We start from the raw sequence: 69,043 nt of genomic DNA on the forward strand, positions 1-69,043 counted from the left end.
ATCTCAATTAATTTGAACAATTAAAATTAATCCAAAATTAAATTTCAATTAATTCCATTTGAGCTACAGATGAGACCTTATAGACCTGTAGATTGAAGCTTCAAGAGTACTTGGATAATTAATTAAACTCTTTTAATTAAATTACTCAACTTCCATTAACTATCGCACTTCACTAAAGATCGACAGTTGCACTCTTCACACTATAGATATATTTCTGGGTTTATTGGATATAACCAGTCAACCGTACGATGATCCTTTACAAATTGCTCGTAAGTACACCTAGAGCAAAATTACCATTTTGCACCTGTAGTTACATCTAACTCCTTAATTACCACTGATCCTTCTAATGAACAATAAATCATAGTCCAACTATGACGAAATTCCTCTCGGGCCAAGAGAGGGTATGGTGCCATATTGTTCAAGCCCTACAATCAGCCCTTAAGGGAGCAATTTATCTACTTACCTCAACATTAGGGAATGAGTGAATTCCATCTTGTGTAGTTGTGTTCCCAACTTTCCAATAAGACGAATTCCCAAAATGGTAGGCTTATTGAGTCGACGATCTAGCCACTCTCACCCATATAAATCAAAGGACCGCCTTCATAGGTAGGAGTTCATAACTCACTCAGGATTCATGTCATGTCACCTATGGTCATTCTGGTTGAAATTTAAGTATGTATTATTAACAACGTTATATAATGAGACTATTCCTTTAATGGTCCGGTCTTACACAAACTTCTTTGTATAGAATACCCCATTCACATGTCTGTACATGAATGATCAGGATTAGATAATTTGTAGCACTTTACAACAATTGTAACATCTACAGAGCAAGTCACATTCATAATGTCACAGAATAAGGTACCCAACCTTATCCATCTACTACAGATAATTTAGGTTATCACTTAAACATGATCCACCTGTATGTCTCTACAAACATTTTTAAGCCACAAAAGATAATCTCGGATGTTAATTTATCGATTTTGTGGGTTAATGCTATCGAATAAAATTTTTCATATTTTATTAAATAAATAAATCATTTGTACATTATAATTACAAACTACAGGGCCGACGAGATTTAGGGCATCAATCCCAACAATCTCTCAATTGTCCTAAAGCTAGTAGGGTGTACATAAAAAAAATTCATACAAATATAAAAGTACACAAAACAAGAAACTAGGGCATAAAACGTGCCCAACACAAAAACTCCCACTTGCTCTAAACTAGATGTGGCATGTCCCGTAGACCCATACTCTTTAGGTGACCCTTAAACACCTTAGCAGTAAGAACCTTTGTAAGGATCAACAACATTGTGTGCACGAAGCTATCTGCGTAACGATCACATCCCCTCGATGCACAATCTCTCACATGAAATGATATTTTTACTCTATGTGCTTCCCACGTTTGTGACTCCTGGACTCTCGAGAATTAACCACAATACCACTATTATCACACTAAAGAGTGATGAGCTTAGACATGTCTGGAACCACTTCCAGATCAGTCAGGAACTCCCTTAGCCACGCAACTTTCTTAGCAGCTTCACAAGTTGTTGCATACTTAGCCTCTATAGTGGAGTCAACAATGCACCTTCACTTGGTGCTCCTTCAGACTACTACTCCTCCATTAAGAGTGAACACTGATTCTGATGTGGATTTCCGAGAATCCTTATCTGTTTGAAAATCAAAGTCTGTGTATCTAATAAGAATCAAATACTTAGAACTATACACGAGCATGTAATCCCTCATTCTCTAAAGATACTCTAGGATGTTCTTAACGACGGTCCAGTGATCAAATCCTGGATTAGACTGATATCTACTGACTATCCTCACCATATAGCAGATGTCAGGTCTAGTACATAACATCCTATACATCAAGCTACCAACAACCGATGCATAGAGGATCCGTCTCATTTCTTCAATCTCTTGAGGTGTCTTAGAACACTGTTCCTTAGACAAAATATCTCCATGCCTGAAAGGGAGCAAGCCTCTTTTGGAGTTGTGCATCAAAAACTTGATAAGCATCTTATCAATGTACGATGCCTGAGACAGGGCCAGCTTTTGTTCTTTTGATCTCTAAAGATCTGAATGCCTAGAAGAAACTACGTGTCTCCCAAATATCTCATTTGGAATTGGGTTGCTAGCCAATTTTAATTTCAGTCAGTAGACCTATATCATTCCCAATGAGTAGGATATCTTCTACATACAACATAAGAAAAGCTATTGAACTATTGATGATTCTCTTGTAAACACAAGGCTCATCAACAATCTGATCAAAGTCGTAAGATTTGAACGCAATACCAAATCTTATATTCCAAGCTCGAGAAGCTTGTTTCAATCCATAAATGGATTGATTGAGCCTACAAACCTTTTGCTCTTGATCTTGGGTTATGAATCTCTCAGGTTGCCCCACATATATGGTCTCCTCAAGATTGTCATTCAGAAAAGAAGTCCTGATGTCCATTTGCCAAATTTTATAGTCATAATATGAGGCAATAGATAGGAGCATCTAGATAAACTTCAACATGGAAAAGGTGAGAAGGTCTCCTTATAGTCGACTCCCTCAACTTGAGTATAATCATTTGCCACAAGTATAGCCTTGAAGGTTTGGACCTTCCCATCAGCATCCCATTTTCTATTGTACATCCATTTACAGACTTTAGATTTAACTCCATCAGATTGATCTACAAGATTCCAAACCGAATTGACGTACATAGGCTCCATTTCGATATTCATAGCTTCGATCCATTCATCTTTGTCAAAATCCTCCATTGCTTTCTTGTAAGGCAACAGTTCCTCAACATGTCCGCCGACTACGATAGCTAGGGTTTCTATTAAACCCATATGACAAACAGGCAGGTGTGCAACCCTCTCACTACATCGAGTTTCCCTCAATGTTTGAGGTGGATTTGACCTACTAGATGAACCAACTTCAACAACTCTTGTTGAGGAGTTGGGTTCTTCAACATCTTTTGTTGAAGATTCATAGTTCCACCGGAAATTTCATTTAACACTATCTTACTGCGAGGCTTATGTTCCCTTATGTGGTTCTCTTCTAAAAAGTTAGTGTTTGTCGACACAAACACTTTATTATCTTTAGGATCGAAGAAGTAATCACCTTTCTTCCCTTTAGAGTAACCTACAAATAGGCATAATTTTGAACGAGGTTCTAATTTCTTAGGATTTGCCTCAAGTGCATGTGCTGGGCAATCCTAGATCATAAAATGGCGTAAACTACCTTTATGACCATTCCATAATTCCAAAAGTGTTCCAGTAACACTTTTAGATGAACAAAGTTCAAAATGTAAATTGGAGTCCGCGCTGCATAACCCTAAAATGAGTTAGGTAAGGAGCATAGCTCATCATAGACTGAACTATGTCCAACAAGGTTCAATTTCTCCTTTCTAATACACCATTTTGTTGAGGTGTACCAGGTGTCGAGAGTTGGGATACAATTCCATGCTCTATCAAATAGTCTTGGAATTTTAGATCCATATACTCTCCACCTCGATCAAATCGAAATGTTTTAATTGTTTTATTTAATGCATTTTCAACTTCAACCTTGTAGTCGTTGAACTTTTCAAGAACTTCAAACTTATGTTGCATTAAATAAACATGCTCATATCTTGAATAATATTAATAAAAGTGATGAAATATTCAAACCCTTCTCTTGTCTTAACATTCACCGGACCATATAAAAGATCTTTTATTCTTGTCTTTGACTCTTTGACCTTTTCCAGTAAAAGATCTTTTAGTCATTTTGCCTTCAAGGCATGACTCATATACAAGTAAGTCCATTCTTAATCAATCTCTCAATCTTATTGAGATTTATGTATCCTAATCTTAGATGCCAAAGATGAGCATTTTCTTTAGGAGAATTTTTTTGTCTTTTATTCTGAGTTATCTTAGTTTTAAATAGTTCAGTATTAAGGAGAGCTTTAGTTGCTAACGGTCTTAGCACATAGAGATTATCTTCGAGATATGCAGAACAAACATGTACTCCATTTTTGTAAACAAACACTTTATTTACATTGAAATTTAAGGAGTATTTCTGTTCAAGTAAACATTTTACAGAAATAAGGTTCCTTTTCAAGCCTGGAACCACATATACATTATCTAATAAAATATATGATTTCTGTAAACAAAGTCGAAATCCTCCCACTATCGTAACTGAGATGACATGCCCAATTCCTACATGTATCATCATCTCCTCAACCTCTAGTTGCTGCTAGGAACTAATTCCCTGAAATGAAGATCAAACATGGTTAGTAGCTTCTAAATCAATTATCCAAGCCGAATCATCATTCTCCACTAAACAAGTTTCCAATACAAGTAAATCATATTTATCTTGCTTGATCTTCTTCTTTTCTGCCAAATATTTGGGACAATTTCTTTTCCAATGCCTCTCCTAGTTGCAATGGAAACATATTCCCTTTTCAGCCTTGGCCTTCTTGCCATTTTGAGCAATAACTGGTGGGTTAGCTTTCTCTTTTCCACCTTTCTTCTTCTTTCACTTTTTGTTATCGGAAGATGAAGGCACAAACTTAGTTCTAGAGGTTGAACCTTTGAAGAACTTTTTAGAGGACGAAGCAACATTTGCCTCACCCTTTCGTTCCTTTACTTTCATCAAGGATTGGAAAGTCTGTAGCTCGTTGAGCAAGGTGGTCAGGTTGTAGTCAATCCTGTTCATAACAACATTGCTATGGAAGTGAAGGAAACTTTCAGGTAAAGTTTCCAGGATGAAGCTAACATGACTCACCTCATCAATGAAAGACTCGCTCATCTCAACCACATTAAAGTAGACCATCATGTTCAGAACGTGTTCTCGAATAGAGACCTTCTCTTACATACGAGCATTGAAGATGAATTTAAGAGCGTCATTTCTGAGCTGAGCAGACATTTGTTTGAACATTCCCCACAGGGACTCCATGATCTCACGGACAGTGAGTATGAACTCATGCTACTTTCCAAAGACTTCAAAAAGGCTTTCCAAGATATATGCTCCAGGCCTTTTCATTTGCCTTTACCCAGCGCTTGTATGCCTGAACATTTCGAGTGGCATTTTGAGCTGGGACTGGAGGACATTCCTCCATTACGACAAATCTCAAATCATCGATGATCAGAACTGTATTAATAGTGTTTTTTCAGATAATGTAATAATCGTCAATTAATTTTTCGTCGACAAGCATATTTAATGTTGCGAAAGTCATTTTGAAAAATTCTTGATTTTGGAGTTGGCATGCAATAAACGGAATCAATTAAGGATCTAGACACTCTAACTACATCAATTTCAGTAAAAAAGCATGCATTTTCATGGTTTTCAATATATTAGGGTTTCTGGAGAATACCTTTGATGTTCCTTCCGAGTTGTTTGAATTCTCCATAGATTTCTTCTTCAATCTATGCAGTAGACCACCACAAGAATCTTCTCTACTAATCTCAAGCCTTAGATTGAGTAGTGGAACTCAAATTAGGAGGAATTTGGTGTGAGTTTTGAGAGTTGAAGAAGAAAGAAAAACCAGATTTTCTTTTTAGCTTTCAGTTTTGCATGAAGCCTCAATCTGATCTCCAATACTCAATATATAGCTCTCAACCATTCAGATCAGATTGAAAAGATGTAGCTATTCAATTTTCCATTAAAATTGAGTGGCATGAGGTGGATTTTTAATGGAAAAAATGGGATTAGCCCACTTTCCATTAATTTCCAGTTTTTAATTAAAAAAAATCGAATTATTTGATTTCAAATTCAATTTAAATTAAATAAATTTTATAATTATGAATTTCATAAATCCAAAATTCAATTAACCAATTTCAGAATTTTGAATTACATAAATTCAAAATTGAATAATACTAAATTGGAAAATTAATTAAACTAATTTAATTAATTTATTTTAATATCAAATATTAAATTAATCTAACACCTCATTAAATATTGAAATCATATTTAAACATTGTCAATTCTCGAAAACTGTAACGTTTAATTTGACAATTGAACATTAATTATATCAAGTATAATAATCCAAACCCTAAACCGAGTTTGAATATTTCAAATTCTCTCAACATGCTATTCTAAGGTTTAATTTTTTTACGAGCTAGTAGAGGGACCTAATGGATCTACAGATCATGAGCTCCAATGTTTTGAGATCAATTGGCTAAACTTTTTAGGCCAAATTAACCAATATTTGTTAATTACCAAGACACACCACTATAGCTCAGTAGTTGTACTCTCCTCACTATAGATATATTTCTGTCCCTTTGATTTAACCAAAATCAGTAAGTCGATCCTTCACAGATCGTTCGTATTTACAGCTAGGTGAAAATTACTGTTTTACCCCTATAATACATCTTGCCCCTTAAGTCTCCATTAATCCTCTAATGAACAATTGGTTTATGGTCATACCAATAAACCAAATCCCTCTCAACCAGGAGAAGGTAGGGCTCCTTTGTTCAAGACCAAGAGTCAGTACTTAAGGGAACAACCTATCTGCTGACCCCAAGATGGGTAGGAGTGAATTCTGTCATGCAAGACTATGTCCCAAACTATCTATCCAGTCTTACCCCTAAAATGGGAGGCTTATTGAGTGGCGATGTTAAGCCACTCTCATCTATGCAGATTAAAGGATAATCCCCAATAAACAGGAGTTCATAGTTAGCTCAGGATTAAGATCGAGTTACCTTAGGTCATCAATTTGAAATAGTTAGTTTTATCAGTAAACAGTTATTATAAAGAAAATTGACTATTTCGTAGTCCGATCTTATGCAAACATCTTTTGCATAGGATGCCCCACTCACATGTCTCGACATGAATAACTTTGGGATCAGATCGTTTGTATCAATATACAAAGCAGGCCACATCTATAGTGTCCCCGGGACAAGGTACCCAATCCTATCCATATGCTTATAGACCTTTTTGGCTATATACTAAAACTTGAACCTCTTTTATGTCTCTACATAAAGTTTAAGTATTCATGTTATAGCCATGGGTTAGTTTATTGGATTTAGGAATGAATGCAATTCAATAACATCTTTATTGAAAGAAGTCTCAATAATATATTTATTGTGAATAAAATACGTTTAATGTGTACAAACTGCGAGTTTTAGGACATTCCCAACAAACTCCCACTTGGACTAAAACTCCAGCGGGTTTTTAAATATATAGAACTATATAATGTTGAGTATGAGAGAAGTAATACAATAAACTAGGACATCTATATACCCATCAATTCTCCCACTTGCCCTCGATTTATGAAGTTCGCAGTCCTAGTCCCACTAGGTGACCCTCGAATATTTTAGCCATGAAGGCCTTAGTAAATGGATTAATTGTCTTCTGAGGCTATCTATGTGACGATCACGTCTCCTCTGTGTACTATCTCCTTGATGAGATGGTACTTACGTTCGATGTGCTTTCCTCATTTATGGCTTTTAGGTTCTTTTGAGTTGGCAACTATTCCACTGTTATCACAATATAGGGTGATTGGTAGATGCATATTTGGAACCACTTCCAAATTTATCATTAACTTTCTAAGCTATATTGCTTCTTTGGCTGCTTCATATGCAACTACATATTCAACGTCCATGGTGGAGTCAACATTACAACTCTATTTAATGCTTCTCCATACTGTAGCTCCTCTGTTAAGAGTGAATACTGATCCAGAAGTAGATTTCCTAGAATCTACATCGGTCTGAAAATTAGAATCAGTTTATCCAGTAAGAATCAAATCCTTAAACTTATACACGAGCATATAGTCCCTCGTTCTTCGGGTTGGATTGGAACCTGCTAACCATTCCAACTGCAAAGCATATGTTTGGGCATGTGCACAACATAGCGTACATTAAGCTTTCGATTGCTGATGTATAAGGAATTTTTATCATATCCTCAACTTCTTGCGATGTCTTAGGACACTGTTCCTTAGACAAATGAATTCCATGTCTAAAAGTAATAAACCTCTTTTGGAATTTTGCATTTTATATCTTGACTACATTTTGTCAATATAAGATGCTTGAGATAGTGTTAGCGTCCTGTTCTTACGATTTCAAACTATTTGAATTCCAAGAACATATTGTGCATTTCCTAAATCTTTCATTTGAAACTGCGATGCTAGCCATCTCTTTATGTCAGCAAAAAATCCTACTTCATTTTCAATGAGTGGGATATCATCAACATATAGTACCAAAAAAGCTACAGTTTTGTTGACTATTTTTTTTAATACACAAGGTTCGTCATAGTCTTGTTGACTATTCTAATAGATTTAATCATCGCAACAGGAGAAAAAGTTTCTTCATAGTCTACCCTCTCTCTATGGGTAAAACCTTTGTCACTAGTCTAGCTTTATAGGTTTGTACCTTACTAGCTTGGTCTTGTTTTGTCTTGTAGATCTACTTATATCCAATAAGTTTTATCCATTTGGTTGATCTACGAGTTCCCAGGAAGGATTGAAGTACATAGACTATATTTCAAGGTCCATAGCTTTTATCCATTGGTCTCTATCTACATCTTCCATTATTTATTTAAAGGTCATTGGATCCTCTAAGCCATCATCAGGTATGACGATATGAGTTTCTGTTAAATCCATGTATCGGTTAAGCTGTTGAACAACCTTCCCACTACGTCGAAGCATTCTCAATTCATGAGAAGGATGTGATGGACCAGTTTCATCAACAACTCTTGATGAAGGACCAACCTGATTAACAACTTTTGTTGATATATCTGTTGATTCTTTGGACATCTCATTTACTACCAGTTTACTACAAGGTTGATGATTTCTAATGTGGTATACCTTTAAGAATGTAGCATTTGTTGATACAAATACTTTATCATCTCGAGGATCATATAATAGACCATCTTTTGTTTTTTTGAGATATCCTACAAATAGGAATACTTTATAATGTCATTCCAATTTCTTAGGGTCTTACACCAAAATTTGTGTCAGGCATCCCCAAACTCTGAAGTGACGTAAACTACCTTTACGTCCTTTCCATAATTCGTACAATGTTTTTGAAACACTTTATGAGGGAACCATGTTTAAAATGTATACTGTAATCTGTACTGCATATCCCCAAAAGGACTGAGGTAACTGGATATAACTCATCATTGAACGAACCATGTTTAACAGGGTTCTATTTCTCCTTTCTGCTATACCATTTTGATGTGATATATTAGGGGATTGAATTCCATTTTCTATTAGATAGTTTTGGAATTGTAAATCCATATACTCACCATCTCGATCTGATTGAGGTGTTTTAATATTTTTACCTAATAAGTTCTCAACCTCTGTCTTATACTCTTTGAACTTTTCAAGAGTTTTGGATTTATGATGCATTAGGTAAACATAACCATGTCTTGAATAGTCATCAATAAAACTGATGAAATACTCAGATCCTCCTCGAGCTCTAACATTCATCGGACCACAAAGATATGAATGTACAAGCTCTAATGGTTCTTTTTCTCTATGACCTTTTCTTGAAAAAGATCTTTTGATCAATTTTCCCTCAAGACATGACTCACATGAAGGTAAAGAATTGTCTTCTAACTGATTTAGAAGTCCATTCTTTACCAATCTCTCAATCATGTTGAGATTTATGTGTCCAAGTCTTAAGTGCCAAAGAGAGGCGTTAAGAGAAACTTTTCGTTTCTTATTTTGAGTTTCAGATGTTTTAAACATCTCTATATTTAAAATAGTTTTTGCCTCAATTGGTTCTAATACATATAAGTTATTCTCAAGTTTAGCAGAACATATTTGAATACCTCTTAAACTAATGAATACTTCATTTATATTGAAAGAAACTTTGTACATATGTTCTAATAAACAAGAGATAGAAATTAAGTTCCTTTTCATATTAGGTACATAACATAAATTTTCCAATAAAATGTAAATATCTTCAAAAAAATAACTCGAGATCTCCTACTGCTTGAGCCGAAATGACTTCACTTGTTCCTACTTTAAAAGTCATCTCGTTCTCCATTAGTTTCCTCCAGGAACTAGTTTTCTGAATGAAAGTGCAAATATGATTACCGATGCTTGAATCCAGTATCCAGGTTAAATGAAAACTTTCCACTAAACATGTTTCAATTACAAGTAAATCAAATTATCCTTGGTTTTCCTTTTCAACCTTCTTTTTTGCATGATATTTAGGGCAATTCCTTTTCCAGTGCCTAACCTCGTTGTAGTGGAAACACTTTCCTTTTGCAACTTTTGTCTTGCTTTTCTTAGCAGGAGCTTTCTTCTTCCCTTTTCTCTTCTTTTTCATTAGGATACTCTTATCCTTTGAAGAACCAAACTTCTTTTCGGAAGGTTTCGTACTAGATGTCGACATTTTCTTCTCCTTCTTGATTTTTATTTTTCATTAATGATTGGTAAGTCTGGAGTTCATTTAAAAGATTTTTCAAATTGTATTCGATCTTATTCATCACAACGTTTGTGCGAAAATTTAGGAAACTCTTCAGAAGAGATTCCAAGATCATACTGACTTGACTCTTTTTGTTTATGATAGCATCGTTCGCTAACGCTATATTGAAGTAGGGCATCATATCCAAGACATTTATGACTTACCAATGATTGATAAGTCTGGAGTTCATTTAAAAGAGTTGTCAAATTATATTCGATCTTATTCATCACAACGTTTGTATGGAAAGTTAGGAAAATCTTTGGAAGAGATTCCAAGATCATACTGACTTGACTCTTTTTTGTTTATGACAGCATCGTTCGCTAACGCTATATTGAAATGGACCATCATATCCAAGACGTTTATGACTTACCAATGATTGATAAGTCTGGAGTTCATTTAAAAGAGTTGTCAAATTATATTCGATCTTATTCATCACAACGTTTGTGCGGAAAGTTAGGAAACTCTTCGGAAGAGATTCCAAGATCATACTGACTTGACTCTTTTAATTTATGACAACACCGTTTACTTTCGCTATATTGAAGTGGACCATTATATCTAGGACGTGTTTTCTAACAGATGTCCCTTCCTTTATATGATAATTGTAAACGTATTTAATAGCATCACGTCGTACTGATAAGGATGACTGTCCAAACATCACCTGTAATGACTCCATGATCTCTCTGCTGTAATCGTGGTTTCATGCTTTTTAGTAAGCACATCAGATATGCTTTCTAAAATCTAGGTTCATGCCTTTTCATTAGCCCTAACCCTTCTGTCATAGGCATCTTGAATACTTCGGTTTGCATTTGAACTGGGAAGATGAGGATATTTCTCTGTTAAAACGAACCTTAAATCATCTTTGTATTGATTTTTTTATTTCCACTTAGAGTAACCCTCGCCATTGAATTTATCAGAAACTAATAGTTGGATAATCGAATTCGATATGCTGAAATATAAACAAATTTTATCAGAAAATAACATCTAAATCCAAAATCATTTTAGCAAAAGTAACAATGTACCTAAATTTCATTATTTATTTGCAACGATACTAGTGAGTCAAAATAGATGCCATCGAGGAGTAGTCAAATAGTCATTCACTGAAGCAAGACATTTCTTGACTAAATACTAATTCCAAAATAACTCTTAGTCTTATAGTTTATTTAGTTACCATTTTTCAGTCAAGAATTTACTAATACTTAGTAATTCTTGTAAGTGTGACCTTCCATTTTTAGATTTCATAGAACAGTATCAACAAGCCCCCGAGGTGGAAGACAATGCTGAAGTCAAAACTAAGAAACCCTAATCATTTATGAAGTTTGAGTTGTTCTGAATCCTATGTTACAACCCTCCGAGGGGATAACCGTAGAAAAATGACTAACTAATGTCGCCTATGTTGGATTTTATGTCCTAAAACTCATAGTTTGTAATATCATATTCTTGTTCAATAAAGCTGTTATTGAAAATCTTTAGTAAATTTAAATTCTGTAATCTTGAATCCAATAAACTAAGGTCCTGAGGCTATTTAATGTAGTTTGAACCTTATGTTGTGACATAAAGGTGGATCAAGTTCAAATATATAGCCAAAATGGTCTATAGTATATGAATAAGGTCAAGTGCCTTATTCTGGGGACATTATGGATGCGGCCCATTTTGTAGTTGATACAAGATGTGATCCTAAATCGTTCATGTGGAGACATGAAAGTGGGAGCATCCTATGTAAAGAGTTTACATAAGATTGAACCATAAAATAGTCACTTTTTACGTTCTAAATGCCGTTTTATGTATAAAACTGACTATTTCGTTATTTGATGACTTAGGTAACTTAATATTAATCCTGAGCTAACTATGAACTCCTGTTCACTCAGAATTATCCTTAGATCTGCATAGGTGAGGGCAGCTTATTATCGCTGGCCCAATAAGCCTCCCATTTCAGGGGTAAGATCAGGATAGCTGGGAACATAGGATGCAAGATGGAATTCACTCCTACCTGTTATAGGGATAGTAGATAGGTTGTTCCCTTTAGTTCTGAATCCAGGTCTTGAGCAAGAGGCCTCACCCTCTCATTGACCCGAAAGGGGTTCGATTTAAAGGTTGGACCTTAAACCAATTGTTCATTAAAGGATCAGTGGAACTTAAGGAACAAGATGTAGTCTCAGGGGTAAAATGGTTTTTATGACCCAGCCGAGATTATGAACAACCTGTGAAGGATTAGCTTACTAATCATGGTTACATATGGACACAAATATATCTATAGTGAGGGGAGTGCAACTAAGGGACTATAGTGGAATGACCCGTTAGTTAACGAATGTTGATTAACTCCGTCTAAAGAGTTTAGCCAACTAATCTCAGATCATTGGAGCCCATGATCTATAGGTCCATTAGGTTTCCCTACTAGCTCATATGGAATAAACTTAGAATAGTATGATAGAATGATTTGAATTGTTCGAATTAGGTGAAGAGAGAAAAACCGACAAGTATACGTGATATAGTAGTCATTTCTTTTAGTTTAGAGATACAACTTCAATATTTAAATGTGATTTAAATATCAAGAATGTGAATACGTTCATACTCGGAAGCTCGGAAATAATGGAAATGGTCAAAGATATAAAAAGTCAAAGAGTTGACTTTTGACTTTGAAAAGTCAAACTTTGACCAACCTTATATTCAAATGTGATTTGAATTTTGAGAAAATGAATGCAGATTCATGCTCGGGAGGTCAAAATTAGTCAACACGGAAACAATCATAAAAAGTCAAAATGTTGACTTTTTGGTTAAAGTTTGACTTTGACCAAATGACTATTTTGCCCTTTGACTAAAGTTAGTGGGAAAATCCAAACTTTTGTTGGATAATTCCACTAACAAAATAGTGGGCTAGGTGTTTGCTTATAGTAGAGACATTAAGCCTACTTAGTGAGTGGATTCTAGGTGTTGGGTTTTTATGAAGTTATTTCATGCAAATTTGCATGGCCCTTTTCTATAAATATGGGCTTGTCATTTTGGATTAAAGACTTTTGGAAATTTTGCAAAATTAGTTTTAAAAATTAGGCTAAAAAAATCCAAACCCAACCCAAATATCACTCTACTATTTCCATCTCTTTTTCGCTCTCTCGAGTTCTTCATCCATCAAGTTTCACAACCCGATTCTGAGTCTAGAGGATAGTAGGTTAGTTCTAGTGGTTGTCCGGTTCGTGTTCGAGCAGAGATAGACGAATTTTGGGAGCTTCAAAGGTATTATTTCATTATAACCCTAATTAATTCATTTGGGTTGCATGTTTAATTTGGGCAATTAGAGTAAAATCAATTCTCATTTCTGTTGCGCATGCCGACTTTTCCATCAGCCTAAAAACGACAGCAGGTGCAACATAAGAATCTCATGATTCAAACTAATGGAAGAGGCCGTAGGATATGCTGACACATTTTGTGCACCCACTTACTATGAACTACTTGCCCTATTCACCTTGTTATTGACCTATGCAAACACTTTTTGAATGGAGCAGTCACAATAAAAGTGACATGAAGTCGAGCATGGATCTCACAGTGTTAACTCTTAGGGACGTGAAAGCTAAAAAAATAATATATCATATATAATGTTAATCTCCCACTGCAGTGTTCTAATGGATTGGGTATATTTATTTACTTAGGTATATGTTGACCAAAACATCCTAAGTCTAGGTAAATTATCCAAGTATAACGATTATAATTAGATTTTAACCTATGATGTCTAAGTAATAAAACCATTTCATTACCTCACATCACTCAGCATGCTTATAAAACCAGGTTAACAACGTTCAATAGTTTGGCTATAATCCCTAAGTAGTAAGTGTTCCATAAACCGTAAAAAATACCTCCCGCCTTAGACAGGATTATAGTCTGATTGAGTTTGTAACCAAAATTTTACAAGATAAGGACCTATTTTAACTATTAAAACAAGTTGTTATTCGCTAACCCTATGTGAGCATGCTTATTATCTTTGTTATAGATTTTAAATGTCTAATCCATTTTATAACATTTTATAAAACTATAGACATGCTCTAACATACATCAAGCTTTCCACATTTTAATATAACAATTTTATTAAATTATGAAACCCTAAATCATGCATACTATATATTATAACATATTATAACATACTTTCAATGCATGATCTATGCTTCCTATGGTAGGATTTTAAATCTATATGGCATACTTTATGCACATATAAGATTTTTAATTTAATTAAACATACATTCATAATGCATAAATAATTAAACACAAACTGAAATGGACTGGTTTTGGCATCCTAAGCAAGCAAACAAGCTAGTTATTACATTAATAATTGAAAAACAATATCCAAAAGCCTCTGCACCACTTGAACCGACCTGAACCAGACCTGAACCGCCTGAAATGGATCTCCAATGCTTCAAAATGGGCGAAACCGGTCAAAACCATGTTGAATCGAACCTCCAAGACCTGAATCAGTTCAATTGAAACATTGAATGTTTGGTGCGCGCCCGAACTGGGCTAGGATGAGCAGTGTTACAATGCTCCATCCCAGCGTTACAACACCATGGAAAATCTCCTTCATTTCTGAACTGGATGAAGAATAGTGTTGCAACTCTATGAGGATAACATTCCAATGCTATCTGACAGAAGCTTCAATTTTGAAATTTTGCAGATTAGCATGGTTCGAATTTTCTTCAATTACAACCTAATTGCAACTCTATTTGACTCTAATAAATTTACACACTTAATCACACATTAAGGCCCATAAACTGATCTCCAATACTCAATATATAGCTCTCAACCATGCAAATCAGATTGAAAGAGATGTAGCCACTCAATTTTAAACTCAATTTACCATTAAAATTGAGTGGCATAAGGTGGATTTTTAATGGAAAAAGTGGGATTATCCCATTTTCCATTAATTTTCAATTTTTAATTCAAGAAATTGAATTATTTGATAAAATTTGAATTTCAAATTCAATTTAAATTAAATAAATTTTATAATTATGAATTTAATAAATCCAAAATTCAATTAACCAATTTCAGAATTTTGAATTATATAAATTCAAAATTTAATAATACTAAAAATTGGAAAATTAATTAAACTAATTTAATTAATTTAATTTAATACCAAATATTAAATTAATATAACACCTCATCAAATATTGAAATCATATTTAGACATTTTCGACTCTAAAAAATCATAACGTTTAATTCGACAATTAAACAATAATTATATCAAAATAATCCAAACCCTAAACCGAGTTTGAAAATTTCAAATTCTCTCAACACGCTATTCTAAGGTTTAATTTTTTTACGAGCTAGTAGAGGGACCTAATGGACCTACAGATCATGAGCCCCAACGTTTTGAGATTAATTGGTTAAACTCTTTAGACCGAATTAATCAATATTCATTAACTACTGAGAGACACCACTAGAGCTCAATAGTTGCACTCTCCTCACTGTAGCCACTTGATTTAACCATAATTAGTAAATCAATCCTTCCGTATTTACAGCTAGGTCAAAATTATCGTTTTACCCTTGTAATACTTCTTGCTCCTTAAGTCTCCATTAACTCTCTAATGAACAATTGGTTTATGGTCCTACCAATAAACCAAATCCCTTTCAGCCACGAGAAGGCGGGGCTCCTTTGTTTAAGACCAAGAGTCAATACTTAAGGGAACAACCAATCTGCTTACCCTAAGATGGGTAAGAGTGAATTTCGTCTTGCAAGACTATGTCCCCAACTATTGATCCAGTCTTACCCCTAAAATAGGAGGCTTATTAAGCGGCAATGTTGAACAGCTCTCACCTATGCAGATTAAAGGATAATCCTGAATAAACAAGAGTTCATAGTTAGTTCAGGATTAAGATCGAGTTACCTTAGGTCATCGATTTGAAATTGTCAGTTTTATTAGTAAATGATTGTTATAAAGAAAAGTGACTATTTCGTGGTCCGTTCTTATGCAAACATCTTTTGCATAGGATGCCTCCACTCACATGTCTCCACATGAACGATTTTGGGGTCAGATCGTTTGTATCAATATACAAAGCGGACCGCATCCATAGTGTCCCCAAGATAAGGTACTCAATCCTATCCATATACTTCTAGACCTTTTTGGCTAAAACTTGATCCTCTTTTATATCTCTACATAAAGTTTGAGTATTCATTTTATAACCATGAGTTAGTTTAATGGATTTATGAATGAATGCAATTCAATAACATCTTTATTAAAAGAAGTCTCAATAATATATTTATTGTGGATAAAATATGTTTAATGTTTATAAACTATGAGTTTTAGGACATTCCTAATAGCTTAAACATACAATTTCTTTTTATTAGTAATCAATGTATTACCCAGTTTGAAAAACCAATCAAATTTAACAAAACAATTTAATGCACCCTATGTGACATCTATTTTGTAATGATGTTTCAGTGTGGCAGGGTAAAAGTCATCGTAGGACGATCAGGTACCCATTAACTGAAATGAGATCATCTCAACCAATATACAGAACAGTTCCTTGTACCTATAAATATTGGTCACCATTGTTCGGTCCAAAAATTGTTAACTAGCTTCACATTTTCTTGTAAATGTAACCCCTCATTTTAGATTATAAAGTTCCAACCCAATGAGCCAACCGTAGGAAAAAACCGATTGGGGAAAAAGCTAAAGCAACCCTATTCATTTATGAAGTTTGAATAAATATTCATGCAAATTTCATCCATAGGGGAGACATAAGCAAGGTACCTCGAGGTCAAGCATGAAAATTTACTACAAACTAATGAGAGAGACCGTGGGATGTGTTGACACACGTTCCGTTCCACTTACTATAAACACTCTTTCCATTCACCTTGGTATTGACTTATACAAACACCAACCATAGAGGGGTATAAATAAAGGTGTCTCGAGGCTGAGTATAAATCTAACGGTGTGAACATGAGGGAGAAACGTGAAAAGAAAAAATGAAATATCATATATCCCATTTTTCTCCCAATTAGTGTTTTACCTAGGGTTAATTTAACATAGAAAAATACAGGTAATTATTTTTACTAAGTCATCGTTTGAGTTTGCCCAAAATAACACTTACTTTGGATACTTAAACAATTTTGATTAATTTCCATTAAAAATTTTAACAAACTTTAATCAACAATTGTGTGTTTGTAGCAAATTTATCTAATTCACCTTCCCGATAAATTTCCAGGTAGGGGTGTTCCATTTTCCTCAACTTAAATACCCCAGCCTAGATAGAACTAGTCTTAGACAAAGGTCCCTTATAGATACATTTGCTACTATTTTAATTTTTATTAAAATCAATTTAATCATATTAAACTGATTAAAAATATTAAACTAATTTCTAATCATATTAGAAATTTGTGAACTTAGGTTTATGTGAATCATATTTTAAACTATTTAAAAAATGATCTTAGCCTAAGTTTGCATGCAATTCTGAAGTATTGATTTTAATTTTTAATTTCATTTAATTATAATGATTATAAAATAAATGAAACAAATTAATGAAATATTTAGTAAAATTATAACATTTATAAAATTACCTAAAGCAGTGTCATGCTTCATGCAATCTCCATTTCATTACTTAACATACATAACAATTATATATTAAAGTAATGAAATAAATTATATATTATAATTCTTATAATATAAATGATGTATGACAATGTTATTATGCTTGGAAACATATATTATAACACTTATATTATATGATACATGAGCATGCTATAAAATAAATCATGCAACTATATTGTAACATTCATAATATTTATGATGCATGATTAATGCATAACCTATGGTGGGATTTTATTATATGACATACATTATGACATATAAAACAATAAAATTAAACCATACATTAAATGCATAATTTAAAGAGTAATAATTGGATCAAGATTTGAAACACTAGGGCACAACATTGCAATGCTACTGTACAGTCGCTCTTTCGGAAGCTTCTCTTAGCGATTGTGCGGTACTTGTTCCCGCTCACGAACAAGTCAGCCAACTCAAATACGGACTGCCAGTGGCACACCGAGTGCCTCTCGCAACCTCCACCCCCATTTTAGGGAAAACGGTTTTAGAAAACGGGTTTGGAGAAAAGGTTTTCGTAAGATGTTTTTGTGAGTGTGAATAAAGAAAGAAAGATTGTAGTAGACTAGAAAGCAATAAGCAACAACAACAGCTTTATAGAGTACTACTTCGGGTATGAGGAAGTGATGGTTAGTCTTATCTCTATATAGTGCATTCTGAACAAAAAGCCAACTGGCGCCCTTGCATATGCAAAAGGGCGAGTGGTCACTTACAATGAAAATGTAAAGAAAGCAAGCTAACTAAGCTAATACAATACAAGATATGAAAGTATGCTAGAAGGGGGTAGGATTGGGCATGCGGCCATGGGCAACAGGCCCTGGACAAGCATGACCGTGACATTTCCTCCAATTCTTCTCCGATTTGGGCCTTGTTTTCTCTAGAAAATCACCAAAAACTCATGACGACACAAGACATAAAAAATACAAACTCGATTGCAATAGTTATGCCCAAACACTGTTCCCTTACAAATCAAATTTGTAACAAAAGTAGTAAAACTATACAGTCCAATCCTGAAACATCCAAAATTATAAATAACATACATTTCATATACATTCATCAACATAAATACATAAAATGTACAAAACCCACCATCAATCTGTAATTTAATTTTGGAAAAATAAAATTGGGACCAAGAATGTCGCTCTAATACCAATTGAGGACTATGAGGTCCAATGCAGAAGCGGGGATCTGTCCTAATTGAAAATTTCACATATCCATAAAAATACAGAATCCCAAGTATGCATTCTAAAACAAATTTACAGTATGTTAAGAAAAAGATTAGGGAAGAAATAGGTTTAAGATTTACTAACCCTTGAAGAACGAAAGCCTTCACGAATTTACTCTGCAATTGGTCACGAATAATCACAATCACAAACCCTACGATGTTCACAAACAAAAACCAAAAAGCCAACACTTTGGATACTACAAGAAGAAAGCCTTCTGTATTCTCCTTAGGGCTTGAGAATATGCAAGAGGTGTGGGCTTTGCTTCTATTTTGACATAAGAAGAAGATCACAGTTATCATCATCTTCCCATGTTTTGTTAAGAGAGAAATAAGGGGAAAGAGTTAATTAACTCCCTCCACAATTAAATTCAAATAGTAAGATAATAATTAAAGTAAAACTGTTTTAATTTAATCAATATATAATTATATAATATAAGTAAATAATATAGTTTGATTATCTCAACAACGATATTTAATATAAATCTCATTTATATTAAATTTAATTATATGAATCCAACCCATATAATTAATATTTGAATCATATTCAAATATTTATTTCCTCCCAAATTAAACTTTACATTATAATGTATCAAATATATTATATTAATTATATCATATATAATTAATCCCTCAATTAATTTAAAAAAAATCAAATTATTCCAAAATTAATTCTCAATTAATCTCAGTTGAGCTACAAAGAGGACCTTATGGACCTATAGATGAAGCATCAATGGTACTTGGATAATTAATTAAACATTTTTAATTATATTACCCAACTTTCATTAACTACCGGTCACTCCACTAAAGATTGATAGTTGTACTCTTCGTACTATAGATATATTTCTGTGTCCATTGGATATAACCAATCAACAGTGCGATGACCCTTCACAAATTGCTCATAAATACATTTGGGTCAAAAATACTATTTTGCCCTTGTAGTTACTTCCAACTCTTTAAGTACCATTGATCCCTCTAATGAACAATAAGTCATAGTTCAACTATGACCAAACCTCTCTCGAGCCAAGAGAGGGTGTGGCGTCACATTGTTCAAGCCCTGGAATAAGCCCTTAAGGGAGAAATTTATCTACTTACCCCGACATTAGGGAAGGAGTGAATTCCATCTTGTGTAATTGTGTTCCCAACTACCTAATCAGACAAATCTCTAAAATGGTAGGCTTATTGAGTCGGTGATTTGACCGCTTTCATCCATACAAATCCAAGGACCGCTTTCATAGGCAGGAGTTCACAACCCACTCAGGATTCAGGTCATGTCACCTATGGTCATCCTAGTTGAAATGTAAGTCTCCATTATAAACAGCATTATATAATGAGATTATTCATTTCATGGTCTGATCTTATACTAACTCCTTTGTATAGAACACCCCCGCTCACATGTCTCTATATGAATGATCAAGATCAAATCATTTGTAGCACTTTACAAAAATTGCAACATCTACAAAGTGGGCCATATTCGCAGTGCCACCAGGATAAGGTACTCAGCCTTATCCATCTACTAAATACCATTTAGGTTGTCACTTAAACATGATCTACATATATGTTCTACATACATTTTTAAGCTACAGAAGATAACCTCGTATGTTAGTTTATTGGTTTTGTGAGTTAATGCCACCAAATGTCAAATAAAATTTCTCAGATTTTATTAACAACTACAGGTTCCACAAGATTTAGGGCATCAACCCTAACAGGTGTCACTCATGTGATGCGATGAAGTAAGTTAAGGAAGTTAATGAGGGAAGGCCATTTAGGTAAGTCTTATTAGGAATGCTTAAGGTAAGACAATGCGATGTTGGATAGGAGTATGTAATAACCAGGAAAGTGAAGGGGGTTGAATCCCATGGTAGAAGCGTTTTGTTACAACGCCTTACATCCCGCAATTTGATGTTTAAATTAAATAAAACCATACAAAATAGAATATATAAACATGTAAATTAGCATGCATTATGGAAAAGATCAGAATGATTCTTACCTTTGTAGATTCCCTAAGTGTCACGAACAATCCTCTCCAAGGTTCCAACGAATAGATCTCTAAATGGTCTTGATCACGAATAACTCATTGAGCGATCTCGAACACTACCACGAGAGTTACCTCGTTATTCTCTGTGATTCCAATAGAGAGATAGGTGGTATCCAACTATTGGGAAAGGGAGAGGAGGATAAGATTTTGGAGAGTAGAAAGGATTTATGGCTTAAAAAAAATTCTGCACAATAACACTATGGAGTTGTGTATTGTCAGAGTTTCTCTACAATGAGAATTGTGTATTAGATACATTCCCAAAAGGTTATAGGGAGGTCTTTATATAGAGAAGGGCCGAGGCCCTTTCTCAATATATTTTCCTTTTATATAATTGATTAAATGACATTTATTTAATTAAGTAAATTTAATTTGCACAATAATTAAATAACTATTTATACATTAAATCTAATTTAATGCATACATTTAATTATCATATACATCCCATGTATATGTGCAAAATCTCTCTATTAATTAAGTCTTTATGAATCTAATTCACTTGAATTAATTAATTTAAATCTTATTCAAATATTGCTTTCCAATTTAATTATAGATCATATTCATAATTAATTACATATTAATCTCATTAATATATAGTTTCCTTAAATTAATTTGAACAATTCAAATTATCCCTTTTAAGTATCCTTTAGTGAGCTAATAAAAGGACTTGGTGGATATGTAGATCAGAAGCTCCAACGATATGAGATTAATTGGTTAAACTCATTAACCAAGTTAATCAATATTTGTTAACTGTGGGTACACTCAACTAAAGACCCACAGCTGCACTCTTCTCACTACAGATATATTTTTATGTCCACGAATATAGACCAAGACTGTAACGACCCAACCCCCTAGGACCGAGGTAAGGCCGTTACTAAAATAAATGCATGCAAAGAATTTAAAACGACGCTCAGTCATTTGAAGTAAATGTTAACTAAAAATAAGAGAAGTTCAAAAGACGTTTATTAAATGCAATTGTTGAAAACAATAATAGGGTACCCATAAATCATAAAGGTTAATAAGTACATATGAAAAACAATTCTTAATAATAAGTTTCAAACATCAAAACTAAACATTAAGGAAAACATGAAAAGAACTCTAAATCTCATGATGCGGAAGCGTAAAAAAAACTAGTCCCAGTCGCTCGATCATGAATTCCGCTGTGCCATCGCCAGTGCATCTCTACCCTTACCTGAAACATCAACATAAGAAAGAATGAGTATAAAATACTCAGTAAGTAACCTCACCACTGGGGTCAGGCTAGGCATCTATGTCCTCTAGATACCCACATATGGCACATAAATACATGTAACATATAAGAGACTGAGTCCTATCCTATTGTACTTAAGTATGCTCACAAAACTGGTGAATCCCAAAGGAAACACAAAACTGGTGAATCTCGAAGGAAACACAAACTGGTGAATCCCGAAGGAAACACAAAACTGGTGAATCCCAAAGGAAACACAAAACTGGTGAATCCCGAAGGAAACACAAACTGGTGAATCCCGAAGGAAACACAAACTGGTGAATCCCGAAGGAAATACAAACTGGTGAATCCCGAAGGAAACACAAACTGGTGAATCCCAAAGGAAACACAAACTGGTAAGCATCTAACTAATTAATGAGGATATTCACATAGTCTTAACGTGCTAAGATTCAACATTGTACGGTTTTAAAGCATACATAAAAATCCTTAGTACCATGGCTGCATCACATACCCATAATTCTTAACAATATATTATACATCATCCATGTATAACTTATATCATAAATCCACAACATACAAGTATGCCTCAATGCCAACAGATCAAACATCGACATATGAAAACACATACTATCACATACTAACGATAAAGCACTTAGGTGTGTATGTAAATAAATCAGAATTTGTGCCAGAACATACTTTGATTCAAGTCATACTGTCAATCAACATGCTAACATTTACCATAACATACACTTATCATGCTAGCATACAACTAGAGCCTGGCCCGTGGGCAGTTCCAGTGATAAGATTACTTACCTCGAGTCGATACTCTACAGATAAAAAATTTTAGACCACCAAACTATGACGGCAATCCAAAGTAGCGGTCTTAACAACAAAACAACTCTCAAATTTCAGTTGAAGCCATAATTGTAAGACTTCAGGTCCAAGTCCAAACTATCAAGAACTTATTCAAAGAAAGAAAAACACTTCCATGACGGTGCCTCTTTTGACTTCCAAACTTCCTGACGACTTAAGCTTGAAACAAAATTCAATAAAGATGAGTCATAACACCGAAACACAATATTAATGGCCAAGAGAACGAAACGAACCGACACAACCTTACCCCAATAGATCTGACGAAGACCAAAACAGACCTGTCGTGGCAGGGCGATGACAGCCGGTAGCGAAGCGGCTAGGGTGGCGAACGCGGGGGAGCTGGATCCGAGACGTCGATCGGAGGTGGCGCGGCTTAACCAGTTGGCAAGAACCGTCGTGAGCGAAGGGCGCGGGAAGCAGTGCAGTCAAATCCCTAGATCTAACATGGACGACTTTGGGGAGACGCAGCGGTGCACGAGAACGAGCAACACGCGCGCGGCTAGGTTTGAGACGTTGATCAGAGGTGGCGCAGCTTGACCGGTCGGCGAGACGGGAGCGAAGGGCGAGGGTTGCCGAGAGAGAAAGAGAGGCGAGCGGCTGGGATTCGTGGCTAGCGGCGGACGTTCAGCGTCCGATCTGGGCGGCGTTCGAGCGAGGCGGCTGTGAGACAGATGAGGGTGCCCTTTTTATTTAAAAAAAAACTAATAATAATAATAATTTATCTATTATTATTATTATTAAAAAAAAAAAAAGGAAAATAGTATATCTCTAATTAAATCCTTTCTTTAACCCTTTATACTATTTAATCCCTTTCCTTTTTTAAAAAATAATTAATTCCTGCCATAACTTTTCAAATTGAATTTGAAAATTGAATAATTTTTTAATAATTTCCACGACAACACTTAAATCCTCGCATTTATACTTTAAATTCAGAATTCCAAACATGCCCTTCAACTAAGGACAATTACTGAAAAGGGAAAAGTTTTACATTAATAATAAATAAATAAAAAGGTGTAGGATGTTACAAAGACTATTAAGTTAGTTCTTCACGAGTGTTCGTAACTTCAACTAGGTCAAATTACCGTTTTACCCATGGGTTACCTCGACATCTTAAGTACCAGTGCTCCTATAATGAACAACATGTTTATGGTCCAACCAATAAATAAAAGCCTCTCTCAGGCTAATGAGAGAGTAGGGCCCTTTGTTCAAGTCCCGGAGACACCACTTAACAGAACACTCATCTACTTACCCTTGAGGCGGGAAGAAGCGAATTCCATCTTGTATTATTATGTTCGCAGCTCTCCACTCGGTCTTGTCCCCAAAATGGTAGGCATATTGGGTCGGAAATCTACCCACCCTCACTCATGCAAATAAAAGGACAATCCCTCGTGAACAGGAGTTCATAATATACTCAGGATTAAAACTAAGTCGCCTAGGTCATCCTATTGAAATAGGAACCTAACTAGTCAACAGTGTTACATCTAGTAGTTACTATTTCGCGGTCCAATCTTAGGCAAACTCATTGCATAAAATACCCCCACTCGTGTGTTACCTACATGAACGCGTTGGATCATTATTTTTGTATCAAATACAAAGTGGGTCTTCCATAAAGTTACCAGGATAAGGTATCCAACCTTATGCCTATACTATATATCCTTTAGGTTGTATCTTGAACATTGATCCTCGTATGTCTCCACATACAGTTCAAGACTCATGAGATAGCCTTGGATGTTAGTTTATTGGACTTTAGTTATTAAGACAAATTAGACAACAATACAAACAATAACTTCTATTGAATTAATATCTATAACTCTTTATTGATGACAGTCAATTAATAACATTTACTATCTACGAGTTTTAGGGCATAAAACCCAACATACCCCACTTGAACTAAAACTCTAGTCAGTGGGTTATACACAATTCAAAAGGTGAGATTATTGTAAATAAATACAATAAACTAGGGCATCCATATACCCATTACACTTCTCCCACTTGCCCTATATTGTACAATGTACATATCTCATAGACCTAGACTTGCTAGATGACCCTCAAATACTTTAGCTATGAGAGAGCCTTCGTAAATTGATCAACAATGGTTACTACCCCACTGTTGTCACAGTATAAGGTGATAGCAAGTCCATATTTATAACCATTTCCAAATCACTTGGGAACTTCCTCAGTCAAACTTCTTCCTTTTTTGCTTCACAAGCAGACACATACTTAGATTCCATAATGGAATTTGCAATGTGTCTTTGCTTGGTGCTACACCATACTACAACTACCTATTTAGTGTAAACACCGATCCTAGCGTGGATTTTCCAGAATCCTTTCCAGTTTAAAATCAAAGTTGGTGTATCCTATAAGGATCAAATCCTTAGCTCTATCACTAGCTTGTACTCCCTCATTCTCCTATGATATTTGAAGACGTTCTTAACCGCTGCCCAGTGGTCAAACCTTGGATTGGACTGGTACCTACTAACAATTCCCAATGTACTAAAAATGTCTGGCCTAGTGTAGAGCATAACATACATTAAGCTATCACAACTGAGGCATGAGGAATTTGTCTCATATCCTCAACTTCTTTAGGTGTCTTAGGACACTGTTCCTTTAGACTCAATAAGGTACTCTACATCATTCCCAATGAGTAGGATATCATCCACATAAAGTATTACAAAAGCTTCTTTATCTTTGATGATTTTCATGTAGATACAAATTTCATCAACGTTTTGATCAAAATCAAAAGATCTTATCGTTGTATCAAATCTAATGTTCCAAGATCTGGATGTCTATTTCAATCCTTAAATGGATCGATTCAACTTGCAAACTTTTTGCTCTTGACCTTGGGCTATGAATCCCTAGGGCTGAGACATAAATATATTCTTCTCAAGATTGCCATTCAGGAAAGTAGTCTTGACATTCATTTGTCATATCTCATAGTCATAATATGTGGTTGTGGACAAGATAATTCTTATAGACTTAAACATAGCAACAAGGGAAGAAGGAAACAGGCCCCTTCCCTTTGGGTTTAACCCTTTGCTACAAGTCTAGCTTTGAAGGTTTGTACCTCTCCAGCTACATCTCTCTTTCTTTTGTAAATCCATTTACACCCTGTGGTTTGACCTCTTCAGGTACTACAAGCTCCCATACTGAATTGGAGTACATGGCTCCATTTCAAGGTCCATAACTTTGACCCATTGGTCTTTGTCTACGTCATTCATTATCTGTTTATAGGACAATAGATCCTCAATACCATCATCTGGTATGACAACCTGAGTTTCAGTTAAACCAAAGTAACGGTCAGATTGTATCACAATCCTCTCACTGCGTCAAGGCTCCCTCAATGATTGAAACGACGAGACTGACCTGAAGTGCTGGCTCCTTCATTAACTCTTGATGAAGGACCAGCTTCATCAATAACCCTTGTTGATTCTTCAGTAGCTTCATTTAATACTACTTTGCTACGTGATTTACTGGTTTATGATATCTCATATGGTCTTCTTCTAAAAATGTAGTACAAACACTTTTTCTTAGGGGTCATAAAACAGATCAACTCTCGTTTCCTTAGGGTAACCAACAAATTGGCATAATCTTGAACGAGGTTCCAACTTCTTAGAATCTATCATTAACACATGTGCAGAATAACCCCAGAATCTAAAGTAACGTAAACTCAATTTATGCCTCCTCCATAACTCAAAAAGTATTTCAAAAACATTCTTTGAGGGAACATTATTCAATATGTGAACTTTAGTCTCTACCGCGTGCCTCTATAATGAGTAAGGCAATTGAGCATAGCTCATCATAGAAAAAACCATATCTAATGAGGTTTTATTTCTCTTTTCTGATATATCGTTTGGCTGAGGTGTATCAAGTGCTGAGAGTTGTGATTGAATTTCATGATCTATCAAATAGTCCTAGAATTCTAAATCTATGTACTCTCCACCCCGATCAGAACGAAGTGTTTTAATTGTTTTACCTAATAGTTTTTCAAGTTCAACCTTATACTCTTTGAACTATTTAAAAGCTTTAGACTTATGTTCTATTAGGTATAAGTAACCATACCTCAAATAATCATCTATAAAAGGGATAAAGGATTTGTATCCTTCTCTAGCCTTTACATTCATCGAATCATAAAGATCTAAATGTATGAGATCTAAGGTCTTTTTGGCGCTGTAACCTTTTCCACTAAAAGATCTTTTAGTCATTACAGGATTCACGTGGAGGTAATGAATCATCTTCTAACTTGCTTAGAAGTCAATTCTTTACCAATTTCTTGATCCTATCAAGATTTATGTGGCCTAATCTCAAATGCCAAAGGTATGTATCATTGTTACTTGGAGAAATTCTTCGCCTTTTAGTTTGAGTATTAATAGTTTTAAACATCTCATGATTTAAAAGTGTTTTTGATTCAGTTGGTCTTAATACATATAAGTTGTTTTCTAGTTTAACTGAACAATGGCATCTCTCGTTCCAACCTTGAGCATCATTTCACCCTCTTCTAGTTGTTGAAAGGAAATAATTCCTTGTAAAGAAGAATAAACATGATTAGTGGCTCCTGAATCAAGTATTCAAGCATCATGGTCATTTGCCACTAAACAAGTTTCTAGGACTAATAAATCATATTTACCTTCCTTTTCTTTCTTCTTCTCAGCAAGGTACTTAGGGAAATTGTGTTTCCAATGACCATCCACATTACAGTGGAAGCATTTGCCCTTGTCAATCTTAGCTTTGACCTTTCCTTTGCCAGTAGCGGGAGCCTTCCCCTTCCCTCCTTTCTTTTTCTGGATCTTCTTAGTACCAGAAGTCGAAGGAACAGACTTAGTTCCAAAGGATGAATCCTTATAAAACTTTTTAGAAGGGGCAACATTTGCCTCTCCTTCTACTGGTCCCTTATCTTTCATAAGAGACTGAAAAGTCTGTAACTCGTTTAGAAAGGTAGGTAGATTGTACTGTATTTTGTTCATTACTGCCTTGCTGCAGAACTGAAGAAACTCTTCGGAAGAGGTTCCAAAATAAAGGATACACGACTCTGCTTGTCTATGACCGCACCACTCATTTCAGCGGCATTGAAATGGACCATTAAGTAGACAACATGTTCTCTCACTGATTGGCTCTCTTTCATGCGTACATCGTAAATGTACTTGAAGGCCTCATGCCAGATCTAAAAGGACGGTTGTCCAAACATCTCTTAGAGGGACTCTATGATCTGACGTGCAGTCATCATGGCTTCATGCTTCTTAGTAAGAACGTCAGGCAGACTTGCCAAAATGTAGACTTGAGCCTTATCATTGGCCTTCGTCCAATGGTCATAAGCATCTTATAACACTTGAGATGCATTTCGAGCAGAGATTGGAGGACATTCCTCCATCAAGACGAACCGCAGATCATCAATAACCAGAACCGTATTCAGGTTAGATTTCCACGACATATAGTTTTCACCGATTAATTTCTCATTTTTAAGCAAATATATGAATGTGGAAGACATGCTAAAACATATAACAATCAACTGGCCTTATTAGTTATTTTTTAAAGAAATCAGACATGAGGATTTCCATGAGCAGCAGAATGATTGTTTCAAATTCCATTTGAAATTGAACATAAACAATTACAGTCAAGAAACAGAAACTAACCGGTCATGCACAATACGAAATTACAATATGCTTTAAATAAGATCAAGGGATAGAATATCATACCTTTGAAGATGAGTCTTCAAACATCCTCGATCACGAACGCTCGTTCAATCTCTAAGACTGCAACACACGAATGCTCGAACACAGCGACCGCAACACAACACGATCAACAACAAACTCAAACATAACGATCTCCAAGATCATGAATCCAATAAACGGCCTCCAAAACCTCAACCTCAGTCGAGTTGAGTAAGACACCACCACAATGGCTACCTTGGTATTCTCGGTGTGAGAATCCAGAAGTGTGGGCTCTGTGTGGACTTGGTTAGAGGAAGAGACCGGAGGACAAACAATCATGTAAACGACTTGATAACCAACTTACCATATTATATTTATGACCTATAGTCTTAATATTTCATCTCCTAAAACATATAAACCATAGTTCTTTTTCTATTTCATGGTACTTAATGTAAATCTCATTTACATTAATCATCCACTTGATGTATCTCATACATCACATCGATCATATCATATAGAATCAAATTTTCTCTTGTCAATTTGAACATTTCAAATCAACACCAAGAACTAATTCTCAACTTGAATCCATTGAGCTACCAAGGGGACTTTATGGACCTGTAGTTTGAAGCTCCAATGGTACGTGAATAACTGACTAAACTCTTTAGTCATGGGATCCATCATCTGTTAACTACCAAGCACTCCACTAAAGACCGATAGTTACACTCTCCTTACTACAGGTATATTTGGTGTCCATATTAACCAATCAACAGCGCGTTAACCCTTCACAAATCACTTGTAAGTACAGTTGGGCCAATAACCGTTATGCCCCTGTAGTTACATCTAACTCCTTAAGTACCACCAATCCCTTAAATGAACATAAGTCTTAGTCCTACTATGACGGACTATGACTGAGTCCTCTCTTCCAAAGAGAAGTTGTGGCCACTATGTTCAAGACCTGGAATCAACCCTTAAGGGAGCAATCTATCTACTTACCCCTGCTTCGGGGAAAGAGTGAATTCCATCTTATGTAATTGAGTTCCCAGCTCCCAAATCAAACAAATCACCAAAAAGGTAGGTATGTTGAGTTGGCAATCTGGCCACTCTCACCCATACTAATCAAAGGACCGCCTTTAAAGACAGAAGTTCTCAAAACACTCAGGAAAGAGGTCATGTCACCTATGGTCGTTTAGGTGAGATGTAAGTTTCAAGTATCAACGACGTTATATAAAGAGACTAGTCATCTCATGGTCCAGTCTTATACAAAATCTTTGTATAAGACACTCCCGCTCGCATGTCTCCACATGAATGGTCAGGATCTACCATCTGTAGTAGTTCACAATACTTGTAAACCTCTACAAAGTGGGTCGTATCCATAGTGTCACCAGGACCAGGTATCCCTCCTTAATTCTTATACTACAGACCTTTTTAGGTTATCACTTACGACATGATCCATTTGTATATCTCATATACATGCTTAAGTTTACATACAATAACCATGAAGCTTTTTTTATTGGATATGAGTAAATGCCAAATAAAATAACTCTTATTTTATTCATAACAATGTGTACAGTTTATAAACTACGAGACTCCGGGAGACTTAGCACACCAATCCCAATAATTTTTATCATAACTCATTACTTAATTATCCAATCAATTTAGCAAAAATATATTTCATCAAAGAACCCTAATTAAACTATTGATTTTAGTTTTTGCAACGATACTTCAGAGGTTTAAAGTAACAGTCACCGGGGTGGTCAGTCATTCATCCTCTGAATTGAGACAAACTCAGCCAATTACTAATACCAGAATAACTATTATTCCTATAATTTTTAACTACCATTGTTTTGATCAAGGATTCATTAACTAACTTAATTCTCCCATAAGTGTGATCTTCTCATTTTTGGATCCCAGAGGTACGTTTCAACAGGCTACCAAAGAGAAAGACAGTTGTTAAAGATTAACCTAAGAAACCTTATCTATTGTTGGAGTTTGCGTTGTTCCGACCCCTATAATGAGGCCCTCCGAAGGAATAGTCGCTCTAGGACAACACGCAGGCAAACCATTGGAATCTCACTGTGCAACCTAATGGAGGAGACTGTGGGATATGTTGACAAGCGTCCCTCTCTCACTTACTATGAATACTTTCCCTATTCACCTTGTTATTGACCCATACAAACACTCTCCGAAGGGAGGCCGCTCCCAGGGCGACACCAAGTCGAGCATGGATCTCACGATGTGAACTCTTGGGGACATGAGAGCTTAAATTTGATATATCATATATACCAACTTCCTCCTACTAAAGTATTCTAATATTTTATTATGATTTTATTATACTTAGTTAAAACTCTGACTAATTAATTTTTTTTCTAGGTCTTTTAAATTTACTCAATATAACACTTATATTGAATAATTAACAATACTTGATTTTATTTATTAAACTCTTTCAATAAAATCAATCATTTATTGCATGCTTATAAAATATTTGCCAATTCACCTTCCAGATCAGTTCACAGGTGGAGGTTTTTCATTTCTGTCAGCTTAAATACTCCTTCCTCTAGACAAAATCTTCCTTAAATAAAGGTTCCTTATGGGCAATTATTTTATAAATTTAATCTTTTATTCAAATTTATTTTTATCCCATTAGAAATAACATAATTCAATTTTAAAAAATTTAAAATAAATTGGACCTATGTTTGCATGCAATCTAGATTATAGAATTTAATCAATCTCATGCAATCTAGATTATAGAATTTATTCAATCTCATTAAGACTATAACTCTTTATAAATTAATGAATTATTAAATCTATAAATACATCAAACATTCACATACATCATTCCACTATTTATTAGAATAATTTTAATATATAATATGATGCATGGACATGCTTAGGTTAATCATGCATCACTAACATAACACTCATATGATGCATAAGCATGCTAATTTAATCATGCATCTATAAAATATAATCATTTATATTTAATTGTGATGCATGTACATGTTTATCCCAAGGTGAATATTTTTTTATCTATATGACATAAAATATGTATATAAATTCAAAAAATAATTTAAAACATACATCCAATGTATAATTAAATTAAACAGCAAAAATTAGACTCATTTTGGCACCCTAATGCAAAATTAATTGATTAAATTAATATAACTATTATATTAATTTAATAAATAAATATATAAATAAAATTTATAATAGGAATTAGGTTAAAACGCTACTGCCTAGACATCACGCGTGCACCGCCTTGAGTCCATCCATATTTGGAGCATTGCAACGCTGAGTGCTTCGCCTCTGCCTTGCAGCGTCAATGTCGCAATGCTACATAGCAACGTCGCAACGCTGAGTGACAGGTTGTTGTCTCCTCCTCGCTTTTGACTCCAAAAGTGCCCCGAACACCTCCTTTTGATCTCAATTTATTCACAATTGTTACTCTATTGATCAACACTGACTTACAGACTCGAAGCATGAATTGAATTGCCCTAAAATACAATAAGTCCTTACAATTTAATCAAATTAAAAGTAATCTAGAGCCAAAATTGAAAACATTAAATTTTGCAAAACAACATTCAAACATTCATAATGCAAAATATGAAAACCCCCCACCTCTAAACGATTTTATTTCGAAAAATACAAAGAACAAAGATACAAGAAATTGGCTCTGATACCAATTGAAAGGGATCGAATCCCGTGATGAAAGCATTTTGTTAGAATGTCTTATATCCCGCAATTCAATTTTTACGTTAAACAAAACCATTATACAAAAAAGAATATATAAACATGTAAATTAGCATGCATTAGGGAAAAGATTAGAAAGATGCTTACCTCATTAACCAAGTTAATCAATATTCGTTAACTGTGAGTACACTCCACTAAAAACTCACAGCTGCACTCTTCTCACTACAGATATATTTCTATGTCCACGGATCTAGACCAATACCAGCAAGTTAGTCCTTCACGAATGTTCGTAACTTCAACTGGATCAAATTACCGTTTTTTGAGATACCTCTAGCTTCTTAAGTACCAATGCTTCTCTAATGAACAACCTGTTTATAGTCCAACCAATAAACAGAAACCCCTCTCGGGCCAATGAGAGGGTAAGACCCTTTGTTCAAATCCCAAAGACACCACTTAAGAGAACACTCATCACTTACCCTTAAGGCGGGAATGAGTGAATTTCATCTAGTATTATTATGTTCCCAGCTTTCCACTTGGTCTTGTCCCCAAAATGGTAGTCATATTAGGTCGGGAATTTGGCCACCCTCACCCATGCAAATAAAAGGACAATCCTTCATGAACAGGAGTTCATAATATACTCAGGATTAAGATTAAGTCGTTTGGTGTTACATCTAGTGGTTACTATTTCGCGGACCATTCTTATGAAAACTTATTTCATAGGATATCCCCACTCGTGTCACTACACGAATTCGTTGGATCATTCGTTTGTATCAAATACAAAATAGGTCTTCCATAGTGTTACCAAGATAAGGTACCCAACCTTATCCCTATACTATAGACCCTTTGGCCTTTAGGTTGTATCTTGAAAATTAATCCTCATTTGTCTCCACATACAGTTCAAGACTCGTAAAACAACCTTGGATGTTAGTTTATTGGATTTGTGGTTATTAAGACAATTTAGACAACAATACAAACAATAACTTTTATTGAATTAACATTTATAACTCTTTATTGATGATGGTCAATTAATAACATTTACTATCTACGAGTTTTAGGATATAAAACCCAACAGAAATGGCTTAAGCCATCGCAAGCCCTATGCGATGAAGTTAAACTGAAGAGTTCAGCTTAATCTTAGTAAGTGGCCTAAGTAACAGCCTTAAAAATGATAATTGAGGATTATTTGCCAGGTGGCGTTTAATTAAGATAAGCTCTCCATGCAAGCCTAAGTATAGATATTCCTTGCAAAGGAGAAAACTATATTGCCAAATTTTTCGACACCTAAGAGGAAGTATTGTTGTAATCTGGAAGCTTAGAAGAAGTTGAAGGAATTCTTGGCAAGCTCAAAAGATTAACGAGATCTCGGCCTTTTCAAAAGAATTTAATGCTCAAACTCTAAGGTAAGAAGAGTTAAAGTATTTATGAGCAAATTCTTATAAAGAACTTTAGTGAAAGAATGGTTGGACTTAAAGTTATTAAAGCTAGAGATTGAAATCTAGAAATGAGATTGTGAATGAATAAGCAGGCATTTGCTTCTGAGGGACAAGTAAAGTTCACAAGGTAAAGAATGCGACAAAACACATAGGCAATTAGCAAAGATTTATGTGATCGTAGGCAGTGGTCATTCATCGTATAGGTAAGGAAGTGTGTCTAAGAGTTTACTGAGTATCCTATAGTGAGGGTTACCTATCTTAAGCCAAGTATAAGGTAAATTTGCTAAGTATACGCGATGCAATGAGTTCAATTACGATGCGATGATGTTGATTTTATTTGTTAAGCTCACATGGAAACTAATGATCTAACCAAGGAACCTTTCTTTATTTCAGGGCAGATGCATATAGGAGAGGCTTACAGACCCTTGGATAAGTAGCTTAAAACAATAAGTGGCAAGTTTTCACAATGATTTCTAATGAGTAGTTTTATAAATGATTTTCAGCGCATAGTTAGTTTAGCATGTTGTTTTAATACCATGATTTCTTCAACACATGCTCTAGTTATATGTTGGTCGCATGATCTATGATTTCAAAAAATGAGCTTTTAAATGTAAAATTAGCAGGCAATTTCCATAGGTTTATGTTTATATGATGAAATATGATAATTTCAGCAAAGGAATTTTATAAACATATTATTATTTACAAGGCACTATGCGATGGCATGTTATCATAAAACTTTAATCAAGTTATTATAAGTATTCTGTTTTATGCTCGTGAATTTTTTTTAAGTGTGTTATGCCTTTTTAAAACCCTATTCCAATGTTGGTACCGAAGGTATAGTAAGGTACCCAAATTACAGTTATGTTAGGAATCCTTGACACCGAAGGTATGGTAAGATGGTCAGGTTCCAATTTAGCTCTATGTATACATACGATCCAAATTTTAGACGTTAATGAGATCGAGCAAAAAGGCTCTCTCTTAATTAAGGTTATTAGGGATTGAGCAAAAGGGCTCTCCCTCATGTTCAGGCAGAGGAGTAGAGTTGTTTTATAGGAAATAATGATGAGTTGTAATTCAGGATTTTTATATGTTATAATTTCATGTTTCCAGTTTTTGTTTTCAACTCTAAAAATGGGAACATAAATGTTTTATGATAAACCCGTTTATGTTACATATGTATGAAAGCATGTTCCTTTTAAAGTAGTCACTCACTTAGCATTTTAAGCTCATACTTTCAATTGTTTTCCTTCACAGGTAGTGGTCGATGTCCCAAAGCCTAGCAGATCTACCAATCGGTCACTACTTAAGATGTTCCAAATATTTTGAAGTTTAGGTGGTCCACTTTTTATGTTTAGACCCAGGTTTTTGTCTGTACATGTCATGGGGGAAAAGGGTAGAACTTGAGTCGAACTGTTGTTGTATTAAACTTAAGTTTCCTAAATCTGTTAATGTATGTTGGATTGGTAGCTGACTAGCAGTATGTATATATATGTGCAATGGTTTGATGACGAGATTATGTGTAGATGTTGAGATTATAAATATTGGCTTTTTGACCCTTAATCCCAAATTAATTAATTTTAATTAATTAGTTAGTTAATACTTTGATGATAACAAATATGTTTTTATTTATTAATAAATTGAGTGTTTTAAAGTGTCCCTTATGTAGAGATCGGAACAACAGTTCCAACTTAATTTGAATCACCTAAATTAGGTCTCAAATGAAGAAGATATAGATGAAACAAACTTAATGGAGAAAACCTAAGTTGATGACGTGGCATAATTTTTCTCATCAAAGTAGACCCATTGAAATATGCCACTTGGAGCAATAGAGAAGTGACATATGGTGAACTTTTAATTTTTAGATTGCTTTTAAATAGAAAATGAATTTAGTATTATTTTATGTTTGTATCTAATGATAGTTTTGGACATATGGTGGACTTTTGCTTTTTGGTAAGTTTTAAAAGAAATGATCTTAAGAGATATATAATATTATATTATTTTTTTGTTTGTGTCTAACGGCTAATTAAATTTAAAATCTTTACCATTGATTTTTCTTTTCCAAGATTCAATGACCCAAATTAAATGTGGTTTTCAATAATTTTTCTCTATTTAAACTCATCTTCTTTTCTAAATCATGACAACAACTTTTATTATTTTCAATCTTCCATAACTCATTAAGTCACCATTGTTGCTTTCTCTCCAAACTTTAATTTTCTTCTTAAGAGAGATATTTTATGTTGTGAGGATTGCTTCATTGAGTGCTAAATTTGTAAATTTGCTCTATTTAGAGAGTTTGTCAAGTTTACTCTTTATTTTTTCAAACTATTGTAAGGGTTGATCTTGATCCCAAAAAAAAAATTGTGGTAACGGTTTAATCCTTAACTGTGGAAAAGATTGGATTTGTTCTTGCGCTCGAAAAAAGAACGTTGTATGGTTCGACTCTAAGTCGTGGAAAGAGTCAAGTTCGTAGTGAAAAACCCAAAAGAAACTTGGGAAGTTGATGTAGGCCGATTGTGTCAAACCACTATAAAATTCTCGGTATCAATTTCTCTATCCCTCTCCTATTTAATTTTGCAATTAATTTGTTAATATTTTTAATTGCATAAAATTAATTGCTACATTTTGTTCTTGAATTTATTTATATCAATCTCTTGATTATTTTGGGTTGATATTATATACTTGAAATTCTTGTTTAAATTAACTGCTAACAAAAAGTTTATTGATTACTTAATTGGGCTCACAGTAGTAAAAAGTTTTCATTAATTTAAATAAATCCTATTCACCCCTTCTAGGGTTGCCAGACCGATCCTTCAATAAACTACTAACCAGATTAAATATCTAGAGGAGACGGGTTTACAGGAACAAGTTGTACAGTAGTTGTCATAAAAGAGTTGGCAACTACTGATTTCACATCCCTTCTCGGCTTTGAAAGATAATCTAGGAGAGGGTGTGACAATATAATTCATAATCTATTAATTTGAAATTTAAGCTTTAAAGTCCATTATCCATCGTTTAAACTTTACAAAATTAAAGATAAGTTTAATATCTATTACATCACAACAAGTGAGATATATATATATATATTGCGTTATCCTCATTCAATAGGGTTTACTTCAAAATTTCATAGGCATTCTTTTTCTTCTTATTTAAATAAATGGATTTGTGGGATTTAAATAAACGTCATTACATTGATTTTGTTTTTTTTAATTTTTTTTTAATATTGTTTTATTTAGTCAATTGCGTACAATAAATTTTTAATATATATATATATATATATAAAGGAAAAAAGAAAGAAAAAAAGTGTGATGGATGGAACTTGGAAGCATTTCAAGGAAGGAATCAATGCAGCCTTTTACTTTTCCGAAGGCAGAGAATCTCTGTCAAAATTTCCACTCATAATTTCTTTGAAGGAATAAATTCCTTAAAATGCAATTCATAATAATTATGATTTAAAATATACTTTTTGTAATTTTTCTTTTAAAAAATTAAACTATATTATAGTCTCTAATTTATAAGGTTATCTTTATTTTGATCCTTATAATATGAAAGGGTAGATTTAAGCTGTTGAGTTGAGTATAAAAGTTCATTTTTCTGTGCTGATTCATATTACATTTAATCGGAAAAGGGGACCTTTTAAAATATTAAAAAAAAAATTTAAAATATTTAAACGTTATAGTAAAAAAAAAATTACAAAAATACAAAACACTTTTGAAATTTTTTGTTGTACTTTTAGAATTTTTTTTACTATAAAGTATAAATATTTTTAAAATTTTTCTATTTATAAGAAATTCTCAAATAAAAAATCAGCTTTATTTTAATCAATTTGTATTGATTTTGATATTGAATTTAAAAATGGATACCCAAATTATTTGGTTAAATACTATAATACAAAAATGTATTGAAAGAAACGAGGATTTTAAAAAGTTTGAAAATCAGGTAAAGTATTTTAAAATGTCAAAAATATGTGTGATAGTTTAAGAATCAAAATAAAAGTAATAGACCATTTTCATATTTATTAGTTATTTTTAAAAGGATTGTTTTGAAATAAAGAAAAATTAGTCAATTTATTTATAAATATAGTAAAATATCACTATCTATCAGTGATAGGCCATGATGTGTCAATGATAAAAGTTTTTCACGATCGACTGATAGATTATGGCATTTTACTATACTTGAAAATATTTTCAATATTTTACTATTTAAAACAATTACTTTTTTCTCAAGAGAGTTAATATTTCTTAAATTCAAATTTAGTTCAATAAGTAAAGAATTTAGTTCAATAATTAAAGCTGTTAGTAACCTTTCAAAAAGATTTCATTTTCCAACTAAATGTTTGTAGTATACTTGCATTTGGCACTTGATTACAAATAACAATATTTCCCATCTACAAACATAACATTATCTAAAAAAAACATTATTATGCACTTATTTGAACATTTCTAATCACTTTTCTATTGGATAACAATAAACGTCTATTTCTCACTTGCAATTAAGTGTGTTCATTTCTCATTTGCAAACATAACATAACAATAAACGTCTATTAAAGATAAATTAATGATAGAGTTTATATATTTGTTAGTGATAAACGTCTATTTCTCACTTGTATTAAGTCTATCAATAGATTAAATATACTAATTTTAAAGTGTTTCGCTTTCATTTTCTTTAAATGATCGTTTACATACTTATTTGTTATTGGGTTTACACATTAGACATAACATTAAAAATATAAAAACTTACCGAACACTTGAAAATTTTAGAGAATCATTAAACACACCTTAATATTTAATACTAAACTTGTTATTCTAAACAAATATAGCACTCCTTAAGATTGGTTTTTTTTCAATTTTATTTTATTATATTTTTAGATTCAACCCTCTTCTTGATTGATAATATATATCTTAACCAATTGAGTTATATTTAGGTTGACTTGCTAAATCAAAGACAAGATAACTTTTGATACGAGATACTCGATTCTATTAATTTTTGTCACAATTAAGACGGTTCACAGATAAAGGGAGGGGGAAGGGATTAAAAAAAAGAGAGAATATTTATATTTATAATTAATGCCACAAAAATTTCTAACAATTCTAGAAACTAGAGTGCAGGTTGACTAAGTTGAGACAAAATGAGCAGACAAGAAATAACTAAACACAGACCTCATAAAATGCAGATAATCCATAAACATGGAAAACATATGAAAATTGTGTCCTGAAGAAGAATAGAAGAGAGGGTACCAGACAAGAAGAAGACTAACATTTCAGTGACAAGAGTGTTCACATTTTGAGCACGTAACGACATCCGTTGATGCTAATAAACATAAGGCAATATTCTCCAGGGGACGAGTTTGGTGTACTCTGCCCAAATGTCTTTATACTTCTCGGCACAACGAGCATCATCTCGTCTCTCTCTCCATATTAGCAGAATGAGAAGATACATGGGATAAAAGTATGGAATTGGGGAGCTGCAAAAATGAAAGGAGATTTCTCTTCATGGGTTTGGCTTTTGCTTTCTTTGGCTACAAAGATATAGGAACCAAAGAATTACCTTATCCCACATGGCAAGCTGAAAGAAAGTGCAAGCAACAAGTCTCCAAGGTAATTACAGTGCCTAGCAATTCCCCTATTCAAGAACAAGTATTAGAAAATCTCCATGTCCGGACAATACCCACACTTCCAAATTTAAGATCTCAATGGGGCTTAGATTTGAAGATCGAATAATTAAGGAGACGTTTGAGGCAAAGACTATCATAAGACTATAATAACCACCTCTTGCTACAATAAATACTATTTCAAAACTCTCAATTAGCTACAGTAAATACTATTTCAAAACTCTCATCTGCTACCGTTTTTATTATTTTATATTCATCATTTTTTTATTCTTTGCTACAGTGTCTACTAATTTCTTCTCAAACTAAAATAGTTTACACCTCAAACACATACTATTGGAACCCAAACTAAAATAATCTACACCCTAAACACAAACTATTATAACCCAACTATAATAACCTAGGAGTATACTGTTTCTCGTTTCCTATTTCTTCTTTTCATTTTTGAGAGATGTATTTGTTTGGTAATTGTTTTGTGTTTCTCGCCTTTTCATTTTCAAGAATCCTCTTTAAAAGATTTTTTATTATTATTAAAAAAAATCAATTTCTTTTGATTTTAAGAGCCGTGATAAAAGAAATAGTTACCACTATCAAGCCGTCTTTCTTTCTTAAAAAATGGAAAACTGGAAAAATAAATGAGAAACAGAAAAGAGAATATTACCATACAGTGCTGAACAGAAGCTGATCATCCTAATGATTTCTTGGTTTTCTTTCGGTTTTTAAAAAAAACATTGGTAGAGAAATCAAAGTTTCAACTGATTGGATGTTATGGCCATGGTAACAAGTAAACTAAATAGATGAAAATCTTACCAATAACCAGACGCAAGCAACTTTCCTCCAACAACTTTCGGAGGCTTACCCCATATAAGCGCTTTGTTGTTCTTTTTAAACATGTGTTTCTGCTTGTTAGATCCTCTAAACACAAGATATCTGCCCAAATTAGTACAGAGAAAACTCAAATTTAGCAAATCTTCAAGCCGAGAGGAGAAAGTGTCAATTATAAGTCATGTCATGGTAACTACCCAATTACAAAGACTAAGCAGTTAGCTATGGTAGCAGCTGTTGTTAGCTCCGCCTTGTTTGTCAAAAGCCACCAACCCTATAACAAAAGGAAAAAAGTCAACCTTTTACAGAAACTCTTTTATAGAAGCCATGTGTTTCAAAGTTTAGGTACATCATTGGACAATTTTCTAGAATACTAATAAATAAATAAATAAATCACTATGCTTACATGTGCATATAGTTTAGCAAGCATATAGCAAAAGAAAAAACGAATTCCGAAAAAGAAACAGAGCTACACTATGTTCTCAAATATAAGTTGAAGAATGAAGACGATGTTTCAGAGTTTTATGGTAGTCAAATGTGCAAGACAATCCGGAATCGTAAGGTTGAGTCTCGATTAGAAATGGGAGAGTTGAGCATCCATTTTTTTACACAAAATAAAGTCAAAAGTAGCGCAAAAATGATCCTGGCTTCATGCAAAAATTTAGTCATAGAGATGACTTATAAGTTCATGTGCAAAGTTCTTGTGGCGGCAGGAAAAACGGGGGGAAAGAAAAGGAAGAAAAAAAAAAGAGAGAGCTCTTAACTCTTAAGCATTAATGGGTAACTTGGATTTCAACATGAGATGATGGAAGAAGAAAACGACTTCATTATTTACCTGAATGCTAAATGTAAAAGGTATCCAAACAAGATCCCCAAATACCAGCATGAACCCCAATCTCTCAGCAATTATGTCCCATCTACAAAAGATAAATCATCAACTAATATTCAGTCTGACTGCACAAAATTGCAAAGTGCAATGAAGTGAGTCTTCCATACTTAAAATCTATATAATGAGCATGATACAAGTGCAGACACAATTAAGAATTCATGATGGCACAAAATTAAACAGAGACTACTTCCGACATTCAAGAAGAGCTATTATTCACTGCATAACAGAAACTAGTCTTTTGAAATGACACGTTTTTGGTATAATGTATTTTGCATTTTGTTTAGCGTGTTGGTGAAGAGCAGAACCAGATTCACAACTGTCTCCAAGTAACTAATTGGGCTACCTAAGGTTTGAGAAGCTGGCTTATGTGGACAAAGATTCAGAGTTTTAAATATGACCGAGTTTCAATAAGAAACAATAGCCTAGGGTGGCAACATATATATTCAGCCCTTAGAACACTAGCAAATTTTTATGGATGTCATTCACTTTTTGTTTCCCTGGTGCCCAAGGGATTGGTTAGGGTTTGTCCATTACTTGCCATTGGCAGACTTATTTACGTTCAAGAACTTTGGCTCTTAAACAATCAAGAACAAACAATATGTGACAATCAAGCATGAAACTCACCAATTTAAGCTCTACTTGCTTTTACATTGCAAAGGAGCTTTTGTCAGAAGCATTTCAAAAAATGTTTCAAACAATAGGAAATGATCTGAAAATGTACTTACGTGGAGGTCATGTACTCCTCGTGAATGAAGTAGTCCAGAACGTATATCTAAATCAACATTTTAGACCAGACATCCAATTACTAGGCGCCATCCAAATTATAAGAAGAATGAAGGAATGCTTTGGATTATCAGTTTACCGCACAAAATGTCTGGTAGAGGATCATTGATTGGCTCAAGGTGGCGTTCAAAATACTTCTTGCAAGAATTGATAGGTTAATAAGTAGCCAGCCCATCATTCCAGCTCTCACAAAGAAAAATCTACAGGAGGAATTTCAGAATTCTTGTCAATATATATAATAACCCCACCATAAGTGAATAAACAAAACTTATATTAACCAGCAATGATGAGATATCATGTGAAAAGACCCATCTATTGGTGAAATAATAAGAGGATTGCACCATATGACCGAAAATCAATAAACGTAAGCGGCCTTGGGCATCATCTTATGGGAAGTGGTGATTGAACTAATAACACTATTACTGAATGGCGCATGATAAAGTTCAAAACAAGTAACATACTTGAGGTCAATGCCCAAAAAGTGAGGATTCAACTGTATACCAAACCACCTGTTAAGCAACATGAAGACCGACATTTAGACAAGTGGCCAAATCAGACTTCAAGAATTCAGCAAACAAAAAAAATTAGGTCCCATTTGATAACCATTTGATTTTTTGTTTGAAAAGCTTGTTTTGACACTTTTCATAATGATTTTCATTTTTGGTAAAGAAACTTTTCCTTGTTTTGGGGGAAGAAACCGAACTTTCATTGAGAAAAGATGAAATAATTACAAGGACATACAAAAAAACATCCCCAACAAGGAGTCTTGGAATAAACTACATAAAACTAAAAGGGCTCTAATCCAATAAAATCAACCAAGATCATAATTATAACGAATGCCCAAAAGGCATTAAATCTAGCCAACTCGAAAACCTTGCAACATGACCTTTCGACTCGTCTTGTCTAAAGATCCTATTATTAATCTCAAATCAAATACCCCATATGGTAAGAAGCTAGCACCTCCTCCACTGGTGATGAAGCAACCTCTATTCCAAACCCAACAAAGCCCGAAATAGTTTATCCAATGATCCCAAAGAGATTGACCATTGGCTAAATTTGAAATTTAGCTAAATTCTAAAACAAAATCAAGCTTATAAAAACTACCTTTTCAAATTTTCAAATTTAGCTTGGATTTGAAAACATTTATAAAAAGTCAATACCAAACAAAGAAACTCATCGGTGGAAGTAAGCTTAATTTTCAAAAACTCAAAACCCAAAACTAAATGGTCATCCCATTGATTTTTTAGAAAATAATAAGCAACTTTTCAAATAGATGTTTAAATTAAACCATATTGATTCAGGAGAACATAAGCAAAATCCTGTGGAAGACTCGATGGGAGTGAAAATAAAATATAAATGATCATCGTTTCTCACAAATTTATCAAGTTACTTACATTCTAATTGTTATGTGCCCATAACTGGCAACCTTTTCTGAAACTCAAAATGTGTTTTACAACAAACCGAAAAACTAGAAAGTTTTGTGATATATGACCATGTAATGCTAATGAAAATAATAACAGAGAAAAAACACAATATTTACGTGGAAACCCTAGACCAGGGAGAAAAACCACGATACAGATCTTTTCTTTTATTATTATAAAACTAATACACTGAATACATGAGAAACAGGGTGAATAAATAGACTTGTAGAGAACCCTAGGGTTAGAGGCAATTACAAAAATACCCCTAGAGTAAAAACCCTATTTTCAACACTCCCAAAACCCTATTTTCAACACTCCCCCTCAAGTTGGTGCATAAATATTGATAAGACCCAATTTGCTGAGACAATAGTCAAAATTTGGTCTAAGCAACCCCTTGGTGAGAACATCTATCACTTGTTGATTAGACAGAATATAAGGAATACAAATGCTCCTGTTATCCAATCTTTCTTTAATGAAGTGTCGGTCAATCTCTACATGTTTGGTCCTGTCATGCTAAATTGGGTTGTTCGCAATGTTTATTGCAGCTTTATTATCACAGAACAATCTCATTGGAAGCTCCCTGTCTTGGTAAAAATCAGTCAACACCTTATTTAACCAGATTTCTTCACAAATTCCCAAATTCATTGCCCTGTACTCAGCTTCAGCACTACTCCTCGCCACTACTCCCTGTTTCTTACTTCGCCAAGTGACAAGGTTACCCCAGACAAAGGTATAATATCCAAAAGTTGACTTTCTATCAATAACAAAGTCTGTCCAATCAGAATATGTATAGGCTTCAATCGTTCTTTTCCCAGATTTTTTAAACATTAAGCCCTTATCGGGGGTTCCCTTCAAATATCGAAGGATACGCTCAACTGCATTCATATGTTCCTCATACGGAGCTTGCATAAACTGGCTCACAACGCTTACTGCATATGAAATGTCTGGTCTGGTATGGGATAGGTAGATCGGCTTTCCAACCAATCTCTGGTACCTTTCCTTGCTCACAGGAACCTCGTTGTTTGTAACACCAAGTTTTGCATTATACTTCACAGGTGTGTCAACAGGTTTACAGCCAGTCATGTCTGTCTCTTTGAGTAAATCAAGTGTATAGTTTCTTTGCAATACTGAAATACCTTCTCTTGATCGAGCTACCTCCATTCCCAGGAAGTATCTCAGCTTACCAAGGTCTTTAATTTCAAATTTTTTGGCCATTCTCATTTTAAGCCTTATAATTTCACTCTCATCATCACCAAACAAAACAATATCATCAACATACACTATGAGAACAGCAATCTTCCCGAAAACAGATCGTTTTGTAAATAGTGTATGATCTGAGTGCCCTTGGTTGTAACCTTGTGCTTTAACAAATGTAGTAAACCTATCAAACCAAGCCCTTGGGGATTGTTTCAGTCCATATAAGGATTTCTTCAGTCTGCAAACCTTGTGCTTGAACTGACTTTCAAATCCAGGAGACGGGCTCATATAGACCTCCTCTTCAAGTTCACCATTAAGGAACGCATTTTTAACGTCCAATTGATACAGTGGCCAATCTTTGTTAACAGCAATTGACAACAACACACAAATAGTATTGAGTTTAGCTACGGGAGAGAATGTTTCAGAATAATCAACTCCGTAAGTCTGGGTAAAACCTTTAGCAACAAGTCTAGCCTTATACCGATCAATCGTCCCATCTGATTTGTATTTTACAGTGAAAACCCATTTGCAACCAACTGTCTTGTGTCCTTCTGGTAAAGGCACCTGTACCCATATACCATTTTTCTCAAGCGCCCTCATTTCTTTCATAACAGCCGATTTCCATTCAGAGTTCTCCATGGCTTCACGGATATTGCTTGGAATTATTATGGTGTCCAAGCTAGTGGTAAATGCTTTAAACTCGGAAGACAAGTTATTATACGTCAAGTAGTTGTGCATAGAGTACTTTGCACATGAGCGAGTACCTATCCTTAGTGCTATCGGAAGATCGAGAGGGGCATCATGATTTTCCACTTCTCTCGGTTTCTCAGCATGACTGGTCACCTGTAACTCGAGATTTTTAGTAATATCTTCCACTCCTTTGTCAACAACAGGACTTTTCCCTTTATTATTCTCTCTTTCAGTTGTTTCTTCATCTGTCACATATTCGGTATGGCCATTTCGACCTCCTTCATCTTTTTCGTCCCTGCACTTGTCAGTCTCCATACATATATCAACTTCATTAGTTTCAGGAATACACGTACCTAAACCAGATGCCAGTTCTGACTCCTAGACCTGAGCCGACAGATTAACAGGTGGCAATTCTTCCTTTCGACGATTCTTCCTATAGTAAGTTATCCAAGGAAGCTGGTTGGTAGGGAGAACAGGGCAGGCTCTTTCAGAACTAGTGGAATGGATCAGAGTGGAATCCCCTAAGGGAATAGCATAGGTGGACCAGTTAGGCTCTTCACTTGGACTCTCCCCCTGAAGATGACTAACGGGAAAGAAAGGTTGGTCTTCAACAAGGGTAATATCCATGGATATAGAATATTTTCTAGAGGATGGATGATAGCATTTATATCCACGTTGATGAAGGGGATACCCAACAAAGACACATTTTTTAGCACGAGGGTGAAATTTTGTGCGATCTAGGCCATGAGAGTGGACAAAAGCGACACAGCCGAAGACACGGAGGGGTACATTGGAAATCAGACGAGTAGTCAGAAAGAACTCTTTGAAAAGGTCTAAGGGATTATAAAAGTCAAGGACACGAGAAGGCATACGGTTGATGAGGTGAGCTGCTGTAAGAATGGCATCTCCCCATATGTAGTACGGGTAAGAGGCCATGACAGAAATACATTAGTAAGACCTGTTAAATCTTGGATGCATATCCACCCATGATTGGCAATTTTTACGGCTCGGCTATCTCATTTATGTTGAGTATAAGCAACGACTCTAATAACAATCACCTTAGACACAAAAAAGTCAATGAACAGAGGTATTAAAGAACTCTCGTCCATTATCACTCCTTAAAATCCCAATTTTGGCATGGAACTGGGTTTCAATCATAGTATAAAATTGTTTAAAGGTAGACGACACCTCTAACTTATCGGCTAGTAAGAATACCCAAGTAAGACGTGTATGGTCGTCTATGAAGGTGACGAACCAACGTTTACCAGTAGAGGTAGTGGTTGGTGATGGTCCCCAGACATCAATATGAATAAAGGAGAAAGGACTAGATGGCTTATATGGTTGAGAACAAACGAAATACGACTTTGCTTGGTACAAATGCATACATCACAAGTTAAAGATGCTATATCAATATTGCGAAACAAATGTGGAAATAAATATTTCATATACTGAAAGTTCGAATGGCCTAAACGATAATGCCATAATATAAAGTCATTTTCAGAAGTAGAAAACTTTAAAGACATAAAACCAGCGGTGTGATCCTCCCTAGAAGAAGTCTCGTCAGAAAGAAAGTAGAGCCCCCTATCATGCCAGGCAGTGCCAATCGTCATCCCCAACTTCTGATCCTGAAACACAACAGAGTCTGGTGAAAAAATAGCTTTATAATTCAGATCTCTTGTAATTTTATTGACCGATAAAAGATTATAAGATATTTGTGGCACATGAAGAGTATCACGTAAAATAAAACCATCAAGAGGAAAAGTATTCCCTTTTCCTGCAACTGGGGCAAAAGACCCATCTGCAATTCTGGTACGTTCATTCCCCGCACTCGGATAGTAAGTAACAAATAATTCTGAAGAACTAGTGAGATGATTTGTAGCCCCTGAATCTACGATCCAGGGTTTCTTGCCATTAATGCTAACAAGACCAAGAGCTAAGAATGTACCTGATTGAGCAATGACACTTACTCTGACGGCATTCATATTGGTCTTACTATAGACTAATGACTGATGCTGTGAATTTTCAGTAACTGGATCACTTACAAAAGTATGTCCGGAGTTTGATCTGTCATGGGACTATCGTTTCTTACTGTTCAGGGGCCTGCCATGTAGCTTCCAACATTGGTCCTTCGTATGCCACGGCTTCCTACAGTGCTCACAGACAGGTATGGGCTTTTTGTCACTGTCGGAATTGGACGCCTTTGAGACAAAGGCTGATGCATCAACAGAGGCTATCACTGGATTGTTCATAGCCTGTAATCGGTCTTCTTCTAGACAAATCTCGGAACACACCTCTCGGAGAGACGGAATAGGTCGTTGACCCAATAAGCGACTTCGAACACTATCATATTTTGGGTTCAATCAGGCCAAAAACACATAAACCCGATCTGCCTCTTCAAGCTTCAAATACTGTGCCCTATCATGTACGCAGTTCCAGATAATCTCCCGGCACAAATCCATTTCTTGCCAAAAAACTAACAGCTTATTGAAGTAGGACGTAACAGTCATGTTTCCTTACTTGCATTCATGGACTTGTTTATGTAAAGTGTACAACCGGGATGCGTTTTGTCGTTGTGAGTACAAGTCCCTGGTTGCCTCCCAGATATCTCTTGCAGTTGCTGCATATAGAAGAGACCGGCCAATCTGGGGCTCCATACAGTTGATAGATAAGAGTAGACCATAGCAAAAAGTCCTCCCCTTTCCAGATTCTTTCTTGAGGATCACCTAGGATGGGTTGTGGAATTTCTCCTGTCAGATATCCGAATTTATGCCTACCTTCTAGAGCCATTCGAATTGACTAGGACCATGAGAAGTAATTCTCCCCATTCAGTTTTTCTCCAACCAAAACTCTTGCAGAATTGCCTACTGAACCAGTTAAGTAATTTGTATTGGGCAAAATAGATAACAAGTTTACCGGATTCTCTGAACCAGTAGGCGGTTGGGAAGTTGTGCCAAGCATTGTATCTGAAATCTGCTGATGCAAAAAAGCCAATCGATGTCTCACATCATCGGAGTAATGAACCAAACTACAACCGGCTGGAAACCGAGTCGCCATGGTCACAGGCGGGGCACTGATAGCCGGCTGAGAGATCGCCGTTAAATGAGAAGGCCCCGGTCGGCTGCGCTGCTCAAGATGGTTGTCGGAAAAACCCTCATCCCTCTGGTCAAACGAACCGAGAACAGAATTGGAGAGATTCTGCTCTCCTTGCCGGACGGAGTAACTCACCGGGCCTGTCGCGACTCCTTGGGTGTACACCGGCGGCACTGTCGTGTTTCTGAAGGAGGTAAAAGATGAAACCCTAAGCGGTGCTGCTTCATCGATCGGAAAAGCGGGTTCGACAGAAAACGAAACCCCATAATCGACGACCGGAAACTCAGATAGCCGAAGGGGAGCAATCGGAAGCTCGTCGGTTGCCTACACGTCGGAAACGCCTCTGTCCGTCGACGTTCTTGGGCTGTTCCTGATCGGCGACTGTAATCCCGTTGCAATCGGATGGTTTCCTGAAGAATTGGTTGCCTGCAATCAGGCGGCGGAGATTAAGTCTGGTAGGGCAGCCTGAAAACACTCCTTAACCGCAACCCTAATAGCGGTTTGCATATCAAAACTTGAAGATCCACCTGCGTAAGGCGATTGTGGATGGTTTTCTTCCATAATGGCTAGGATTTCGTCCCTTTGCTCTGATACCATGATGAAAATAATAACAGAGAAAAAACACAATATTTACGTGGAAACCCTAAACCAGGGAGAAAAACCACGGTACAGATCTTTTCTTTTATTATTATAAAACTAATACACTGAATACATGAGAAACAGGGTGAATAAATAGACTTGTAGAGAACCCTAGGGTTAGAAGCAATTACAAAAATACCCCTAGAGTAAAAACCCTATTTTCAACCAATGCTAACAGGCATTCAGCTAAGAAATAAACTAAAAGTCCTAAAGCCATACACGGTAAGCCTCGGAATTTAGTTCTAGCCATTGCATTTAACAGATTCCTCAATAATGACTGCAAAGGATGGGCACTATCCTTTATGGGTTGTATATGTTCACATTTTTCTCCAGGATTGAGAAAGATTTAAAATTTGACTATTTACTGTGCTAATTTGATCACTATAGTAATGAATAAACTCCTCTTTCCTCTCTCTTCTCCCCTTTCTCCTCCCCCTCTCTTCTCTCTCTCCTCTCCTTCCTCTCTTCTAGCTTGCTTCGGCAAATCCCTACCCCTCTCTGCCGCCTTCCTCTCTATTACAGAAATATCAGAAAGCAAAGAAACCTAAGCTCCGATTCCCACGGAAGTCAAAAGCTGCGTTATTGATATCCACCAACTCTGCGTGTGGTTCGATGAGAATGGGTTCCTAGTGGAAGACGTTGAAAAGAAGCAGACTGTTTCCCTTTCGATTTAGATGACGAAGGACTTGATAGACAACTTCAACAATCTCCTGAAAGACAATCTGCAAGACTTTTACTCCGAAAAATACAGAGTAGATAGAGGAGTTCACCGTATAGCAAAATTTAAATTTAGAGAAGGATGGTTCGTGGAATACGCCCTATGACTTTCAATAGGAGGAAGGAGGAATATACATATTCCAGTCAGAAGGAATAAATAGGAGTGGTCCTCTTTTGCTCAAATGTTAAAAGGAAGCATTCAGATTAACATTCATTCCCCACACACCCATCATGAAGATGAAAAAGTGGGTGAAAATCTTCAAGTTAATTCCAAAGAAAGAGTGGAATCAAATTCAGAAGTTGGAACTGAGAAAACGAAAGGGGAAAAGCATATTCGCGCCAGAACTGAGAGTTTGTATTTCAGAAAAATTCCCACCCGTGCTTCATCGTTTTGGGTTAAAAAGGAGAAGGAAATATGGAATGTGCCGCTTGAATCTATGTTAGTAGTAACAAAAATGATGGAGTATTACTCTTGTTTGAAATCAAGAATACTGTTGAAGAGTTTTTTCAAGTCTCTATTGCAATCAACCCATTGCAGCGGATAAAGCTTTAATTAAATGTAAAGGGGCTATGGACCCTGAGTATGGGAACGGAAAATGGAGCTACGTCGGTAATCTACATCTAAAAATTGAGCCATGGACAAAGAAGATTCACTCTTTGCCAAAAGTCATTACTAGTTACGGAGGGTGGATTGCAATGAAGAACCTGCCATTACCATTCTGGAAAAACTCCGTTCTTAAAGCCATAAGACATCACCCGGGAGGCCTCATTGAAATATCAACACAAACATTAAATCTATTGGATTGTTCTTCAGCAATTATTAAAGTGGAGAAAAATTTGTGGATTCATTCCAGACTCTTTAACTATTGAAGACGTGGAACTGGGAAGATTATTAATTCAGTTTGAAAATAGAGATGATTTGGTTAAGCAGAGGAATTTTCTTCTCAACAAAGAAAGGATATCGGCTTCAGACTTCTCAAATCCGTTGGATATAGCCAGAGTAAAAGAAGTAATGACAAATGAAGATTATGACATGGCCATATCAAATGAAGAAACGGTTCATATTACCACCAAGGGTCCTGAGGAGATCTCAAGAGACACCAACTCAAAACCTAGAAAAAAATTATGCGAATAACGAGAAGTTAGAGGATGAGCTGTCTGATACATTAATGGTATTAGACACTTTTGCCGTAGAGGGTGATTTAGAAGAGGACACTTTGGTGCTTATAATTCAAAACAATAATTGTCAAGAAGGAAACTCAAAAGACATGGAAACTCAGACGCCAACTCCAGTAGTGTTAGAAGTTGAAAAGTCGCCCCCTTATCCTTGATTGAATCAGAACCAATGTCAAGCAGCTATCCAACCGGAAGTCGAAAAGCCTTACCAAAGTCCTTGAGGAATCTATCCCTGACAGTCCTGCAATCTCCTCTCCTCCATTTCAAAAACATAGCAACAAGCACACAACGAATTCTCTGGTCAATCACTCGACTAACCCGGATTTCTTAGAGGACAAGTGTGTTCAAATCCTAGCTCATCAAAAGAAAAGCTCACCAAGTCAATCGAATTTTACTGTTCCAGGTTCAAATGTCTCCTTTATCCGAGGCACATTTACTCAAAACTACATCAAGCCACATTATAAAGACTCGAACAATGAGTCCAATGTTAGCATGAGCAAGTCAATGAAGAATGACTCCAATCGTCACCTGAAAAACGAGAAGTTGAGGAAGAAATTGATCGATTTGGAGAAGAATATAAGTCTCTATTTCTTCAGCATCAACAACCCTTTTTAAGTGCCTCAACTTTATCTCCATCTCAAATCCCAACCAAATTTTCCTCTTTAGTTGCTACTTGTGGGTTCCAATTGCAGGAAATAACACCTCCTAGGGAGGTTGCTTAAATAAGAAGATCATCTCTTAGAATACGAGGGGCCTCAATGATAATTCCAAGAAAATGACCCTAAAACACTTCTTACAATCACATCATCCAGACATTTTTTTTAATCCAAGAAACCAAGCGGACAGATTTTTACCAGCATTTCATCAAAGCAATTTGGAGTTCTAATGGAATCGGGTGGACATTTGTTGAAGCTGTTGGAAGATCAGGTGGCATGCTCACAATGTGAGATGAAAGCAAAGTATCTCCGATTGAATTCCTCAAAGGTGGTTATTCCCTTTCCGTCAAATTCAAAACTTGGTGCAAAAATGAGATTTGGGTAACAAATATATGTGGGGCAAATGATTACAGAGAAAGAAAATTTCTATGGTCGGAGCTCACTTCTCCATTTCACTATTGTGAGGAACCTTGGTGTCTTGGGGGAGATTTCAATGTTACAAGATGGGCACATGAAAGAGTTCCAGCGGGAAGAATTACTAAGGGGATGAGAAAGTTTAATAATTTTATAGAGAAGTCAGAGTTGCTAGAAATTCTTCTATCCAATGGAAACTTTACTTGGTCAAGAGAAGGAAATACACATTCACATTCTCTCATTGATCGTTTCCTAGTCAACAGACAATGGAACGAGCTTTTTAGCAATTCCAGCATTAGTAGAAAAGCAAGAATATTTTCAGATCACTTTCATCTGCTTTTAGAGGCAGGTTCCATCCTTTGGGGCCCTTGTCCTTTCAGATTTTGTAATAGTTGATTGCTGAATGTCGCTTGCTTAGAAATAATCAAACAAACTCTGGATGATGATCATTCAAACGGCTGGGCTGGTTTCACTCTCAACCTTAAACTACGGAAAGTAAAAGAGAAAATAAAAGCTTGGTTTGCTGATTTTGAAAAGGAGAGGAAAAGAAAAGAGGCTGGCCTTATCTCAGAACTGGAATTTTTTTTACTTAAAAGGCTGAAACTGAAGGGCTTCCATTGTTGGAAGAAGACATCCAGCTAGTAATCAAAAGCGATTTGTTGGCTCTATACTCTCTGGAGGAAAGGAATCTAATCCAAAAAAGTAAGCTAAATTGGTTAAATTTGGGGGATGAAAACACTTCTTTCTTCCACAGATTCCTTCCAGCAAAAGAAAAGAAGGAATTTGATCACTGAATTGCTTTCAAGTGAAGGAAATTCTATACATTCATTCTGGGCAATCGAGGATGAAATCTTGCAATATTTTATCACCTTATATAAAAGAATTCCAAGGTCAAGATATATCCCTTCAAACAGCCATTGGAAGCAAGTTTCAGTAGCTCAGAATTCCACCTTAATAGCACTTTTTTGCTGTGAGGAAATACATCAAACCATAAAAGCACTCAGAAAAAACAAAGCCCCGGGACCAGATAGATTTACAGTGGAATTTTTCTTGGCATTTTGGCCCAACTTACAACCCACTTTCCAGAAAATGTTCGAGGAATTCCATTAAAATGGTAAACTAAATGCTTGTATCAAGGAGAATTTTATATGTCTCGTCCTTAAAAGGAGGAGTCTCTGTATGTCAAAGACATTAAACCCATAAGTTTTACCACAGCTCCCTACAAAATAATTACCAAAGTCCTAGCTGAGAGGCTGAAAAAGGTGATGCCATCCTTAATCTCGGACACTCCCTTCATTGGAGGAGGACAGATTTTAGACCCGATCCTTATAGCAAATGAAGCAGTAAAAGATTATCAAGCAAAGAAAAAAAGGGTTGGATTCTTAAAATTGATATGCAGAAGGCCTTTGACCAAGTAGATTGTGATATACTTGAAAGAATACTCTCGTTAATGGGCTTTCACTCAAAGTGGATTGAATGGATCAATGGATGCATCAGAAATCCGAAATTCTTTGTCTATATAAATAGAAGACCTAGAAGACGAATCCCAGCATCGAGGGGAATTCGTTAAGGCAACCCACTTTCACCATTTTTATTTCTCATAATTAGTGAAGTCTTAAATTCTTTCCTCTCAAATTCATGAGAATGGGCTTTTTGAAGGTTTTTTGGTTGGGAAGGACAAGACCCACCTATCCATACTACAATTTGCAGATGACACCTTGTTATTTTGCAAATATGATGAAGCAATGCTGGATGTTCTTGTACAAACTGTCGAATTCTTCGAATGGTGCACGGGTCAAAAAGTAAACTGGGAAAAATCAGCTATCTATGGAATTAATATTGAAGAAGATGTCCTGTATTCTACAGCAGCCAGATTAAATTGTACAGTTGGATCCCTTCCTTTCATCTATTTGGGTCTCCCTTTAGGTGATTGCCCAAAGCAACACTCTTTTTGGCAACCCATAATTGACAAGGTGCACTCAAAGTTGGACAGAAGAGAGACAATCTGTCAAGAGGTGAAAGACTAACGCTTTGCAATGCAGTCTTGGCAAACCTACCAATTTATTACATGTCCATCTTTCAAATGCCAAAATATGTAATTGTGGAGCTTGAAAGAATTATGTGTAATTTCTTCTGGGAAGGTCAATCAGGAAGTAAGTTAAACCACTTGGTGAGATGGGATTTAACTTCAAAAGCACAGCAAGATGGAGGTCTCAACATAGGTAACCTGGAAAACAGAAACTTGGCTTTGTTATGCAAATGGAATTGGAGATTTTTGAAGGAGCCTGACACTTTTTGGTGTAAAATTGTGAAGAGTATTCATGGAACTGATCCTCATAATTGGCACACATCCGGGAAATTTGGTTTGAGTTTGCACAGTCCATGGATCAATATTTCGAAAATGTGGAGCAGGTTTGAATCTCTTTCTAACTTTCAGCTAGGTATTGGAAGGAATATTTTCTTCTGGAATGATAAATGGTGCATGGTTCAACCTTTTAAAACACTTTTTCCCCTAATCTTCTGCCTTGCCACATCACCGAATGGCAATATAGAAGATCACTGGGATTCAACAACCCTTTCTTGGAATTTTTCTTTTAGACGGCAGCTGAAGGAAGAGGAAATAATTGAATTTCAGCAACCGATGTGTGCTTTGGAAGGCAAAAGGCCCTCTCGTCTCCCAGATGCAAGAATTTGGTCATTGGAACCTTCAGGTAAATACTTTGTTAAATCTTTGTCAAAGCATCTCTGCTCTTCTTCTCCTATGGATAAAGATCTTTTCCAAGCTCTTTTGGACTTCCAAAGCCTAAAAAGAATCAACATTATGATTTGGATTATGATCTATGGAACCCTTAATTGCTCGTCAATATTGCAACATAAGCTCCAAGGCCATTATTTATCACCCACAATCTGTCCTCTCTGTCAAGCAAACGGTGAAAATCTACGGCATCTGTTTTTTTATTGTCCTTACTCCAGTATGTGTTGGTAGAAATTTTTCTCATACATTAGTGTGTCGTGGGTCTTTGGACATTCGTTTGCCATTAATGTCTCTCAAGTATTAAGAGGACCCTCTCTCTCACCTAAAGCCCAGCCACTTTGCTCAAATGCAGTCAAGGCCACGTTGTCAGAAATTAGGTTCGAGCGCAACCAAAGAGTTCTTCAGAACAAGACTGTAGTTTGGTCATACCGTTTCAATTCAATCCGGCTTCTTGCATCCTCTTGGTGTTCACAATCCAAGTTATTCGAATATTACTCCATCCAAGACATTTGCCTTAACTGGAATACTTTTATCTCTGAATCTTAAGTGTGTTTTTTTGTATTAATTCCTAAGTTAAGTCTTTTGCCGTACTGATTTGAATTTTATAGCATGTTAGAGATATTCTTTGGTTCCTGGGATGTGATAAGAGCACTAAGGCGGTGTCAACCTAGTTGAGAAGAGATGGTTTGGTGCACCCATTGATCCTTAGTTATGCTTGCTTTGATTAAAAGTTATTTGTAAGTCTCTTTATACTTTGAGCATTAGCCTCTTTTCATTCAATGAAAAGTTCGTTTCCATTTCAAAAAAAAAAAAAAAAAAAAAAAAAGAAGATTCCTCAATAGAATATATAAGCAAGATTTTGTGTTCGTATATGTTATGGCAATATGTACAATAAAAAGAAAAATTCACATTTTTCACCACCTCTTTCTCAAAGGGTGATTATAGAGATCTCAAAACCAGTCAGTCTTTTACATCTGTAATGAGAAATGACAATCTTAATGAGTAAAAAAGTTAAACCATTTATATGCAAGGAATTCATTTCTTAACATCACACACCCAATTCCTTAACTTGATTTAAACATCTCGGCCAAAAAAACACACCACAAAATGTGAATTAATGACATTATAAATATACGGAAAAAAAGGAACCAAAATTGAGCAAGTACCAATCATGAACAAAATTTCCGGTGACGTAAGGCTTTAGAGAAGAACTTTGACTACTTGAACTGTAGCCAGCAACACAGAGTAAAAATGTTGCCTGAAAGTGAGACATTAAGGAGGAGGTTAAGAAAACAGAGTTAGAAACTAGTAATTGATAATAAAAGGCTAGAAGATTCGGAGACTAAAATTGGTGAACAGTAAAAAGGAAATGTTGTTATTATGGATAACCTCTTAGTACGAATCATGATAATGGTATTGTGTTTTAGCGATTGAAATAAAATCATCATCAAATTCTTGTATGATGGTTTGGGATTCGGGGCCATAAAAACGAGCTTACTGATGGACATTGTAGGAAACCATCCAGTTGAAATCCTTTTTTAATATATAGACCTATAGAAGACCCTTTCAGAATTAAAATTGGAAACCATAAGAAACTAACAATCATATTCTAACATTAAATGACTATTTTATCACTGTGTGAGAAGAAGTTGTGTGTTAAGGTACAGAAAATAGTTATTCAGTGTCCGTAGGCCCCTGATAATTAATGTAATCATAGAAAGAGAATGAGAGAAGTGGGAAATGATGTATAGTTTTTTTTTTACCCAAAAAAAAAAAAAAAGAAAGTAAATGTGAGGATTTCTGTATTGGGGCACATGTAATGGTTATGAATCTATGATGTACCCCAGTAAATATGTGGGGATGAAGTATATAAATTCAAAGCTTTGCCTTAGAGTGATATTTTTTAGTTAGTATAAGTTATATGCTTCCAACAGGAGCTCTGAAAATCCCCCTCGGCTTGTACCTCTCTATTATCAATTATAATTGGTCTCTATCCCCACCATTCAAATCTTAAAAGGAAAAAGGTAAGCATGAAAAGACAGCAATGATGTTGCTATGCAAAAGTCCATTGCAAAAAAATGTCAGTAAGTAATATTAATAATATGCCAAAGGGGACAACAGTTAGCTCTATAGCAAATAGTTCAGATGGTATTCCATACCTAATAATAATATGTAAGCCGAAGCTTGGTAAATATTTACTTCCTCAATCCTCGCATATTAATAATATGCCAAAGGGGACAGTGGTCTCCTCTATAGGTCTTCCTCTTCTTTTGTAATTTCATATCATACCATCAATGAAATTGTTTTTTCACAAAAATAGATACATACATACATATATATATATCAAATAGTTCAGATGTTAAACTTGAAGTTTCACATACCAGGACACTAAACCAGAAGGTTGCTGATAGCAGCTCCAGTCCTCTATCTGATATAGCCTATATAAACGTTGTATTATAAGCTTCTAAGAAGAACGATTACCCACGGCAGGGAAGGAAAATTAGTACAAATGTTCCATGAAACAAAGGTCTATGGAACCAAATATGTAGAATGATCAGATATATATTGAGAAGCAGTGAACACTTACAGTGGGAGAAATGTAATTCATCTTAACACCAACCCCAAGAAGCGCAATCAGCACCAGAAGAGACAATAGACCTACAGCAGCAGAAAAAAGCCAGAGAGGAAGAGAGATCCAAATTTTAATACTCATTTGCGAAGAAATTATAATATCAGTGGCATAAAACTTAATAAACTGCAATTACGTATGAGAAAACAAAACCATTGCAGCGATATTGAAGCCTAGTACGGTCTGACAAAATCACTCCAGGAATAACTCTTCCAGGTAGAACAGATCCAGCAATAGCCAGGTAAAAGAAGAAGATGAAGAGGATAGCAACCTGGTTGCCCAACAACAAATAGCAGGAAAATCTCAAACGCATTAAAGTATAAATCATACTTTTATATAAAAAAAATATATATATATACTGATTAACAGCAACAGAGTCAAACACTTACAGCTTCCCAGGAGGGAATTGAAGCTTGAAGAAGAAAACCCAGATCCATATTCTTCAAGAAATCGATTCTTGATAACTTGCTGGGATTTTCTCGCTCGACCCACTTGTTTTCCCTCTAGTACAGTGACGACTTGCAGCAAAAATGGGAGTAATGTCTTCTCGGGATTGTCTAATTTCAACTTTGGCAGCCTTTAGCTCGAGCCCTGAGTCAGTTCATTCCTACTCCTAAATCCACGGGCGCGGGCGCTGGTTGAATTGAACTGCTAGCTTGTATATTTCTCTTCACTAGGCGGGAACCATCCTGCCTTGGCTGGCTTTTCCCAAATTCCTAATTTGCTGAATTTGGTTTCAAAGCTCTATTTGTTCATTGATTAACAATTGAATAGATTGGGGATCCTTTTGATGATGCGATCAAAGTTTGGCATAATAAGATGACAAGGATACATGAGTGAGAATAATTAATGTGGTATCTCGTTTATAATAAAACTAAAATAAAGTCACAAGAGCGTAGTTCAACTGGCATAGTGTTTATACTATCGATTGATGTTCGATTTTCTCACCTCATACTTTAATTACAATACCTTTAAAAAAAACCTAAAATAAAGTCACAAGAGTTTTATACCAAAATGGATAATGAATAGTAAACTTATTTGAAGTATTCTTTATTAATTTGTTAAATATTATTTTGATACTTCGACTCCATTTACGAGTCACACATTGAATTTTTTGGAGTTTAGGTTTTAGTAAACTCATTTGGGTTCCTCTTTTAGGATTTATCGATTTGGTATAAAAAAATTCATATCATCTCTATTATCGTTTGTCACATCAACATACATTTATAAATAGAATGAGGTCCAATAACATTTATGAATTCAGATTTATAGTGTGAACAAATAGTACAATACTAAGAAATTTTTTCATCTCACACATCTTGAACTTGAACCCAAAAGAACAGTACAGGTTATCTTTTAGAGAAAGTAAATATATATTGACCACTTAGTTAAACTTATAGTAGAGAAAGAAATATTGATTTTATGTGTATGCTGTGGGATTTGAAATTCGACCTGACATAAGTAAGTAAATGGTATTAGTTTTTTTTTTTTTTTTTTTTACGAGTTATTTTGTGATGTGCAATGCAATGATGTAAGTACCTCGAAAAATCTAATATATGTTTTAATTTAATATTACAATTCGAAATAGGTCAAATTTCCGAACGTGCTATCTTTATGGGTTTTTGTTTGTCTTAGTACAATAATTGCTACTTGTAGTTAATATCATTATTTATAGGGATTTATCGAAGATTTAATCCCTTTTCAAGACTTATTTTCATATATCCATATCTTTTAATATTTTCAAATATAAGATCTAACAGATTTTTGGACAAAAATACATTTGTGGTAGGCAAATGGAGAGATAAGATGAATTGAAAAAAAAAATTAGTACCCTTAATGTTAGTGAGAGAAAATGCATTTATTATATACTATTAATTAGTTGGAATTTTCTTTCCATTTTCAATCGAAGACATGAATACATTTAATATGATTTTATTTTTCATTTAAACCATTTCACGTATCAAACAATTTGTTTCACAGGCGGATTCATGTTATTTTTAAATGTATCTTTAAACATTGTACTAGATTTTTGCAAATTTTTTAACCGATGTATAAAATATACGGGTAAATATATTTGATATGTATTGGCAGATTTATGGTTATTATTTAATATACCTTAGAACACTATATTATATGTTTACAGATATTTAACCAATATGAAATATAAATTTACTCAAATATATGGTTGTATCGTTCGAAAGTTTCGATACTCAATATCACTATAAATCACAATATTTATCATGAATTTCATTTAGATCACAGTATATATCATAAATTCAAAGTAGTCGGATACAAATAAAAATATATACCACAATATATAAATTCTAGATCGACTCAATTTTCAACATAAGTCATGGTACATACATACATACGTATCATACATACATACATACATACATAGATATATATATATATATATAATGAATATAAAAAAGTATTCATAACTTCATAAGTTAACTAATTTAGTACATTACAATTGCTCTCTACGAGTTTTCATGTTTTGAAATCGATCCATAATAACTTTAGTATCTAACTTATTAAAAAATATATTTTCAATATAGACTATAAGACAATCATTCATCCATTGATCTCCCATTTGATTATGCAATCGAGTCTTCACAATATACATAGCAGAAAATCTTCTTTCTACAGTAACTGTGACGACAGGTAAAATCAACACCAAGGTGAGTAATCTGTAAACTAATGGATAGACCTTGTTTTTATTCGTCGAACCATTTTTACTACAAGATCACATATGTTTTTAGCTCAACAAACTCAATATTTGAATGCATATCAATAATGTAATTTTGAAGTTGATCCTCGAGCATAGAGAGCTCAATAGCTGAAAAGTCTCTTGGGTAAAATTGAGCAAGTTGACTAAGCTTTTTTCAATCAAAAGAACAAATGAATTGCTCATATTTAGACATGTCATACAAAGAAGCAATTCAGTATTTGTTTAAGTAAAACAATTATTCAGCTCTTGAAGTTGCATATCAATGACGGCATAGGAAACTTCAACACGATAATGATGTAAATTTGTAACTGGTTGAAATTTTTACCTTTGTCTTCCTCGAATTAAAAATAGATCATATATTTTATGGACTTCAATATCATGACTACGAAAGAAATCAAAAACCATACCCAACAACGAGTTTCATCAGACTTTCTTGTTTTTTTGCAGTCTTTCAAACAAACTCTAACTAAATTCATTCTATTCATAATATCTTGATCTTTTTTTTTAGTGATGCTTGAGACAAGACATTTGTGATTCCCAAGATAATTTCCATCAAATGTATATGAAAAACAAAGTCAAAAGATATAATTAAACTTATTAGAGTCTTTGTTTTATATTTTTGTTCTGAATTTGATACACCTTGCACAATTGTTTCAAGTACATCAACTATTGAAGACAACATTGTAGTAAAACTCGTTAAAGTGTAGTAATATGATCCCTATCGATTATCTCCTGGCCGTTTAATCATTGTCTCCTAATTTAATCCTTAACCACTTAATATTTCACCATTATTTAAGGCTTCAAAAATTTTCATTTTACGTTTCTCTTGTAAAATATCTCGACGTTTTGCTGACGGCCAATTACATTCACCAGATTTGTAGCAATAAAAAACAACCAACAATTTTAACATGATTTTCAGCAGTAGCTATAAGAGCTAATTGAAGCTTATAAGAAAACAATGAATGTAAAAAGCACATTCATTTTTTTTTAAATAAGTGCTTTCAATCCATTGAACTGACCTTGCATATTACTTGTTCCATCATATCTTTGTCCTCGTAAACCGATGATGCTTAACCCATGTTGAGAAAAAAAAATCATCTATGGTTTTCCTAAGTGATGGAGAACGTGTATCATTGACATGTATGATTCCAACAAATCGTTAAATCACATGACTTTTATCTACATATCGCAATACAATTGACATATGCTCCTTTGAAGATGCATCTTTTGATTCATCTATCAAGATAGAAAACTATTTGTCACCATATTAACAACTTCTACTGCAATTGAATGCACTATATCTTTTTGAATATCGGGTGAAGTCAATTTCAAATTATCTGGGGTATTTTTCAAAGTCACGACTTCAATATCCTTATTATGGTTGTATAACTATTGTAAAAGTTCAAGAAAATGATCTTGATTCTTTGAATCATCTGTCTCATCATGTCCATGGAATGCAAGTCCTTGTTGTAATAAAAATCGAATACAATCAATCGATGCACCTAATCAAGTTCAATACTCAACTCGTGCTAGGTCAGACATCCTATTTAAAAAAGTCTTGATATGTTGTTTTTGTTTCAAAAGATCATCATATTTACCCAGCGTCGTATTGTGTGCACTATTAGAATCACCAACATGAATATGCAATTTCTCTTTTTTCTTCCAATTAGAAAACCCTTCACTAACAAAACAGTCATCTTCTGACTCTTCACTTACTTATGGTTTGAATAGATAGCAACATAAACAAAACATGACATCTTTTGAAATGTTATATTCTAGCCAATTAGAATATTCACTAAACCAAGCTGGGTTAAATCATCTTGACTTTGTACCAAATTTCTAAAAGTGAAAAAGTATGATTTCGAGGTTGACAATGACCTTTTAGCAAAGATACTCTACGAACTTGATCTCGAATATTATAATTAGAATAATACATTTTGGTTCTTAGACCAGGATCTGTGGGTAGTTCTTCTAGATTGAATTATGTATAAAATCGATCAAAACCCAAAACATTTTTCTTCTTTGGAGATGATGCATTTATAGTCTTTATTGTTGTTTTTTCTTTTATAATATCTTTCCATATTAATTTTGAATTAACTCTCAAAAGTATTGATAGTAAGAATACTCATTCTATTATACTGATTTAAAAGCATAAATACTTAAAGTCTAAGAAGATTTTAAAACTTACTTGCCAAATTCATATATCCAAACGAATGACAACAAATAATTCTCTAACTTGAACTCTAAAATTATTTTTAAAAATCTATACGAGTCATGTGAATGTAAAAGTAACATGGAAACAAATGAAAATATATAGAAAGTAATGTGAATATAAAAATTATGTAAAAAATATTAACGAAAATTCTTATAAATAGAAAAATCCCAAAAATATTTACACTTTATAACTAAAAGTAAAAAGTGATTTGTACTTTTGGAACTTTTTGCTATAAAATGTAAATATTTTAAAATATTTTTTTATATTTAAAAAGATCACAAAAATTAATGGCCCAATAAAAATACCTCTCGTATTGAATTAGAGATAATTCTACAAAAGTGTTCACAATAAAAATATTAAAAACTATTATGTAGATTTAAAAATATAAGAACTAAAAAATCTAAGAAGAATTTTAAATATCAATGATATGATATGTATAGCCTAACGAGTAATAAAAAAATTATCTAAATTTTTGGAAATTAATTTGCAATTGCAACCTAAAAAACTAAAACCTACTTTATATTTTAACTTCGTATTTGGATTTTTTTTAAAAAAAAAAATCATACTTTTATTTCCATAGGATAAACTAGTTCGGATATAGGAATCTACTAAAATCGGAGTTAAAAAGGGATTAGTCAAAATTCAAACCTAAGTCCCATGCAACATCAATCAACCTTTTAACCACTAAATCACAAACGAGATTTAACAATAAATGTGCATTTATTAATAATATTATTAACTATCACTTAAAAATTTATATTAAAATTAGAAAAACTAATATTTGAGAGGGGGCACATGCCCACTGGCCCCTATGTGGCTCCGCCCTTGAGCAGGGGCAACTCGAGATCATATGAGACCTTAGGCAAAATTTTGATAAAGAGGCCTTCATATAGAAAATATTGTCTAAAATTTATTTTTCTTACTTTTTGAGATGCAAAAATTATGTATTAAGTCTAATTTTTTTAAAAGAATGTTTTTTTTAATAAATAACGACAAAAATAGGGTTGAGGGGAAGTATTTTAAAAAATAGGTGTTTTGAAAAAGCATTGACAGATTTATGGTAGTGAAATCGTGTACCTAGTACACGATTTTCATGTGGCATACTCGTGTATCGGGTACACGAGTACCATTTAATCCAGTCAGCTGACTGGTTGATCGGTCAAGCGAACTCGTGTACCCGATACACGATTCGCTTATAATTTTTTTTCTTTTTTTTTTAAGTTAATTGTTAAAACTTAATTCCTTCATTGTTGCTTATATTTTTTTTAATTGTTAAACTTAATTCTTTCATTATTAAACTTAATTATATATTTAATCTACAATTAAAATATCTTACACTCATATTAAAAAAAATACCATGATATTAAAGAATATTTACAATTGGTTTTTTTGAGATTTGCAATTTCAAAATGATACAATGTGGGATTTAAAAACGACCCCCCTGGCCCTTATTCCTCATGTGGGTTGTCTTTGTATCCCTCTAAATTAGGTTCACCTCGTTGTCGCTGTCATCTACGACGAATACATCTTCGGTCGGTGTCAGCAACATTGAGTCGTCTTGTTTGTTGAATAATACTTTCTACGTTGATCAATGTTTGTTGACACATTGAACCCAATTCTGGTAGGTTGTTCTGCACTGAATATTGTTGAACATCACCGATAAAATTATTCTGTAGAATAAAAAAAAAATATTAAACAATATTCATATTATATATATGGAAAATGTCTTATTTGAAATCTCTTACCATGCAGTAATAGTAAGCATCATCTGGTGAGATAAATCGCCACGTGATCGAATTGTACCAGGGAAAGTAGTCGTCTGATACAGCTGGCCCATCTGTTAATTCCCCCTGTGCACAACGATCACGTCGTCCATGCTAGTAGGATAAATACTCCGCATGGATTCGACGCCAGTCTTGGTCGTGCTTACCTCTTAAATAACCTAACAAAAAAATAATAAATATACATATAAATTTTTTTAAATATTCATTTATAACATATATTACTACCTGATTGGGCGTCAGCATGTTAAATGTTTTTATGTACATGAGCAAGATATTCGTTGACTGTTCAGAGGCAGCTAATACACCACTCCATCTAAAATTATAAAAAATCAATTAATTTATGTTCTTACATAAAATGGTAACGAAATAAATATATAAATAAAATAATATCTGGCACTAAGTGGACGATGATCTGGGGCCTGTAGTTGGACTTGTGGTGCTACAATTAGAAATCGATTATAAGCTTATACTTGTAATAGTATAAGTGACCTTGCTATTTCCAACGCTTGTGCATTGGAAGCCCGACAAAGTTCTCTGTATAACCATGCAAGACATGCACTACCCCACGAGTACGTACCAGCGTGCTCGAAATCAGACAATAATAGGAGGAACATGAGATGCACCAGAGTATTTGACTTGTCGGCAAATAAAAATCCTCCAATAAACTGTAGGATGTATGCTCGTGCGTACCTACATACGTTGATGTCGTCGGCATCGGGAGGTAATTTGGGAAACTGGGACGCCAACCAAGAGATACTCAATCTTGATCCCTTCAGATCCTCTGGTAGAACGCCTAAGAGCTCTTCACAAACGTCCTTCCAGTCATACTACAGTTAGCCTGTCAGTGGTTGCCCGTCCACTCTTAACCCAAATTGTACGGCAACATCCTGCAGCGTAATAGTGCATTCCCCACAGGGCAGGTAAAATGTGTGGGTCTCTGGTCTTCAGCGCTCAACTAGAGCAGTAATCAGGTGTCAATCAAGCTGGATGAAACCAATCTGTGCAACCCCAAGAAAACCTGCCTCTTGAACATATGGAATAATGCGGTGATCAAATGGGATAGTATTTTGTGCAGTCACCTCCCTCCTCCAATAACTCAACACTATAGTGGAAGAACTATCTCGTACTGTCTGTGAATGATGCGTGTTTTGTTGGTACAATTGTACAGGATTAGAAGGACCAGACTCCATTACCTAAAAACTCTACTTTCTAAGTTTTCTAAGTTTAATCAATCATACATAAACTAAATCATACATAAGTTATACATATAAGATTTCTAAGTTTAAATCAATCCAAACAAATAAAAAAATGTAAGATTAGCCCAAAAACATACATAAACTAAATCATACATAAGCTAAATCATACATAAACTATACATAAACTAAATCATACATAAACTATATATAAACTAAATCATACACAAAACTATACAATATAAACTATACATAAACTATATAATACACTATACATAAACTATACATACACTATACAAAAGTGTAGGAATATACCAAGCAAAATTCAGCCCAAAAACATGCAAAAACGTACATATAAATACAGATCAGCCCAACTAGAGAAAGAAATATACCAAGCAAAATTCGGTAGCCAAAAATGTAAGAAAATCGAGCAACACGACTGCTATAATGGAGGATTCGGTGAGGATTAAATGGGACTGAAAGTCGAGCAAAATCAAAATTTTAGAAGATTTTGGTGAAATAGAGGCTTTGGTGAGGAAAATCAACGAGATTTTGGTAGGTAGAAGGAAGGAATCGATGGATTCGGTGAGGAAAAATGATTATAAGCGGCGGTGAGGAAGAACAATAGGCGTTTCGGTGAGGAAGAAGAAGGGTTCGGGCGGAGCTTTTAAGGCGTGGAAGTCGTGTGTCCGGTACACGACTTAGGGTAATTGTGTACCCGGTACACGATTTCCTCAGTTAAACCTGCATCACTCAGTCAAACCTGCCCGATATACGACTTAGACTGGGCGTGCCAGGTGGCCACGTACTCGTGTACTCGGTACATGATTTAGGTGTAATTGTGTACCCGGTACATGATTTAAATACCTATTTTTGGGAATACTTCCCCCCAACCCTATTTTTGTCATTATTTATTAAAAAATATTATTTTAAAAAATCATTAAATTTTAATCATCTAAGTTAATTAATATATCATTTTTCAATTGATTAATATAATATAATATGACTAATTCATTTAATCTTTCTTGCGACATAGTTGATCTTAAATAAGATTTAATTGAATTTAATTTTGAAAAACTTATTTCAATAAAAGCAACTATTATTGGTATTGTTAATAATATTCTATAAGCAATATATATATTTGGAAAAACATTTACCTTTTTTTAATATTTAATATTTCAACGGGACAATCAATTTCAGTTTGCAAGACTTCTCTTAATATTTTTAATTAAAAAAATAAATCTAAATCGTTAATGTTAGAAAATGTATCATGTTTTAATGTATTTTCAAGACTAATACAATATCTTTCCAAATTATCATCATCTAATGACTTTAATATTTTCATATCAAATAAGAAGTTAAAGATATTTTCGTATACTTAAAATTGTTCAAATCTATTTTAAGTGAAGGAATTGCTTAATCTATAATATAGTAAAAGTAATCAATTCTAAAAGAATCTTCAGGTGATCGTGTTTCTTCAATTTCAACATTCTCATCATTTTTTTTTTTTGTATTTCCATATCATTTTTAATTTCTTTAGCTAAAATCATAGCACATGTGAATCCATTTTCTCTATATTTTTCTAAAATGAAACTAAACATTTTAAGTGATCTAAACCAACATTAATATGCATATCTTTATGCTGTTAGACTTTACTCACAAAATTTCTAGCAAATAAGATATCATACCATATAGTCATGCCTAACAATAATTCAAAAGTTTCAAATTCATAAGTAGCTAAACAAGTAACTTCACTTTTCACTTTCGGATCTTCACTAGTTTCTCTTAAATTTAATAAAGTGCTCCTTATTCGAGGCATTTGAAATCTTATTACTATAACAATTTCAATTTGTCTTTCCCATCGTGTTCGTGACAATGGTTTGATAATCAATTTGGTTATGTGATCTATAAAAAGTTTTCACCATTTTGTAGACAAAAAATAAGAAATAGTAAATACGTTGCACAACTCCAAAAAAATGTCATAGCTCTATGACATGAGCTACCATGTCAGAAAGTACTAGATTGGGATTATGACAACCACAAGGTGTATAAAATGCTTTAGAATTTATTTCCAATAATTGTTTTTTGTATACCTTGTTGTTTTTGTTGGGGTCGATACCCTAAATCTCATGGGTCATATAGTTTGTAATTGTTATGTACAAACGATTTATTTATTTAATAAAATCTTAGGTATTTTACTTGACAATTAGTAACATTAACCCATAAAACCAATAAACAAACATCCAAGGTTATCTTATGTAACTTAAACATGTATGTAGAGACATATAGATGAATTGTGTTTAAGTGATAACCTGAAGGGCCTGTACTAGATGAATAGGGTTTGGTACCTTATCTTGGTGACACTACGAATACGACCTGCTTTATAAGATATTACAATTGTTATAAAGTACTACAAATAATCTAATCCTGGTCATGTAGAGACATATAAGCGGGGGTGTTCTATATAAAAGGGGTTTGTATAAGACCATACCATGAAATGAATAGTCTCTTTATATAATGTCGTTAATAATAGAGACTTACATTTCACCAAGATGAGCATAGGTGACATGACCTAAATCCTGAGTGAGTTAGGAACTATTGTCTATAAAGGTGGTCCTTTGATTTATATAAGTGAGAATGACTAGATCGTCGATTCAATAAGCCTACCATTAGAGATTCACCTGATTGGGAAGATGGGAACACAACTACATAAAATGGAATTAATTCATTCCCCAACATAAGTAGATAAATTACTCCCTTAAGGGCCGATTTCGGGACTTGAACAATGTGGCGCCATACCCTCTTTTGGCCCGAGAGGGGTTTGGTCATATTTGGACTATGACTTATTGTTCATTAGAGGGATCAGTGGTATTTAATGAGTTAGATGTAACTATAGGGGTAAAATGGTGATTTTGGTCCAACTGTACTTACGAGTAATTTGTTAAGAGTCATCGTGTTGTTGACTGGTTATATCCAATGGACACAGAAATATATTTATAGTGCGAATAGTGCAACTATTGGTCTTTAGTGGAGTAACCGACAGTTAATGGATGTCAAGTAATTTAAGGACTTTCAATATACAGGTTCATAAGGTCCCCTCTGTAACTCAATTGAGGTTATTAAAAATTAATTTTGGATTAATTTGAATGGTTCAAATTAATTAAGGGATTTAATTATATGTGATATAATTATTTAAATTAATTATATGTATTATAATTAATATAATGTATTTGATACAAATATAAAGTTTGTTTTGAGAGAGATTAAATATTTGGATATGATTCAAATATTAATTATATGAATTAGATTCATATAATTAAATTTAATATAAATTTGATTTATATTAAATACCATGAATTATTGAGAGTTTTAGGACTATAGATTATATTATATTTGATATAATGTAAACTATAGATTATGTGTTCTATTTGAGATAACCTTTTGTACTGGGCGCGTATTATGTCCTAGTTTCTTGTTTTGTGTACTTTTATATTAGTATGACTTTTATGATGTACACCCCACTAGCTTTAGGACGAGTGAGAGATTGTTGGGGTTGATGCCCTA

General features: G+C 34.4%; 1 protein-coding gene across 2 annotated transcripts; it reads right to left on the reverse strand.

Annotated features, from left to right (window-relative positions):
* Positions 1-39,114: 39,114 nt before the first annotated feature.
* LOC120090521 (delta(14)-sterol reductase) lies at positions 39,115-58,289 on the reverse strand. Of its 2 annotated transcripts, XM_039048237.1 has the most exons (13): positions 57,943-58,289; positions 57,707-57,824; positions 57,512-57,582; positions 57,306-57,362; positions 56,091-56,182; positions 42,631-42,678; positions 42,249-42,369; positions 42,112-42,158; positions 41,333-41,414; positions 40,695-40,771; positions 40,483-40,602; positions 39,612-39,686; positions 39,115-39,528 (listed from the first exon to the last, which is right to left on the reverse strand). In XM_039048237.1, exons 1-13 carry the CDS (start codon positions 57,988-57,990, stop codon positions 39,375-39,377), a joined length of 1,110 nt encoding a protein of 369 aa, XP_038904165.1. In that variant the 5' UTR covers positions 57,991-58,289; the 3' UTR covers positions 39,115-39,374. The 2 variants fall into 2 exon arrangements, with proteins under 2 accessions (XP_038904165.1, XP_038904166.1); XM_039048238.1 differs by lacking the exon at positions 57,943-58,289 and having other exon boundaries at positions 57,690-57,828.
* Positions 58,290-69,043: the final 10,754 nt, after the last annotated feature.

Source organism: Benincasa hispida, chromosome 11 (genome assembly GCF_009727055.1).
Source record: "Benincasa hispida cultivar B227 chromosome 11, ASM972705v1, whole genome shotgun sequence".
Lineage (NCBI taxonomy): Eukaryota > Viridiplantae > Streptophyta > Magnoliopsida > Cucurbitales > Cucurbitaceae > Benincasa > Benincasa hispida.

Coding starts and splice junctions, on each gene's coding strand:
- LOC120090521 (XM_039048237.1), bottom strand. CDS start 57,990: ATGGATCTGGGTTTTCTTCTTCAAGCTTCAATTCCCTCCTGGGAAGCT. Junction 56,183..57,305: donor CCTTCTGGTTTAGTGTCCTG/GTATGTGAAACT, acceptor TCTCACTTTCAG/GCAACATTTTTACTCTGTGT. Junction 42,159..42,248: donor TCTACCAGACATTTTGTGCG/GTAAACTGATAA, acceptor ATGTTGATTTAG/ATATACGTTCTGGACTACTT.